This window comes from Argentina anserina, chromosome 1 (assembly GCF_933775445.1).
Source record: "Argentina anserina chromosome 1, drPotAnse1.1, whole genome shotgun sequence".
In the NCBI taxonomy this organism is placed as follows: domain Eukaryota; kingdom Viridiplantae; phylum Streptophyta; class Magnoliopsida; order Rosales; family Rosaceae; genus Argentina; species Argentina anserina.
The window spans coordinates 5,996,017-6,064,880 of NC_065872.1; the positions used below are offsets into that span (position 1 = coordinate 5,996,017).

The window sequence follows — 68,864 nt, forward strand, 5'->3', positions numbered from 1 at the left end:
GATATCCCTTCATTCGAGTGACTGCACCCAGTCACATCACGCCACGTCTTCCGAAAGTGAATGGCATCTTCGTCACTTTAGGAAATAGCTATTATTTTCTCCCAAGTAAAATATATTCTAAGGTCAAATCGGGCATTGACCTCTCATGGTTTTTGGGTAGAAACCGGTCGAGTTACCATCTCCATCCAACTAGATTCTTTGTATCACAAGTTGAAGAGCTGCTGATAAATATCTGGACATGATCCTCCTCTTCTTCTTCTTCGAATTCTTCATTCATCCTAGTCTGTACGTTCTGCTTCGGAAATTGGAATTGTAATGCTCATTGAAGAGTGTTTGATACTGTTAAAAGGGTTTCTGATATTTGAGAGAAGCTTTTGAATTGAAGGAGGGTCTGAGTTGATTAAATTTTCTAGTGTGGGATTGTTCGTGCTAAGTTTCTCGGAGCTGGACCAATTAATTTATGAAAAAAGTTTACCATCGGTATCCAAATTATTGTGGAAAAGTCAATGTAGTATCTCAACTATGAGTTGTACCAATATAGTACCAAAGCTTGTAATTCGCTATCAACGAATGGTCTGAGCTCAATTTCCGTTACGGCTCCGTTATCTCGGTCACGTGTCCTGCACGTGACCACAAAAAAAATTCAACAGCGGTACTCAAACTCTTGTGGAAAGGTAAATATAGTACCCAAACTCTGTGTTGTACCAATGTAGTACCCAAACTCGTTTTTCGCTATCAATGAGGGGTCTGAGACTAATTTACATCACAATTTAATCTTAAGCATCAAAATAAAAAGGGTATTTACCTAAATAACTCTATGTGGGTTCTAAGGCCATAAATAAAAAACTCTTACAGTAAATATCTAGAATTAAGAAACAACTTACAAATTGGGCAAAACACCAACCCATTCTCATTATGCTCAGGACTACTCACCACCACAGTGTGGCATCGAGGAGCTCCACCTCCTCTCATCCCCACCGCCTCCTCCTTCACCACCAACACCATCTTCGAGCTCTTCCACATCTCCTTAGAACCCCCGATCCATCGACACGTCATGATCGCAAACCTTCACTCTGAGATTCTCGACCGCATCGCTTTACATGCCTCGAATATCGTAGGTGGAGGATGTGAGGGAGACGATGTTGTGGCTCAAGACGGAGCTGCCGAGCTGGGAGAAGTCGTCATCGTGATTGAAGAGTTTGGAATAAACACAACCCATAGTGTTGCTTTGCCTTGAAATTTGAGCTCAGAAATACAGTGTGGAAGGAGTGGGAATGAAGGAGAATGAGAAGAAGAAAAAATACAAGAAGTTATGATATATGACCCAGAAGATGGAGTTGTGATAGAAATTGGCTTCATACCCTTCGTTGATAGAGAAAAACGAGTTTGGGTACTACATTGGTACGACTCAAAGTTTGGGTACTATATTGATCTTACCACAAGAGTTTAGGCACCGATGTTGAAATTTTTTTATGGTCACGTGCGAGACACGTGACCGAGATAACGAACCCGTAACATAAATTGGGCTATGACCCTTCATTGATATCGAATTACAAGTTTGGGTACTATATTGGTACAACTCAGAGTTTGGGTACTACATTGATCTTGCCACAATAGTTTGGATACCGATGGCGAAATTAACTCTTAATTTATTACTTTGAACCCTGAGTTCAATCTTGTCACATTTGGGAGACCCATCTCTCTACTATTCTGTCATAGTGCCATACATGAGTGAAGATGATCGAGAATTGAAAATGAGGGATTTGAAAGTGAATTTTAACTTCTTTTTTTTTGCTTTAGCTATTATTAACTACCGACCGGCCTTTTTTTTGTAATTGGTTCGTGATTTCGTGTTAGATAATTTTTTGGGCAAACGTTTGTTTAGTTTTTGTATTTTTGGGCGGTTATTCATTTAGTCCCTGAAGTTTCAATATCATCTATATAGACCTCGAACTTGCAACTTTTTAATCTAGATAGTCCACTCCGTCAATTCATCTGTTAAAATGATGAGCTGACCGTTAAATATCCTCTCAAAAATATGTATTTACCAAAATGTCCTTATGTCAATGTTTTATTTTTATTTTCGTTAGTATTTCTTTTTTATTGTTTTCAATATATTTTTAAGAGATATGAATGTCTTTACTTGACAAAACCATTTCCATTGTTTCTTTGTGTCTTCATATAAATTTAACTTAAGGTGAAAATCATAAATTTATTAGATAATTGAAGAAAATATTAGAAAAATAATCCTAGGGCAAACGTTTTCTAATATCGTCTTCAATTATCTAATAAATTTATGATTTTCATCTTAAGTTAAATTTATAAGATGACACGAAGAAACATAAGGTGAACATCATAAATTTATTAGATAATTGAAGAAAATTTTAAAAAACGTTTGCCCTAGGAGTATTTTTCTAATATTTTATTCAATTATCTAATAAATTTATGATTTTCACCTTAAGTTAAATTTATATGAAGACACAAAGAAACAATGGAAATGACTTTGTCAAGTAAAGACATTCATATCTCTTAAAAATATATTGAAAACAATAAAAAAATATAATATTGACATAAGGACATTTTGGTAAATACATATTTTTGGGAGGATATTTAACGGTCACCTCATCATTTTAACAGATGAATTGACGAAGTGAACTATCTAGATTAAAAGTTGCAAGTTCGAGGACTATATAGATGATATTAAAACTTCATGGATTAAATGAATGACCGACCAAAAGTAAAGGGACTAAACAAACATTTACCCTAATTTCTATGTTGTACAGACATTGACACAATGTCCATATTAGACACAATACGATACATGAACATGAGAAATTAAAATTTTTTTGAACACAGATACGTGGTGGACATGTTAATTAAATATTAATTTAATATATATACCTTTTAAGAAAATTAATTTATAGAGTTTGAAAATATTTACATTGTTATATATATATATATATATATATATATATTAAAATGTGCCTAAATGTTAACAAATGTTATTATGCATGAGTGATTAAGGGGCTGCAAGATTTAGGAGACATCCATGGTTCGAATCTCATTGTTCAGAATTTTATATTTTCTCTATTAAATTAAGTATCTGTGTGTCTATTGTGTGTCATGTAGGATATACGTATCCGGACGTATTTTCTCCGGTCCGAGCGTGTCCGTGTTCATGTCGGACACGCGATACGTGGGCAAAGTCACATGTCCATGCTACCTAGGATAATTTGTGGGAAATACGTCTTAAATAACACGTGATTATTATGCATGCAAATTTGACATGTAACAATTATTTATCTTCTACTATAAAACAATAAGAAAATTGTGATGGTAAAATATTTGAACTACTCAAATTTTCCAAAATTTAGTAAATTCTAAAAGAGTTTGGTTAAATGTATTCAGCAAACTTCCTACTCTACCCACTGAGTTTTCATTCATCAACATAAACATGGAAATGTTTGTCCTGAAATCATACATAGGCTATTGATTAGAGGGACTACAGTCTATGATTCATTGGAAGAATTGAAGCTTACTAAAAGTATAATAATTATTGGGAATTAGTGCTGATAAAGAATGAGGGCAGAATTGAAATAAAATATCAATTTTTGTATGTTGGTATGCTAAGAGCATCTCAAATATTTTTTGTAAATTTTTTCTAAAATTGAAAAGCAAATGCTAAAATCTATAAAAAAATTATATTTAAACTCTAGCAGTTTATGCATTTTATATTTTTCTGTATTTATTACAAGTGAAAAATATATTATATAATCATATTTTTATAACCATGAATTATTTTATATATTTAATATGCTAGTTTGAGATAAATAATTTTAATTTTGTATTGTTTTGATTAGTTGTTATAACTCAAGAGTTATTGGATAAAGTATAGAGCATTAAATACTTGTTTCTCCAAAATTTTGCAAGTTGCTACAAATTTGAAGGATTTTACATTCTCTCTTATCCATTTCTCTATTTTAGAGAATATGAAAGAGGATCTGTTAGAATGGAAAAAAAACCCAAAATATGTAAATTTCTTTTTTTTTTCTCTAAAATGACATAGTTGTTGGAGATGCTATAAGAAATTTACTAAGTACATTTAGCAACACTCATGCCAAAATCTATTTGATTATGTTTTGAAAAATAGGATTGTAATCTATACTATTATAACTTAAACATAGTGTGTCAACCAAAATCTCTATAAAAATACGTATAGTCCCTACATCATATGCAAATTTAAAATCAATTGAAATAATTCAAAGATCAAAAAGTAAATAAAATTAAAACAGAAAAATAAAAATTATTCATTTTTTCGCTGATAACTTCCACGTGCTGTAACCACATTATGTCTCCATTATTTTGCAATAAATATCTAATTATTTTGAAAAAAAAATCTTATCATAGGTGTGTGCTGTTTTTGTGTATATTTCAAAAAGTAAAAAAAAATTCTAAAATAATATAATGATAAAAAAGAGAAAGTCACGATCCTATAATTCAATTAAAATGAATAATAACTACTAATGTGTTGAAAAAATAACTATTTACTATTAGTTTTATTTTATTTTTTCACAATTTTTGCTAGAATAAAAACACGCAAAATAACACACATGCACATGTGGCTAATAAACGGTTAAACACTAACTAAATATGAAATTAAACCAGTATTCTCTGGGAGCATATACGCTCCAACTTTCATGCCTACTCCGATCCTCAATTGGTGGAATTATCTATTTAGAGGCATAGAATGGTGGAATTATCTACTCCGAAAATAAGATGTTAGCAAATTTCACTTCTATTAGGGTTTAGAACCAAATGTTAGAGTTTTATTAAGGTCATATTGTTTTAACACAGTCTAGAGATTTTAGATATATGTTTCCGCAGGGTTTGATAATGTTGTATATGAACAGTAATATGGTAAAAACATTTCATTTCGCTGAAGTTCTGGTAATGCTGTTTTTTTCCCCGGTATAATCCCTTTACAAAGAGAAAGAAAAAATCTAGAAGGAAATCTAGCACAGGCACTGATAAATCTAGTTGAAGATCTCTCTGTGTACTCTTTCTGCGCCACGCGCGTACATATTGGAATGGAAGAGTCTGCAGAGTATATAACCCAAAATACATCAAAGAAGAATAATTGAAAATAAAAGAAAGAGAGAAGGGGCATATAGTTCTTGTTGTTTGTTCCAATGGATTTTGTTTTCTTGGGTTTGTGTGGTGGCCATTCAAGCAACTGTGCTAGTCCCAATAATTGTTGCTCTCTCTCTCTCTCTCTCTCTCTCTCTCTCTCTCTCTGTCATTCTCGAGCCCTGTGTTTGTTCCCATGGTTGACTACCACCTTAGCAACTGGATCAACTTTATGGCTCTCTTATGGCTCTCTCTCTCTCTCTCTCTCTCTCTCTCTCTCTCTCTCTCTCTCTGCATTATATGAATGAATAATACTAGTCGAACAGAGCAGAGCAGAAACAGTGAGAGAGAAACTTTCTTCTTTCTTCTGTAGCTCGGCCCTGTAGCTCTCTGTGCTTCTGTTTCTTCTTCAGTAACTCTTTATTTTTTTTGGTTAAACAGTAACTCTTTATAAAAACGCGTCTGTAGCTGTTAATAATTCTTCATCATCCAGTTTAGTTTATTGGTGAAAATGACAACGTCGCTGGCTTTGGTGGTTCCCCGTTCCGATCTGTTCTCGTTTTTTAGTAATGGAGCTAATAAGCTAAGATAGGCAATGGAATGTAAACGAAAACCCCAGGAAAGCAAATATAACCAAAACCCCAATCCCAAAGTTAACTAACAATAGACTAGTCTAGTCTCTTCTTCTTAAGTTTGTTATCCAACTTCCATTTTTGGGTAAGCAGCTGGCTTCAGTTTTCGTTTTACCTGCACTGCACAGATTAGAAGAAACCCTAATTGCTTCTTCCTTGCTAGTTACTACTTCTTCTTCAATTCTTCCCCATTTGAAAAGAGAAACACAGACAAGGATATAAAGTCAGGCTCATAGCAATAAGTATGTGAAATCTATCCCATGTGATCCGGGGGGATGTCAAAAAAAATGCGCAAAAGATTTTGTTGCCTCCTGACGATGAAATGTGGAGGTCCAGAGAAGATCTGAGTCCCAAGCCTCTTGCCAACCCAAACACATTCCATCTCGATTCGTTTCAGTCATCTTTTCAGATCAGCTGGGGGCTCAGAGCTGCTTGTCCCCAAAGTTCATTACTAGTGGGTGATGTTGAACTCAGGTCGGGTCCCCATTTCCTTCTCTCATATCTTTTCTGCTTTCAAGGGGACTGATACTGTTGAAGTGTGACTAGAATAGTGGACTAGACACTTGGTCCCATAACTAAGTTGACTAAGTTACAAAGAGATGTTACATGGTTAATCCAGTGATACACTTGGTCCCATAACTAAGTTGACTAAGTTACAAAGAGATGTTACATGGTTAATCCAGTGATAAAATGAGAGGCTCCTAATGAGTAATGATATGTCTAAAACCTACCATCTCCTAATCTAACTATTAAAATCACGTAACAAAATCTTTAGGGAATGAGACATTTGAAATTAGTTGAAGGTGATCACTGATCAGGATTGCAACCATATATAACATACGGTTTTCGGTTATAGAATACCTAGCTCACTTGTCTCTCAGATCTTTCAATTTACCAATCTAGCTACTTATACGGTCATACATATAAGGCTGCTTATGATTATGGTATTACTAATTCCACGATCACAATGTAGCTCCTACCTAATCAAAAGTTAGGCTAGGGTTTCAAGGGATTAATCATCAAATTGTTAACGATCAGCAGGCAATTACCCGCTAGCACAGTGCTGATTTTCAACACTAATTAATCATGAAAGTATTTCGTGAAATGCATTCGGGTTGTGAAGCCGGCCTCTAGGAGATCCGTAGTTTGCAATGTCAAACATTAGATCAATTCAAAGCCTCATTAATTTTTATGCCGTTGCCTAACTAAAAGAAAGTTTCATACCAATAATACCAGAGGACCACCATGACTGGGTTTTCAAATTCCGCCTAATTTGCTTAAATGCTTAATTATAGAATTTATAGTATCTAAGGCATCTATGCCTTGTAGTGGTAAGCCTACACAGAGACTATTTGCGCGTACGAAGCAATGAAGCAGAGAAGCTCCTTGTTTCTTTCGAACTATCAAATATGTATTGAAGCTAATAAAAGTTAAGAGATGCTTTATGTGTCATCAGATGTCCGTGACATTTGAAAATCGATTTCATCGAACAGTGTTTAAATTTCCCATTTCTAGTTAAAAGTACGTTTATTTAATTATCCTACCTGCATGCGTTGTTGTAGAGGTTAAGGCCTCTGCCAACTTCACGACTTATCGGCGTTCGAAAGCTGGTATGATGCATGGTCGTGGTACGTGGTGACTGGTTGTGGATCTTGCTTGATCCCCAAAGCCAAACAAAAAAGAAAGAAGAAGAGTCGCTTGTTAGGTTGTACCGTTGACTTAAGTATATATTTCATGTATGTTGATTTTAATGTATGTTGATTTCAACATTATCTATTTTATATACAAAATTCAGGTTTAGTTTTAAAATCTAAAAAGAATATGTTCGTTCGTCTTGCTTGTAAGAAATTATAGAAAGCAAGCATGCATACAATACTTCTTTCTTATGTCTATGAAGAACAAGAGTTTAGAAAGAAAAGAAAATGGTAGGTGATTAGATCAAGGAATTGGCAAAATACTTTTTGTGATTATGTTTTCACTTAGCTTCTAAACTCACGTGTGGTGTTTGTCTATGTATGTCAAAAATGTCTACTTATAAGGTATGTCTTTTGTGCTTTAATTTTCTTCTTCTCTTGTTGGGTCTATTCTCATATGATTCATATCAATTGCATGATAATAAAATAAGCTCTAAAATTCACACTTTACCTACAAAATAGCTAATATGTAAGTGAGAATCGAATTTAATCTAAATGCATGTAAGATGTTATTCCCTCAACTATAGGTATAATATAGTAAGTAATCTAACAAAGAGAACAAATAAATCTTTAACAAAAAATATATTATCCATGTATCATACAAAGAAAAAGAGTTTAAAGACCATGTACCTATTGAATAGTCATGGTTAACTCACAATGGTAGAATATGTGTATATTTATATATATATATATACCTAAGAAATAGGTTGACAAGAGAATATAATCATAATATATAGGTAAATATTTTAAATCAGTTTTTAGTTAGGCAAAATATTTAAATACCTCTAAATTAAAAAGTTTAGATTACTGAAAATAAAATATATTAAAACATTTCAATTAGGAAAACTCCATCATTTTGGCAATTATGAAAAATTTAATGAAATTACAATTAAAAAGATCTACAATTAAGGTATTTAATGTTGACGTTATTTTTGGAAGTTGACTTATATATGTTTAGCATATTTAAATTGTATCAATTTGTGTAATTTTTTTTAAATAAAAGCTAATAATTTAGCTTAAAATGAGAGTGAGTTTAGTTTAAAATTGGGTCAAAAAATTGGGTGTATAATGAAATACCCCTTAAATTAAATACATACATTATTCATTGGAAATAATACACCATATGTAAAAGGGTACAATAGACCAAGAAATTACTCTATATATCAAAGTCCAGAATCCAACCAACTTCATAAAAACAATATAGTTGTATCCCTCCGATCCATATCTCGATCGGTCATTATTTTCACTTATTTGACCTTGAAGTTCAAATCGCTTAATTTCATGATGTTCTACGTAACAGCTAGCAACTTCAGTAGAACTTGGCCACGAGAGACGAGTGACAACTCACAATCTCACAAGATTCTATCAAGGCTTGGTCGGCTTTAGATGAAACAACTCCATAAGTCCATGACTAGCTAGCTAGGAGGATCGAAGGGGTTGTGTCACAGATATTGGTCATGTGGTTGTTACATTTTTATATCAATATTCACCAAGAAAAATGTAACCTAGCTAATGCCTAAAGAACTTATTAGCTTAGCTAGCTGAGACCTAAGACACATTAATGGATCGATTTGCCCATCTTGGCACCTATGTGCTGCACCAGATTATGAATGTTTACATCAGAGCGGACTAAGTAATTGTGGTTGACAATATCATGTGAGACAATTATATATATGCAGACTACAGAGATTAAAGGGATCACTTCAAGCCTTTTTCTTGAGGCTGATAACTTTAAAGGGATACTCGAGGATCGATCAATGATCAATTACTAACTTAAAGATATTAAGCTTAGGGTCCCTTAAGCTTGACGTACCAAATCTTTCTTAAGCCGATCACTTTACTGCTGCCGGCTCCTTGATATATATCGGTCATATGCGTGATGCAAGTCGTGTTTGGTTCCAGGACGTTCCACATCTCGCAATTGTTGCTACTATCGGTCAGATTAAATTTGTTTCCTCTATTTAGTTCATTTTACTAATTATTCGTATAAAAAGGAAAGAACGAAGACTTGATCGAAGGAGTTAGATCAGCAACACAGGAAATTAATGCTAACTAGGTATATGAGATAAAAAAAAATGTGAGCTAAAAACTTAAAGCATCAAACCAAAAATTCATTGAAAAACAAGTGTAGAAGGTGCAAAATTGCAATACATGTAAATCGATGTGGGTCATGCACGTAATATTGTTTTTATGTACAACTAATTTATATGACCGCGCGCACCCTATAACGATTGCATAATTGAAAATTAAGTCTCTAAGATCGATTAGGTAGCCGATCGACTGCGATTTAAAGACAAAAATAACTAAACAGCACACCTGAAAGTCACTCCAACACTTCAAAATCATCACATACAGAAATTTATTGGTTAAGAATTTTCTAAAAAACACAAGAATAAAGGACCTCAAACTCAACTTTTAGTTTTATGGTGGTTTGGTAATAAGGTTGGGTTTAAGTTTCAACTCTCACCAATTTGAAATGTTTGAGGGGATTTTGTGTTCGCACGCGTGCAACGTGAATGAAGGCCAGACTAAAAATCAGAATAGGGGGTTATTATTTAGCCGGTTAACTGCACTAAACTTTAATATGTTAAGGTTTCCTCTACATTAGTCCTTTAGTCCCCAAACTCACTCCCCATGCCAAGATTTAGCAAAAATCTATATCAGATTTAGAAGTCTAGACTCTCCGACCAAACTATGGATTTGAACTGCATATATCGCATATATGTTGCTTTCCTATAAGGTTGTGCTTGACACCCGAAGCTTTAGGCTTTAGATAGGAAAGACATGTAAGAAGAGACTGATCGAAAGGATGTAAAGTGAATGGGCTCCCTCTAAACCTAAGCTTATGCAAGCAAATATGGAGACACACTTACCCCTGCAGAAAGAGAGAATCTCTTTCAAGTTTCATTAACATAGTTTTAAAGTTGCTTGTGATTAGTAAATTAAACACGTTTAATCTTAAAACTTTATGTACGGACGCTGCAATTATTGTGTACAAAAGGGCCATGCTTGCACACTTGTGCTTGCCTCACCCAATTTAAGACCTCTAATCATAAAAGTTGTTCTCGTGATCTTTATTCTTGTACAAAGTAGGACACTAAGTTTTGTTCAAAATTTAAGAACCCGACTGAACTAATAGTGCATGCATTCTTTCATATAAGAAAACTATAACGAATATATGTCTACGGTTCTAGTCCTAACAAAGCCTTCATAAGAAAGAAACATGTGTAAGAAAGTTCGATTAATTCTTTATTTAGAAGTATGCGTAAACTTGTTATAGTTGATCGATGTATTTGTATTTTTTAACTTTCACCTCTCCTTATCTATGAAGTTGTTGAAATAATACACGCGAATATTTTTCAGTCATGTTTTACTTAAGGACTAAAATTTTGGTGAGTGTGAAAATATTGAGGGTAAAAAAAATAGAAATTTCAATAAAAAATTGATGGAAAACATGGAAAGTTTGAAATACTACATTTTAGAATAAAATCTTGTATAAGTATTAGTCTATAATGAGTTATAATAATTTAAGATGAAACATTTATTACGATATAAGAAATATATGAAATGACCAAAAAACTAAAGAAAAAATAAATGAAATGAGTAGTATTTTTGTGCAATAATGCATTCAAAATGCATGAACATTATACTTTGAAAATTAGTTAAAAACTTAATTATAGATGAATGATTAAAATTTAAAATATAATAAAGAAACTTAGTAAAATTACTAAACTTATAGTTTCATAAAAACCCTATATATATATATATATATTATAAAGATCCAATATGAAACAATATATATACTTGGCTGGATTTGGCATTAGGCCATCAAGGATCAGAGCAGGCTTTATTCCCAGCACCTGCAGCTATTATTTTGGTGGAAATTTCAGAAAATGTGGCATACGCGCACCACGTGGCGTCTCCTCGGTAGGTCAACGGTCAAATGTTCTCTTATCTATCGGGAAATTTTAATTATTTTGTTCGAAATTAAATTAATAAGTTAGAGATATATGTTTATGTGAGAAAAACGAAAATATATCAAGATATTTTAAAGATATTTTCTATATTTTAGTCCTTATTTTTAATTATAACTTTCTAGTGTCGTAGTCAGTTCGTAAGATAAAAAAAAAAGATAAAAAAGAGAGGATAATCATGCTGGTAACATGGTGCAAGTACCCCCATGGAATTTTCATCATTCTGAAGTTGCCTTGATTGGACAAGCATATGGCATAAATACCATCCAATATATCCTTCTTAGTGCCATGGTGAAAGTGATGCACCGCCCAAAATAGTAATATGGCAACATCAAACTTTTGCCATGCGCCCTTTTGATTATATAATTTTCGGTACAACACCCCCTTTAGATTATTTTACTGTAGGTTTCACTATCATACCACCATATATCAAGCTCCTTCCTTCTTGCAAATAGTTCTCTATGCAAAGAAGTATGGATGATATAAAACTATGAATTCTACAGCTAGCTGCCCGGCCCTTTTTAATTTTCCCTTTGATTGATCTCTTGTGTTTTTTTGTCTTCGAGTTCAAATAAATATAAAGTTAAATCAAGCATCGTTGAAATCTTAGCTTATTCTTAATCAGCAGATGTGCTACCATTTTGATTTTTCTATAAGTCCTCGATCGGTCATGCATGCTGTAAAATCTCAGCAGTTTAGGTAGGCTAGGGCTTGACCTGAAAAGAGAGAAACAAAGACGATGTTGATCAAATTCAAAGCTTCACAGAACATGCAGTGTTGCTCGAGGTGCTTAATTTGATTCATGTCAAAGAGTTGTGTACTAACTTATTCTCCCTTTACTAGTTGAAAAGATTAATTTAGCCCGCGCATACACGCACACATAGTACGAAGAGGGAACCAAGTCTTCATGTGTTATGAAGTGATCAATATATAGATGAGCCTATATAATAGTTGCATAGCATTAAATCATAAGAAAGTTCACATAGACTGATAGGCAACATTTCAAATAATTGAACAAGTTTCATGAATAAACATGACATACTTGAAAGATTGTCCAATAAGCGAAGAAAATAATTGAAGAAAGATACAACAAGTTTAGCAGTAACAGATCGATATAGAGATCAGGTTAAGTTGGCAACAGTTAACTATACTAAAAGAAGTCACCTTAGAAATGAAGTAACCTTAATTAGAAGTTAGAACCTAGCTATTTCCTTGATCAGCTTGATGGAAAAGATCAGGGGAATCCTAGATGCTACTGACTCCAAACAACCTTTTTTTAATGGGTAAATTCCTCATATAGTACCTGATGTTTGGCTACTTGGACAATTTGGTACCTGATGTATGAAGACTGACAATTTGGTACCTGAAATTTTCATTTGTAAGCCATTTTGGTACCTCTATCAATTTTGATCATATTTTTAGGGTTATTTTCGTCATTCTAGCCCTAAACTCATTAAATTCACATTTTTCTTAATTTCTTCCTATAATTGCATCTCTTTGGAGATAATTAAATTGACATATCTATTCCACTTAGCATCTACTTTGCATATATCGAAAATAAATTTTTGTCTTAATATACTTATTGTATCCTAATTATTTTCTACAAATGAAATAAATTGACTTTATGCAATTGTAATTTTTTATTAAAATATATTTTGTAAATTATTTATAATTATAATTAATTTAGACTGATAGCTATATTTTGAAAAATTATATACGTAAATCATCACAGATACTAAGTAAATGAGTTATCAAATTTTAGTGATAATTTAGAGGCAATTTGGAGGTATTATGAAAAAAATGAAGTAAAATATAGATAGAATGACGGAAATAACCATGAAAATATGGTCAAAATTGACATAAGTAACAAAATGACCTAAATTTGAGAACTTTAGTTATTAAATTATCTATTTTCATACATCAATTAACAAATTATTCAAGTAACCAAACATTAGACACCATAGGAGTAATTTACCCTTTTTTTAATTTCGATACTACCCCAATCAACCTACATTACTGTGAATACTGACAGTTGAAAACTTTTCGTCCAATCGACCGAAGTCGAAATCTCAAACAAACCAGAATTACTTGGGTGAAGCTTGTGAAGGTGGTCGAGTTCCGGCGAAACTAATAACTAGCTAGCTCTAAAAGATTAAATGGGCCGAGAATGAACTAGACTCCAGAACTTAAAGGCGGTGCTGTCACCTGGGAATCCTGGGATGCATGCATGTGTAAGTAATCATATGCAAACGCAAGTCTACGGCTTAGCTTTTCGCTTATGGACTGGATTTTAGGCGCCCATGTAGCTCTAGCTAGGGTTTCAGAAAGCTTCGTGGCCTTTTGAATATTGGGGTTGGTCGTAGTTGCCCCGTCGAGACTGCCTCTTTAACTCTCTTATTCTAAGCTATGGCAATAGGCTAAGGAGAGATCACGAGGCTAGCTATGTGTGTTAAGGACGAGCCTGATCGAAGGGAGTACTTGATTTCATTAAAGCAGGCATGGTGCGTTTTTAAGAGCATCTGCCACTATTTGATAAAATTGGTAAGTTATAAGAGATATATGACTTACTAGTTTAGCATATATTAGTTAGCATATTTTATACATTTGGTTTATGAGTTCACAGCGTAATGTATAAATGGTAAGATATATATAGGGTTTTAGGTTTACAACAACTATTATTTATGCAAGAGGTGACAATGATTTTCTAGAGTACTGAATTCGGTAATTAGTGATTTCTCTTAATATTAATGTATTATTGGTTATTTTGCTTTTATGCATCAATGTGCATGGTACTTTTCCCGAGCTCGAAGTTTATCTCTGAGAAGGTTTTGAATATGTCGTTAATTATTGTTATTAAATCATAAGTAATTATTATGCATTAAAATAATTTGGTCTTGATCATACTCAATATTAGGCTCATATGAAAGAGCTCATTGCGAGGTTCGTGATGGTATAATTGTTATTTGTAAAAATAAAAAAATTAAGCACGTTGTTTATGGAGAAAATTAAAATATAACTAACATTAAAAAATATATAATAGGAATATAAAAAAAGTAGGAGGATGAATTAGAACAAAATGACAAAATAATAAGATAAAGATCTCATTTATCTTACCAAATGGAATGTTATCTATAGCCTTCAACTGTTCACATACGGGAAACAAAAATTTCGGGAAGCAAGAGATGCCTTATGGTATGAGGTGATGGTAAACTATATTAAGGGTTTTACCTTATGGTGGGAGATGGTCTAAGAGCACCTGCAGCGGTAAGCAAAAGAGGAGGTGGTGCCCGAGCACCGACTGGGACCGGCAGGTTTGCTCGAGCAAATCCAGTTTCGATCTCGCAACGGACGAGATTTGCTCGCCCAGTCAACCGGAAGGATTTGCCCATCCCTCCGCTCGAGCAAACTTTGCTCCGGCGATTGCTCATCCGCCTGGTAGAGCCCACAATACGTGGGTGACGTCAAGCACGTTTAATTTTTTTCTTCTGTTAGGCACGTGCATTGCACGCGCCAGTAAAAAATAAAAAAAAACAAGCCAATGAATGGCTGACATGTGGCTTACCGAATGAGCTAGTAGTTTAATAAATTTGAACATTCCATTTTGAATCAGAAGTTTTGATCAAATTATCAGAATTAATAGGCAACAGACATAAACTAAAAAAATAGTAAAAAAATTTCAAAACTCTCACAAAAATTTGCCTATAAATACTATTTCAATTTTTGACCAACTCACACCAATTTTTGCACAAAAAATTTCACATCTTCCTCCATCTCCTCTCTCATTTTGGTTAACATTTTTTTTCGAAATAATGTGCACCTATTGACTTCCTTTAGAAGATTTAACTAATGTGCATCTCTTTTGTCCGTCATAGCATTGATGACTATGACGGTAACAAACAAAAGATGGACAAATTGTGTGAGACAATTTATGCCGATTATATGCAAAATTAGGAGCCAATACAAGGTGAGAAACCTCCGAAGGAGCCGAGGACCCGAATCACGCTCGCTTCTCACTACAACAAGTTCAAGCTATTCTTGCAAAAATAAGGCGAATATTTGGCGGCATCACGGCAATGTATAGATAGCGACACTTCGCTAATGGAATAAGTAAGTTTACATTGTTTTATCATATAGTATAATTTTTATTTAATTATATGATTTAAATTATGTAATTTATAGATCTAATTTGTTTAAATATGTAGCATTATTTACATCATTTGTTTTAATATATCTAATTTGTTTACATTATTTATTTTATCCAATTTGTTTAAATTATGTAATTAAATATGTAGCTAATATAAGTTTTTCATTGGGTCAAATAACCTCAATCATGTTACCATAATGCCAAGAAGAAAGTGTTTACACACTTTGAATGTTGGGAAGTGGTTAATGATCTTCTATCTTTCGTTGCGGTGCTATCTATTACTCCATCTCCATATGCTAGTAGTTACCATGGTACTCATTCCGCAACCTAATCATCTCCATCCATCAATTTGGACGACGAACAAATGAATGAGACACCTCAAAACAACACGGTAGCTCCATCGAGTCCGCCTAGACCAATGGGAACCAAGGCAACAAAGGAAGTTAGGCACCAAAAGAAACAAGGTAAAACTCTTATTGAGCAACGAGTTAAGGTTTTGCATACCATTGCTAGTGACCAAACATCACGGCATACCAAGAGGCTAGCCCATAATGAAAGTGAGCTTAATTATTACGCGAAATACATAGACATTCAAAAACGGAAGGAAGCAAGGGCGGAAGAAGAGTTACGATTGAAGAAACAAGAGAATGATACAAGGATCATGACAATGGATTTAGAGGCTATGACCCCAATCTCGAAAATGTATTTTACCAAGAGGAAACTAGCAATCCTTAATGAAGGAGAAGCTAGGCAAGATCAACCTACCGATGAAACATATTCGGATTGTTATCACCCAAATCGTGTGCTATTTCCATAGTAGTTATAGTATTGTACTAAGAATAAATCTGGGCTTCGTTTGTCATTTTATGTAATTTAAATTTTTGAGAAATTAAAATGTAATTTATTTATTAAGTTGAAACTGAAATACACATTAAATTAAAATACTTAAATTAAACACAAGCTTAATAATTAAACACAAGCTGAATGAAAACACACCAATAAAACATATTTAGAGTATTTCACCGGTTTCCACCCTCCAAATGTGTTTCACCAAGTCTCTATGGAGCTCTCTATGGATGTAAACGGATTCGAGATCGGCAATACGGTCATGAAACCGTTGTATATTGGCTCCATCTCTACTGATTGGCTTAAAAAGAATGTGATTCCCTTGTGCATTCACCGGCACATCTTATATCCGGAAAGCCCTCGATGGGTTTTGCAAGTCTTCTTCTTCTTCTTCCTCATTCTCTACGTACTTTTCCTCAACAATCATGTTATGCAATATAATGCAAGCTAACATGATGGTAGTCATTACCGATTTGTGGTGTAATGTACAACTATGACGTATAATTGCCCATCGAGATTGCAAGATGCCAATGACCCTCTCCACATCTTTCTAGTATGCCTCATGTTTATTTGCGAATAGCTTATTTTGCGAAGTTTGGGGATTGGAAATTTTTTTGACAAATGTAAAGTACCTTGGATATATTCCGTATACTTCTGTATGTGGACTTCGTAGATGACAGTTGGGCCTCTTTCGGCATGGATATGTGAGAATACATTCGATAGGTGGAGCACCTTAATGTCATTTTTAGCTCTAGGACATAAAAAAAAACATGCCATATCCACGTATCATACGAGATCACCGCCTCTAGGATAACCGTTGGGCAACTCTTTCGCCCCGAGTATGCCCCTTGATAGGCAGTTGGGCAGTTCTTCCACTCCTAGTGCATACAGTCGATGCTTCCAATCATACCTGTAAAACGTCGGCGTTCGCCTTTGTTGGGGAAGTAGCCCTAGCAAACCAGTGGCGTCTTCTCTTTGATGCCAAGACAGTTCGTGGTTGCAGAGGTCCGTCATTATAATATTGAATCGGTCTCTACTCATCCTGTACCTCCGGCGAAAGTGTTGAGCGTAAAAAATTGGACGTTCGATGAAGTAATCTTCCATGAGATTGCATCCCCTATATAGCCTATGACGTGATTATTCGGTTTTTTACCGCGACGTGAACCGCTTGGTCGTGTTGGTTCATCATCGTGTTGTGTTTCTGCCATGACCACCTGATTGACGAATGATTGCTCTATATCGTCATCCTCTTCTTGTTGATGTTGTCTTCGCCTGAAAAAATTGTAGAAGCTGAAAGGATTCATCAGAGTGATGAACAAGGAAATGTTGCTAAGTGTTTAGATATAAGGATGAGTTATATGCTCGGATTCTTCATAATGATGTGAGTATAGAATGAGTGATATTAGACGTTTTATAGCTAATTGGTCGAAAATCTTACCAAAAATCTGGTCCAATTATTTTGCCGACACTGACACGTGGTAGTGACACGTGTCAATTCTCTATTAGTTGAAAATCTTATCAGAAATATGCTCAAATTATTTTACCGACAATGACATGTGGCAGTGACACGTGTCAATTCTCTATTAGTTGAAAATCTTATCGGAAATTTTAGATAATATCGAGTCGATAACGACACGTGACACATTATTATTGGTTGTAAATATATCCGGTAAAAAAAAATTAATCATTTAACAATAAGATAAAATTGAATTGCTCAAACAAATTGTGAATGCGTGCGATTTGCTTGAAAAAATATAAAATGGATTTGCTTGAAGTAAAATTTGTTTTTTGGCCTACTTTTTGCTTGAGCAAACCCATTTTATGGATGCGGATGCTCTAAGGGAAAAAAACTCTCTGATGTAAATGAGACCTGAAAGATGTACATACCGAACTTGATTACTCGGCTAGCAAAATTGAATGGCATCTTCACTCTATTCGATCATTCTCTCTCTAGTTGGTCTTTCATTTAGGCGTTCTATTTATATAGAGTATCTCCAAAATCTCCAAAAACATTATAATCAAACTCCAACAGTTTATGCATTTTGCATATTTCTGCATTTATTACAAGTGAAAAATATATTATATAATCCTATTTTTATAATCATTAATTATTTTATATATTTAATATGCTAGTTTGAGATAAATGATTTTAATTTCTAATTGTTTTGATTGGTTGTTATAACTCAAGAGTTATTGGATAAAGTGTAGAGCATTAAATACTTATTTTTCCAAAATTTTGCAGGTTGTTATAAATTTGAAGGATTTCACACTCTCATCCATTTATTTATTTTAGATAATGTGATGGAGGATTAGTTGAAGTGGAAAAAAACCTAAAATCTATAAATTTTTATTTTTTTTCTAAAATGACATAGCTGTCGGAGATGTTCTTTAAGTGGAGAAAGATAATCTCGTGTTTTCATGACACGAGCATTTTTAGTTTTTTACTGAAGCGATATCATAGATCCTTCAGGTATTCTTTTATTGAGTTACCAATGCAGCAAGTTTTGATAGAGAAATAAGATCGCTGATGGCTACATAGATCCAATTACATGGCAGTGACTCGTCGACTGCAAGGACCAAGACCCAAATCAGGGTTCACTGCAAACTTTTTTATGAGACAAAAGATAAAGCCCACCACCCCATATTGCATGGGAAATGATTTGGGTTTTGACAATCAAGGCATCTATAACTCTATTCATGCAAATACATGGCAATGATTTATTTATAACAAATTCCTTCTTCCTACTCCTTAGGATCTTGAGACATTCAACCTTGGAATCCGTCTAGCTCTACCAATTTCACTACTTCCATCTTCCACCACAAACTAATTACCCAAATTTTCTCTTCTAATGATCACATAGGATAACAATTAGATGATTTCCACAAAACATAACTGATCTAAACCTAATCTCGCTTGGTCGATCTCTCCCTTCCTCTCTCTCATAGAAACACTTCAGAGAGAGCACAATGGCGTTGGGGAATAGGTCACGCAGTAGCAGTAACAAGCGCTCGTCGTCGAGCTCTTACACATCGACCGTTATGGTAATGGGGTTCGTAGCCTTGTGTGTGGTTGGTGTGTGGATGATGAATTACTCTAGCGGTGGAGTTTCGACTCAAACTGCCACCACCGCGCGAACCGCCACCTCCACTTCCTCGTCGGCTACTTCCTCGGATGAAAACAATGCACTCGTTGAAAATAATAATAATGCAAATGAGAAGCCAAAGGCCTTTGAAGACAATCCGGGTGAACTTCCGGACGATGCTATGAAAAATGGTGATGGGACTAACAAAGCGGATGCTGCTGCTAACAACGAGGCAAAGACGTCCCAAGAAACTAAACAAGAGCAAGCTGCTGCTGAAGAACAGAAAGAGGATCAGAAGCAGCAATTGTTCAATCAAGCACAATTATCTGAGGAAAGCACTATACCTGAAAACCAACAAGCTGTACAAACGACCACTGACCAAGATAAGGTCATCACTGCTGATGATCAACCTGGCGTGAAAAATCAGCAACAGACAAACAAGAACAGCAGTGGAAATGATCAAACAAATGTAGAGAGCAAACCTCAAGAACAACCTGCAGAAACAAATGTTGATCAAAACAAGCAAAACAATAATGCGGAAGCTTTTCAGGACCAAAAACCGGGGAATGCAGATCAAGCACGAGTGCAACCACAACAGCAGCAGCAGGAACAACCACAACAGCAGTCGCAAGGTGTTGAAAGAAATGAAAATCCACAGGAGTCCCAGAATAATATTCAAGACTCCTCAAATCAACAGCAGCAACAACAACCGCAGCAGCCTGAGAATCAGCATCAACAACATAATCAGGAACAAGAGCAACATGACCAACAAAAACAGCAACAATACCCTGACGAGACGAACCATGCTCACACCCTAACAAATGAGCCTGACCAACAAAAGCAAAACCAAGGACAACCACAACAGCAGCAGCATCCGCAGCAGCCACTACAACAACAAGAATCTCATCCTCAGCGAAAGAAAGGTAATGGTGATCAAAACAGTAAGGCCAGCGAGTCCAACTCGGGTGACACGCTACTCAACGGCGGGGACAGCTCGGGCATTCCGAAAGAGTCAAAGGATTCGAAGAAGTCGTGGGGGACTCAAGCGGATCAGTCGGAGAACGAGAAGGAGAGGCGCAAGGATGAAAAAGAAGGTCAAGATAGCATCTATGGGTACTCGTGGCAGCTTTGCAATACGACTACGGGTCCGGATTATATACCTTGTTTGGACAACACAAAGGCAATAAAGAAGCTGCGTTCGACCAAACACTTCCAGCACCGAGAAAGGCATTGTCCGCAGGAGGGTCCCACTTGCCTGGTTCCACTGCCGGAGGGTTACAAGACGCCGATCGAGTGGCCGAAAAGCAGAGACAAGGTGCGTATATATTCTCTTGGATTTTGATGGATCATGGACGTATAACTTGACTTTAAAGTTAGGGTTTGATGTGCTTGTGTGTACTTTTCTTGCTTTGGTCTGGCAGATATGGTATCACAATGTACCGCACACATTGCTGGCGGAGGTGAAGGGACACCAGAACTGGGTTAAGGTGTCCGGTGAGTTGCTAACTTTTCCGGGTGGTGGGACCCAGTTCATACATGGTGCTCTCCTCTACATTGATTTCCTTCAAGACGTAAGTATCTCATGTACGTTTAACAAAGTTCTCGCTCATTCATCAAGGGTTTGAGAAATTTGTTTAAGCTAGCTAATTGTAGCTTTTACTGGTTAAGTAGTGTGTGGATGTGAAAATGGGAAGTGTAAATCAAGCCGCTGGAAAATGAGTTGTATACTTCCAATGATAAGATTATGTTTCGAACATCTCGTAATCACTTTTAGGAGAAACTTGGTGAATGTGATAGATTGAGGAAGTTCTGGAGCAAAAATGACGTTATGTTCAATACTTCAATTGTTAACAAAAGTACAAAACAGATTATCAATGTTGTTTATTGATGCAGGCAGTACCGAATCTCGCATGGGGAAAGCGCACTCGAGTTATACTGGACGTTGGTTGTGGTGTTGCGAGTCTTGGGGGTTATCTTTTTGACAGAGATGTTCTTACAATGTCATTTGCACCCAAAGATGAGCATGAAGCTCAAGTTCAATTTGCCCTGGAAAGGGGTATTCCTGCCATTTCAGCTGTCATGGGTACTCAGAGGCTGCCCTTCCCCAGCAGGGTCTTTGATGCCGTCCACTGTGCACGATGCAGAGTGCCTTGGCACAGCGAAGGTTCTATTCACCAAAAATAAGTTGCTTAGCTAGTAGTTACAACCAGCTGCATTAACATATTACTTTGGTTTGTGTTTCTTACATTGCAAGTAATATGTAGGTGGAATGCTTCTTTTGGAATTGAATCGTGTTTTGAGGCCCGGGGGTTACTTCATTTGGTCAGCCACTCCTGTTTATGGAAAGGGCGACGAAGATAAAGAAATATGGAAAGGTATGCATATAAAATAGCTAGCAAATTCAAATGAACAGATTTGATGATGCATTTGTTGCATTCTGCTTACAAATGTGCATCCATGTTTTTAATTGTGTATGTAGAAATGACTGCCTTAACAAAGTCTATGTGTTGGGATCTTGTCGTGATCAAGAACCACAAAGTAAATTCAGTTGCGGCTGCTATCTACCGGAAGCCAACCTCGAACGAATGCTATGAACAAAGAAAGCAAAATCAGCCTCCTATGTGCAAGACCGATGATGACCCCAACGCTGCCTGGTTGTTAACCGTTTCTGGCAATTACTCACTAAACTTGTTTATTTCATCAAAAAATTGCTAATGATACACATTTTCAGGTATGTACCTCTGCAGGCCTGTATGCACAGGGTTCCCGTTGACACATCTGAGAGAGGGACTCAATGGCCTGATAACTGGCCTAATCGACTGCAAACTCCTCCTTACTGGTTAAACAGCTCCCAAATGGGTATTTATGGAAAACCAGCACCCCAAGATTTTGCAAGAGATTATGAACACTGGAAACGTGTGATCAACAACAGTTACATGAAGAGTTTGGGTATCAATTGGTCCGGAGTCAGAAATGTCATGGATATGAGATCTGTGTATGGAGGGTAAGCAATTGAGCTTGATCATGCTTGGACTAATTAACTGAGTGGCGACTTATACTGCCGAAAAATGTACACAATGTGCAGGTTTGCCGCGGCTCTCAGGGATCTTAAAGTGTGGGTGATGAATGTGGTGAATGTAGATTCTGCAGATACTCTCCCCATCATATATGAACGGGGTCTTTTTGGAATATATCATGATTGGTGTGAATCTTTCAGCACCTATCCAAGAACCTATGACCTCGTCCATGCAGATCATCTATTTTCTTCGCTCAAAAAGAGGTATGCCTAATCGTTACACTAGCTATAACTTCATGCCGAACACGGATACAAGTTATATCTTGCCAGTCTTTGATCAAATATATGACATGCTATTGTTGCCAGATTGAAATTTTGTACCATTGATAGGCAATCCTCTTATGTCGTTCTATGTTGTCTAAGAAGAATACAATACCCTCGTGTGATTAAACTCTTGCACGATTACCTTACCATGAATATTAACCAAGTTGTAGCTGCACGGTTGAATTATAACAGGTGCAGACTTGCTCCAGTAATGGCAGAAATTGATCGGATTGTCAGGCCGGGAGGTAAATTGATTGTCCGTGATGAATCCAGCGCAATTGGGGAGGTGGAGAACTTGTTGAAGTCTCTGCACTGGGAGGTTCACCTGACCTTCTCCAAAAACCAAGAAGGAATGCTTAGTGCACAGAAAGGCAATTGGCGGCCAACCATATTGGCAGATAGTTCTTAACCCCGATTCAGAAAAGAAACAGATCTCGGTCTTATATATATGTTCTTACTCCTTAAAAATTTTGTAGGCGGGAGCTGGGAAGTTCCTTTAATTTTCTACTGATAATTTTGTTCGTAATCTTGTTATGCTAAACAACTGAATTGGCATGTAGGTGACAATGTGTTTATGTTATTGGCTTGTAACTCTGTGATATATGTAATCAATGAAAACATATACTTCCAAATTCAAGAAGCATATTTAGTCAATTGTTATCAGTTTTCTACGGCAAAACTTTTGATCAAGTTTGATGTGATGAATATACTTGAATAAAAGAATAGAAAAGCCACATACCGGAGATTACAGCCAATTGATCTTTCTGCACAGGCATGTCCTAAGATGCAAGCCTCATACATGTATTTCAGAGTTATGTGATATCAACTGTTGCGTCACTATTATGATGCCCTCATTAACTTTAAGAGGATTGTACGAACATTCTGATGATAGAGATCCTTGCATAACTCTGCTGATATGCTGGTTAATGCAATCAGCCTTTAAGCAATCAAGTAGTTCTAATTTCTAAATCATAGAAAGGAAGACGGATTAATGAGATCTCTGTAGCAATCAAAAATTTGGAATGCATCAGAAGGTTGTCAATCATCTCACAATCTTAAGCTCCCAGAAGTGTTCAGATGCTAGTCTACTCGTGTCTATTGCTTTCCAATGCACTTTCAAGACTCAACTTATACCAAGAATCTTCTGAAGTTGACCACTCGCAACAGTGGCTTTGAGATCTGTATGAAAAAAAAAGCCAGTTACATACAGAATGGAGAATTTGTGGCAGATAATGAGCTCATTTACCACTAAAGCAAAGCAAGAAGGAAAACAAGTAAATGTAATAAAAAGCAGACGAGAGCTAACCATCACAACCGCCAATGTGCTTGCCATTCACAAACACTTGTGGGACAGTGGATCGGCCAACCACATCTAGAAGAACACTCTGAATCTGCCCTCCATCATCTACAACATATAGCTCACTCAAAATCCTCGACAACAATATGGACTTAAAGCCGAGCAAAACAACGCAATTCCATTGATTACCTCGAAGATCAAGCTCGACAACATAAGGTTGCTCGTTTAATTCACTGAATATACCCTTAGCACGCAAACAATACCTGGAAGAAGCAATAAACCAGAGACAACTCAATCCACAGAACTAAAATTAAGCTATAAGACGGCATGATTATGTACATTTGTACAAAAATACATACATAAACAAAGGCAACTAAATCAGAATTTGATACAATGATTTATTATTCAAAGCTCCACATATTTCTGATTTCTCTACCACCGCATTAGACTAGGCAACGATCGAAAGCAATCAACTCGCAATTCTCAAATTCCATAACTCATTTCAACTGAAAACCCTAAACAGATCAATTTGATCACAACCTAAATTTGAAGAAGCGAGAGAGATTAACGTACGGGCAATACGATTTGGAGAAGATCGCAATCTTATTGGAGTAGATGACGTTCTGCACAAACGCCGACGACGATTTCGAACCCTCAACGACGCCGTTCCCGAGCAACAACAACACCACCGCCGCGGCGAACATAAACTCCGACCTCCCCATCCTCACCGATCGAGCTGTTACGAGAGTTCGGACATTCCACCACTCATTTTATATCATCTTTTCAGGGCCAGGCCCATTAAAACCGGCCCATTAAAAATCGACAAAGTAGATTCACACCAATCACACGAATCTTATTCATTTCAAAATTTTCCAACATACAATCATCAAATCCAATCGGAAAACAAAAGCAAATCGGAATTAGGCGGAGGCGGAATCACATTTGTATAGCTTGTTGTACTCGTCGAGCTCGTCGTAGTAAACGTCCCAGACGCAGCGGACGCAGCCGCTGCCGCAGCAATCCCCGGGCTCCGGCTTCTCCGGCGGCGGCGGAACTTCCGATTTCTCCGGCTCCGGCTTTTGTTGTTCTTCCTTATTCTTCGCCGCATCAACCGTCTCAGTCGTCGAAGCTTCGTCGGCCATGGGGTTGCTGAAGCGGCGCAAGGTGGGGCCTCGGCTGCGGATGATTCGGGTTGTTATGTTGGGAGGGAATATAAGCTTGAGGGAAAGAGGGGGAGGGGCTCTCATGGTGTGGGCCCGGCGGGCATTGTTGGAAGGTGGGATGTGATTGGGTGCGGTGAAGCGCAGGCAGTGACGATGAGCCATACACAACAGAAAGGGGGAAGCCAGAACTGGTGTTATAAACGGAAAGGGGATAGATGCCCATCGCCATCGGCCGTGGTTTCTTCGTTGACTATTGCATGCTAGGGGAATGCATTGACTGGACAGGTGGCGCCACTTGATTGGTTAATTAACAATTTGTGTTCATAAAAAAAATATTTTGTTCCATATGTCTCTGTAATTTTGTCCATTTATTTTAAATTTTAGTCTCAGTCTAGTAGAAACACAATTGTTCATATACTATTTACTACTAATTTAATTCTTTTACGAGTCATTAGTGGCAACAGTCTAGTATCGGTATTTAAATGTGTTGACAATATAATGACTGTTAGCTTAAAATTACAATCTACTTGATGAATGCTGCCAAGGCTGCTGAGGCAGAGAACAAGGAGTGAGATCGATAACGAAAAGGTTGAATTAGCATTTTGCACTTGAGATTGAGTTAGCCAAGTAGGCAATTTTGGATTATGACGAAAACTAGTTGAGTTCTAATAAAACTTGAGCATTCTATTGTTGCTATATTTATGTGTATATTTTACCTAAGCAGTAGTCTTTTTAGATTATTGCTAGCTAAATCAACCAATCTTTTCAACTTTATTCTTTAAGATAGAAAAGAGACATGGCATCAACCATGTAGCTGCAAACTCGATCTTCCCCTGAAAAAAAAAACAGAAGAAAATAGAGCGGAATTATTCAGATGTCAATGGTGAGAAAGTACGTCCATCTGATGAGAAAAGTTATTAGAAAGTGAATCTCACATTTCTGGGTAAGTTTTTCTGTTGAGTTTAATGTACTAATCTCTCTGTGGTCTTAAACTCTTAAAAGTGCATACAAATTTTGGTGTTGCAGTTGGTTAATTGTCATAATAGATTGAAATTGGCCACTATTTCTGTTTCTTGATGTCATTCTCTTTTCTGCAGAAAGACTTTTACAGTTTCTTCTGGACATGATTTGTTGTCAAATAGATAAATCTATTGCCATGGAGAATGGAATACTGATCTTCTAAGTTGTTGCTCAGAATCAGTCTTTCTCGCTCTTATTCTAGAAGCTTGGGTAATTTGATTTCATTTCTGTATGACTTTTCCTTTTGTTTGATGTGCTTTGTATTACTATATGGGCTCATGAACAACAATAACATTATATCAGAACATTTGAGTTTGTTTCTCTGCATAATCAATTAATCATACATTGTCTTTGCTCTTAACGGGGAGTCTTGAGTTTATTTTTATGCTGTTATTCTAACACATGGAAAACACGACTAATATGCTCTAAAATTGCTACTGTGGCAGCTAACAGGCAGGCATGAACTATGGGAACTACTGTGTAAGCTGGTTCAGGACTGTTGAACTATGGGAATGATTAAACATTTGTGTAACAAGCTAATCGTAATGTGGTTATACGCAAAATTGATTTGCGAGTTTGTAAAATCAGACCACATCCGAAATTCCGTATGCATTTTTGGCACCTCAAGTTTCTTGATTATTTCAGAGTACTTTGATAGAATGGAGCAGAGACTTTTGGTTTGATGCAGTATCTGATGGCTTTGGATGAAACTTATGACTGACTTGAAAATCTGAAATCCCCACCAACAAATGCAGTAAACACAAGCATCCATTATCAAAATATTATATTACAAAAACTGAGGAAAAAGTCTGAGACCTTTGTGAAGTGAAGAGTACCAATTTACTTCAGTTAGGTACATACACCATAAAGACAAGCACCATGCTTCGCAAACATGATCACGACCAAACTATTGAGCCAAATAATTCAACATTGATGCTCGATTTATAGCATACCTCAAGAACTACCAGAATTAGCTACTCCCATTACCCGTTAACTCTTGCCGACTCCTCTTTCAGTCTCCAGATTGCTTCCACTTCATCAGTCCGGAACCGTTGCGTGAAAGTTGATTCCTCCAATGGCGTTGCTGTTCCATGAGCAAAAGCAAGAAGACCAGTGTAAGCAATCATTGCCCCGTTATCAATACAATACCTATCATCAGTTGCAAACAATCTTCCACCCCGTTCAGCACACATGGTTTTCATCATCTCTTGCAGGCGCTCATTGCAACCCACACCACCAACAATAAGTACGTCTCTTGTATCACAATGTGCCATTGCACGTTCTGTTATCTCAACAAGCATTGCAAACACATTTTCCTGGACCATCATAGCAGAAAGTACATCATTACTATACGCACTATTCTTGGTCCAACTGCTTCACTAAGTTGTATAACGAAACAACTGGAAGTTCTCAACTAATCACGTCACTTACTGTTAAGTTGTATAATTAAACCATATATTCTCAATGGAAACAGCATTGCTCACACATACCTGAAGTGAGTAGCACAGGTCTGCAGGGGTGCATTCGTTGTTTTTTAGTTTCTCCACAGCAGTGGCTTCGATATAGCTTAAGATTCCACTAAAAGACACGTCCATCCCTTTGACAGCATAAGGGAGGTCAATAAACTGTTCCCCTTTCTTTGCAAGCTGGCAGGGGAAGACAATCAAATAATTCATGATGGAAACACTTCTTCCCACAAAAATTGACCTCAAGCAGCATGAATGAGCAGTAAACGAGGCAGGAAGAATGTTGACAATCATGATGATTTATAATTTCAATTAAACAAGGACATGAGGACTTGCATTTTTATTTGAATGCAAATCACAGCAATTGAAGGTTATGCGAGTCATGCAAGGCCATAATCTCATAAACTTCTCAAGAAACTTACAGTCTTAGACGAATATTATTAAGAGATACGGTTGCTGAAAGTTGAAGGCATCAAGTTTTACCGTAAAATATGGCATACTGTATGACTAGAGTTTGATACAAGTAAAGATTTAAATTTGAATGACCATTAAGGAATTATACATGTAATTATCTTCTGCTACCTAACTATGAATATGATGGATTCTAACAACCGAAATATGAACCATATCTGAGAGGCAACCACAACAAATATAATTAAGAACCTCAGTGCAGACCCGAATCAAGATGTAAAACTAATAAGATACCAGTAAACACAATTTTGCAGAGTAATAAACAGAAAAGTTTTTCAACCTCAATTCCTACGAAATTAATCATTCAACACTGATGTACCTGCTCAATGTTATATCCAGGGGCTGGATCATTGGATAGCTCTAAGACCCTGGCAAACCGGTCCAAGCAATTTCCAACAGCAATGTCAATGGTCTCTCCAAAGATTCGATACCTCCCTTCACTATATGCAATTACCTGTGTGTTCCCACCACTTACATACAACACGACAGGATCATCTGCACCAGTCACAATCCTTCCCATCTCGATATGTGCAACACAATGATTAACTGCAACAATGGGCTTCTTCCAGAGCTGTGAAAGAACCCTGACAACAATTGCAGCAACTTGTAGTGGTGCTCCCATTCCAGGACCCTTGGTGTAACAAAGGCAATCGATCTCTTGAGGGGTTACTTGTGCAGTCTCCAAAGCAGATTTGACTAACGGCAGAACGTATTGGAGATGGTGCTGTGCAGTTTCTCGGGGAAGGAAACCTTGCCCGGGAGGGGTAATGTATGTGTGGCGTGGGTTTGACAAAATAGTGCCATCTAAGGTCACAACACCAACACCGATCTTGTTTGCTGAACCCTCAAACCCTAAAGCAATCAGTCTCTTCATAATGTTTGTGGGAGAATTCAGGCACGCCCTAGTTCTCATTCATAATCAAGATTATATTAGAACAAAGCCCCATGGACTCAAGCAACTATTTATGAAACTTATTTCTAAAAAGCAACCGTAAACTTCTCAAATTGTTGTGATTATACATACACTCACACAAATGACCTGCATCAGGAAACTGAAGAGCACCCTTTTAATTGTTTTTTTTTTACAAAGCACCAATTTTTCAAGCTACTTTTCCTACCAACACTCATTTTACAGCAACCAAAACAATAAAGGGCTCCGAAACAGAAGCTAAGTATATGACCCAATCTAACAAACTGTAATAGTCAAACTGAATACTGCTTACATATACTTGAATCAACTAGGACATGAACTAAGTCAAATAACATAACTCATAACTTGAGAACCAGATGAAGTAACAAAACTTGAGAACGAGATTATAGAGTTTACCGGTGGTCGGAGGAATCTGAAATCAAATGGAAAGAAGCAAGGAGCGATTGGCGACCATGAAATGCTTGTCTGAGGTTCGGCGGAGAGAGAGGGTTTAGGGATAAGAGGTTTTCTTTTTGTTTCGATAATCTAAAACCCAGCAGTTTCATTTAACCCAACAGTATACGGCCCGGCCCGGCCCAAACACCAAATATTACTGAGAATACACAGTAGCTGTGGAGCTAGTCCCTCCAGAAGTAGGGTGTTGATTAAAGACACATATCGCCAAGTTTGAATCCCTATTATTTACTGCAGTTAATTAAGGCTGAGATTATACACTACATTTGTAAGTGATCATTTATGAGATTTGGCTTCGGGAGCAAGTAAGAAATCCACATCATTAAAAGGAAACTAGAATGGATCAGGAATCACCAATTTCTATGTCGTATTAGGAAGTTCAGCCTAACAAGGAATGAGGCAGTCTCAGAATCCTATACATAACCCCTGTCGTAGACTTTCTATACCATTAATCCTGATTCCAATCTAAGATTGATCACAGTTTGTCTCTCAAATATATATCTCAATTTTTCAGCCATCTTTCACCACCATGGCTCGTCTCGCCAACGCTTTTAATCTGTTGGGGGAGGACTCATTCGATGTGAGGAAAGTGGTTGCCATCGTCGATGCGAAATAAGACGCTGTTGATTTTCTAGCAGCAGAGAAGAAGAAGAAAGAGGAGGCCAAGGAAGCCGAGAGAAAGAGGGCGGAGCAGAGGCAGCTATTGAAGAAGAAGAAGTTGCGAGAGACCGTTGTCAACTCGGTTCTTGCCTTCCCTACATATCGCCCTTCTTCTTCTTCTTTCAGAAGACGTCCAAGTTTTCCTCAAGAATATAATAACGAGCAAAACCAAAGCCAGGGCCAAGGCCAAGGAGTCGTTCATGCACCAGTTATTAAGAAAAAGTGGGTGCCAAAGTCCGGGTCCTTGTCTGAGAATGGTGCAGCCAAAGCCACTGCTAGTCCCAGCTCCTTGGAGATGGAGAAGGAGAAGGGAAATGAGACCGAAGGCTGCGAGGCTACTGTCGAAAAGAAACAAACAAATGAGGGAGTAGTAGATGGAGAGGAGAAAACAAAGGAGGAGGAGGGTATTAATAACGGCGGAGATGGCAGTAGTAGCATCAAGAGTGTCGATGGGAAGAGTAGACAAAATAAGAATGGAAGCGTGCGAAGAAAACTAAGGAAGCAGAAGAAGGCTGTTGATGGAGGAGAGAAAAAGGAGGCTGAGGATACTAAAGAAGGTGATACTAGCAGTGTGCAAAACCAGATCACTCCTCATTTATATACTTTGAAAGAATATGAGGAGATGAAGAAGAGGGAGAGTTTGAAAGAGAAGAAAGATAATGACAATAACTCTTCCCACCAGCAGCCTCAGTCGCCCAAGAAAGTGAGCATTGATGTCAATAAGGAATTCCAAACACCGCTGGTGGATGAGAGACAACGCCGTTTCGATAATGGAGGTCGAAGATTTAACAGTGAAGTGCGGAGAAGGCACAACAATGCAAGGCCGATGCATAACAATGGAGAACCGAGATTCAATAATGAAGGGCCGAGATACAACAATGGAGAGCGGAGGTTTAACAATGAAGGCCGAAGATTTGAAAACGGAGGACAAAGATTTAACAATGAAGGCCAAAAACTTGAATTTAGTTTAAACAATGCAGAATTTCCTATCCTTGGAAGAAAATAAATTATTGTATGATTGAATTCAAAAATATAAACGTACCTAATGAAATTGAATTCCACTGATTTGTTAGTTTTCTTGTCCAAGTTTTTTGGAAGCCAGACAACCAAACTCAAATAGCCTATTTACTTGATTGTATAGTTGTATGTCATAAGAAGATCGACCAATATTATGGTACTCAATATCACATTTACAGTTTTAGCGCGCGGAAACTATTCATCAGGCCGGTTCTTTCCACCAAGATAATTTTCACACACATTAAACATGGTTTGATAAAAAATTACAGGTCTTTAGTATTTGGCTTTCATACCACGTTTGTGGGAAAATGAGGCGTGCATTTAGGCTTAAATTAGGCCTTTAGTTATGCACACACAACTAGCATGGAATTAAATTAATTCTTCAATGCTATATATACCGAACGATCACCGTTATATTAGTTAAATAAGTCTCAGATATAGAATATATATGAAGTTCTAATCAACAATGAATGTTTCTTTTTAATTTACAATCCAATAACTTAATTTACGATTTATCCGGAAAAATCTAACCTACGCCGATGTATACGGTACGCCGGCACATTCAACTGCACAATCCCACCACCACCACATCGTGCAAAAACTGACAGCCTCTGCCAGCCGTTCAGCCCCTGTTTTATGGTATACAATGATGTACCCCAGACGAACCCTCAACAACAATACGTATTTGCTTGAAATTGGGGAATATATAATCAATTTCAGAATTATATTTCCCATGTATGGATAGAAATTTACATTTGTTGTTTGCTTGGAGAGAACGAAACGATAACTGAAAAGGCAATTAAATAAGGAATTTATATTGGGTCTGTCTTGGAGAGCAAGTATGTTAATCACCGATTTACCATAGATTAAGGACAACCAAAACCAATCGAGATTTATCACTCTCACACGGAGCCTATACATACACCCAAAACGAAACTCTTTCTCCATCCCTTGTGATCCACAGGGCATCACCAACCCTGCACAAAAACCCTAAAAAAACCTCTTATCAATATGGCTCGGCCAACCAAGAAGGAGGAGGTGGAGTCTAAGAAGGAGACGGTTGAGGTGGAGGTGAAAACCCTAGAGAAGCCCTCACCAAAACCCTCTCATGCTCCTAAGAAACCCATATCGTCGGCTCCTCTAGCCAATCCATTTGATTTATTAGATGAAGACTCTTCAGATCTCATCAGCATTGTCGATGCGAAAGAAGATGATGCTTTTGTAACAGCTGAGAGGAAGAGGATAGAAGAGGAGAAGAAGGCAGAGAGGGAAGCTAAGATCAAGGCCAGGGAGGAGGAGAAGAAGGTTGCGAGAGAGGCTAAGAAGAAAGCTATCCAGGAGAAGAAGGCTCGTGATGCCTCGATTCTCAAGTTCCACAGTGCTCGTCCTAACCCTAGCGATTCTAGAGGCCCAAAATCTGCTTCGGCAACTGATGATGTGCAGTCTCAGTTAGCCCAGAACCCTAGTGAGATGGACTTGCAGGTGAAGGTGATTCAAGGTGGTGTTGTGGAAGATCAAGCTGCTAGTGTTGATGGAAGCAGTAGCATAAGTTCTGATGGGAGAAGAAGGGCCAATGTGAATGGGAGCCTGCGACGAAAACAAAAGAAAAAGAAGGCGGAAGGAGAGGGAGATAATCAACCTGAAAAGCAAAGCGGCGGCAATGCTGTTACTGCTCCTGTTGTGAACAACAACTATCCTCGTTCTTACACTCTGAAAGAATATGAGGAGAGAAAGAAGAGAGAAGAAGTTGAGAAGAACAAAAAAGTAGATGGGATGGATCATAAACAAAAGAGGTATGACAATGGTGGGCATAAGAGGTTTGCCAATGGTGGACCGAGGAGGGTTGTCAATGATAAACAACAAGTCCCCATTGAAAAAACTGTTGCAGAAAGAGCTGATGTAAAAGCACAGGCTTCCTTTACCTTAGAGGATTCGGATTTTCCAGTCCTTGGTGTTGGAAAAGTTGGAAAAGCTGCGGTAGAAAAGGCCCCAACGGGAAAAATGGTTGCAGGAAAAGTTGTGGCAAAAAAATCTGGTGCAAAGAAACCATAATATCAATCTGCACACCTGCCATAGTTTTACCAACTCTGCAATTTGTTTGCAATCAATTCCTACTTTGCTTTGAGTTTTTCAATTCAAATTTTAATATTCGTAGCCGCAGAGGCGATTTTGGATGGTGACGAGAACTTTGTTAGGGTTAATGAAGATGAGTATTTTTTGTTTTAATAAATTATCTCTGCAATGTGTTTTCTTTAGCCAATTCAGCCACACTTTTCTTCTTCTTCTTCTTCTTTCTGTTATTGGAATGAGCCGCACTTTGCTTACTTACTTTCACATGCTATGCTAAATTATTGAATTCGGAGAGAAGAAAGACAATGTCAAGTAACCGAAATTCATAGTTTCTGATAAGGAGTAAACTGGTTTGGCATTGAGCTTCATCAATGACAGTTCGATCGTAGCACCGTACCATATATAATCTTTTGATTTTACTCAGTGTTGTATTGTCATACTTTGTGTTCAAACAAGTGGCTATGCTGCTGGTGATGCAGGAGGTTGCGGATGGATATATTAAACACAGCTGATGCAGAGGGGTTTGTACATGATTTTAAACCCGAAATGGATCATTTCATCTCATAAAATAGTCTCTTAGGTATTTCAGTTCCATGTTCTATTTTTAATCTCAATGTAGCCTGTACGTTACTGCAGCTAATTGAACTCTCTAATCTTCACTATTCTGATCGTTTGATACGGCAGATAGTCAAATGTTCTACTACAAAACAATGCTAGGCCAACAGCAGATGTTGTTTCTGGGAAATGGAAGCACACAGTGTACATACTTGGACCCTTCTGTTATACTATTCCATTGTTTATTTGGACAAGGTTATACTATTCCTTCTCAAAATAAAGAAAAAAGACAAGGTATATACTATTCCATTGTTGGCTCCATAGGTCCCAACTCCCAAGTCAATTTTCTCAGCTCTGACCATTCTCTCTACCAAACCCACCATATAAAGTCAATTATGCACATATAGCTCATGTTCATTTCTGCCGGCCATTGAACAAAACTTCCTCACTTCTCTCTATCTGGGATTCTAAGAACAACAGAGATGAATTTGATGATGATGAATTATGAGGTTGACCACCAAAGGATCAAAACCAATGGAATATGGATGCATGTAGCAGAGAAAGGTACAGGTCCTCTTGTTTTGTTGATTCATGGCTTCCCAGAATTCTGGTACGCTTGGCGCCACCAGATCAACTTCTTGGCTGACAAGGGCTACCACGTTGTGGCTCCTGATTTGAGAGGCTATGGTGACTCTGACGCTCCCCTCAGCCCCAGCTCCTACAGCATGGTGCACATAGTTGGAGACCTCATCGGCCTAATTGATCATTTTGGTCAACAAAAGGTGAAATATATAACTTCACCATTTTATAACTGATTAGCTTTAAATCACTGGCTAATATGCATATGTGAGAAGGTTATATGCATATTAGCTTTAATTCTGGTACTTAAATGCATATGTTTGTGATTTTGAGAAGGTTTATGTAGTAGGACACGACTGGGGAGCAGTTGCTGGGTGGTATCTGAGTTTGTTCAGACCAGATAAAGTTATGGGGCTTGTCACTCTAACTGTTCCATATTATCCAAGGTCTCCGACCACTAAGACTATCCCATCAATCAAACAAGTTTATGGAGATGGATGTCATGCCATTCAATTCCAGGTACTACATCTCCCTAAAGCCAACTTATTTAATCATTAGAATTTATGGTGTGAGTGTGACAACATGAAATCTGTAACGATAAATACTTAAATTGCTTGTTTTCTTGCCTGAGAAGGAACCGGGAAGAGCAGAGAGAGCGTTTGCGAGGTATGACTACACGACAGTGATGAAGAAGTTCTTGCTTATAACTGACAAAATGATAGCCCCTCCGGACATGGAGATCATTGATTTTCTGGAGACAAAGTGGTCATTGCCACCATGGCTAACAGAAGAGGATATCCAGGTGTATGCTGAAAAATTTGAGGAATCTGGCTTCACTGGTGCTTTCAACTACTACCGTGCCATGGACCTGTAAGTATGCAAATAATAATCATTTTTCTGCTTATTTCTTTTAGGAGGAAGATGTTAAAACAAATCAACAAACTTCGTATGCGTTAGGTACAGGCATCATATGGACAAGGAATATGGTCCCATTAATACGTATATATCTAAGATGTGGATAAGTACCGTGCCATGGACCTGTAAGTATGCAAATAATAATCATTTTTCTGCTTATTTCTTTTAGGAGGAAGATGTTAAAACAAATCAACAAACTTCGTATGCGTTAGGTACAGGCATCATATGGACAAGGAATATGGTCCCATTAATACGTATATATCTAAGATGTGGATAAGTACTGTGATGAAATTTAAGGGCCGACATATGAAATTCAACCCCCAGTTCCTTTTCATAATTAAATGACAACAGAAAGTATGTTTGTTTTTGAATATCTCATTTTCTTACATTATTAATCGACCACATACTGTGACAGTTGATGCATAATCAGCAGTTTGTTATGAATTAGATACCAATATAGTGCCAGAGAAAATGTGCATGAATCTGGTGGCTGTTGTGATATTACCTGATTGGATGATGAACAGGACTTGGGAGCTTCTTGCACCCTGGCAAGGATCAAAAATCACTGTGCCCGTGAAGTTCATAGTCGGTAACAAAGAATTTGGATTCCAGTCTGGTGGTGTAAAGGACTTTGTGGAAGGTGATGAGTTCAAGAGCCTTGTCCCGGACCTGGAAGTGGTTGTTATAGACGGACACCATTTTATTCAAGAAGAGAACCATCAAGAAGTCTCCAACCATATACTTTCCTTCCTGGAAAAACATCCAATGGATCAGTGAATCTGCATGATTTTGTATCCCCCTTTGAGTGGTTTAGTTTATGAGCTTTGTATTTTCATTATCTCTTCTTCTAAGGACATGTAGGAAATTTTCTGTTAATATAATTGAATGATGTGAATATCTGATATGAGATACCAGTTGTTTTTTTGGCATCTGAAAATTCTTGAAGGAATAGAGCCACCTACTTTCTTAACTGGGGGGTACCTTCAAAGTTGGTTTGGGAGATCCTTCTGTTGGTGAAGAGTTGATACAGGAGAATAATTAGCATTGAGCAATGTGCATAAAATTGGCAAAACCTAATATATAGCCATATCAGGTACTCAATGCAAAACTAATTGAGACAAGCTTCTTTTCATTTCTTAAGAAAAATGTGTCAGATATTAAAACTGATAAAATAGATAAGTAGTTGGAATAAATTGCTTACCCAATGATCATAAGCAGAGTGTGAAGCTAAACAGCAGGTGAAGTTTCTCTCTGGAGACATGGGAAAAGTTAAAAATGTTAGTAAGAAATTGAGAGTGAAGTTGAGCTACAACAGATTGGAGTAATCACAAAGAAGTTAGCATATGCACATCTGATAAAAGAAAAGAAATTAGAATATGATGTATTTGTATTTAGCAAGTTAGCCTGCAATTCCTTATCACTAGTTTTCTTGGGCCCACTCTCACAATCATTAGAATTTTCAGGTCAAGAATCTCTCTTCATCAAAACGATTTTTGCAGTATTTGATACAATGTTGAGAGCGCTCTCAGGAAGTCTCCCAAGAAATTCTCTCCTTCATAAGCATATTCTCTGCAGAATAGTTGCGAGTTTCTTTTAGTCTGAATCAGATTTTTTCCAGTATTGATACAATTTATGAGATTCTTAATCAGTTTTAGATTGATGAACAAGCACACAACTTACATGTTTTGCCCATAACACCTTCCAATACTTTTTCATTCCCACATTTTCAACTTCAAATAATGTTTCTGTAAAAAGAATACAAAGGATTCAGAACCAGGAGAAAAATCCTACTCGTTCCTTTTTGCTAACTTCAGAAATTTCAGTACATTTTCATATACAATAAATGTTATTGAAGCAGCAGGAACATTTTTGAGAAGGTTTGGTGTGATTCCCTTGTAGAAGCCTCGGATGCCCTCAAACCTGCATGACCAGCAGCGAAAAGAAATAAGTTAGCTTGCTGAATGCTGAGACGTGGAAAAGGAATGAGCAGGAATGGAATAAGAGCAACTCAAAGTACCAAAGAACTATATAACTCAACATGAGTGATCCCTGATATCTGATATCAAGTTATCCAACTTGGGACTTCAACTAATTAATGACTACTAGCAACTATAACAGCTACAGGTCTATAGCTCCTTAATCTCTATTTGCCTCCACAATTCGATCAGATTTTAGAAAAAGAAATTACATTTCCTGTACAGGAGGCATTTGCTGAAAAGCTGGTTTACATCACATATCAAGGTTGAATGTCATTCTTACCGTGCCGTTTCCCTCACTACATGCCAGCTATCGATATATCTTGGAATTCCTTCAGAACTAGGTCGTTGCTGGAAAAAAAAAATTAGTACAAATCATCAATAAAGTATTAATTAACAGCAAAGCCCAAGAAACAAACAGAATGACAAGGGCTACTGCATTATGCTGAAGGGTTTTAGTAATCTTGACGAATTCATCGTGATTAAAAACCTAAGATAAGGACATACCTGCAATCTAGATCGTATAACCTGGAGGCAAAAAGAGTCAACGTAATGGCATTAGTTATAAGTAGTAAATGAACGATCATCTATGGTAAGTAATAACTATATATGAATCCAAAATACTATGTGCCGACCTGGAATGGATATGAGAGAAGTATGGCAGAGACTTTGGATGATGCCCCTAAGGCTGCATAGTCAAGTGAATTCTGCATAAAAGCCATAGAGTATAAGAAACTAGTTAATTTGTTAGTCTCCATCCAATGGTGATCTGCAGACCCCTAATCTCAATAAAAATTAAAATGGAACCAAAAGCAACCCTTAATCTAAACTCTTAACAAATGATGGATTCACATAACGTAGCTGAGAATCTATTACCTTTTAAAGCAAAGTAATAAATGATTAACTTCCAATTCTTCAAGTTATATAAGAGAATAGAAGTTCAAAAGGTGGTAAGATAGACAACAGAGTTCTGTTTTTAAAGCTTTACACACTTTTCTTGAATAAACCGTACATCACATGACACAGTTAGCAGGCTGAGAACAGTAAACAGGTATCGTGAGCAGAAGAAATGCACAGTAATCTTATTCCTAGTCTTCCCCAACTGACCACATTTACAAGTCCATAAATAAATTTGGGTACTAAATTTGTATAAATAACCGCATGTTGCACACCAAAAGCAGGAATTTTAAATTGGTGCAGTGAATTCCAACCAGTGACTGGACAAATTTAAACAAATGCTAATGAAAACCCTACAGTAAAGTCTATGAAATCGCAAGGAAATATATAAATCAGAACATTCGGATCAAGGGAATTTAGAAGAGAAATAGAGAAGTACCAACACGGAATCTGAACTTCCAGAATTACTTGTGCTTTTTTTAGACTTGAAGTCAACAATAATTTTACGGAGTTCTTCGTATGCAGTGAATTGAATAGCTCCGTGGGAGACCTGCTGAAACAATACCACAATGTCTATGTTGCAAACTATATTGATGAAACACAAAACAGCTTTTTGCAAGATTGATATGTTTACGCACTATCAGCAACAAATATCTCATTCAGTTAAGTACACAAGAATCTCCAGAGGCATTTCTTTCAATCTGCTTGGCAGTGCGGATTAAAGATGACTTCTGGATGCCCCCAATATTATCCATCTATTACCGATCCATACAATTATAAATTCTTCACATATTTCATCAATTTCTTCTGCAATTGACTCAGCTGGAATTCTACATAATCTTTACAAGACAAGACAACCCAATGTCCCAATATACTATTACTTAAGTTACAGAGGGCTATACACAAAGGCAGTAATGTGTCCATGAGAAAAAATTTAGAATCGTAAAATCTTAAGTAAAAGCCTTTCATATGTATTATTGTGGAACCCCCCATATTTAATCAATCAGGTTATATATATTGAAATGATTTAATATTTCTTCGAAGAAATAGGGTGTAGAAAAAAGAAAAGACTACGAAGAGGACCTCTTTGCTCTTTGTTACATGTCCAACATGCTTGGATAAATACATTCACAATTTACTAAACTTAACTACTACACATTTCTGGAAGGACAACAAAGATGAACTGCTATTGAGGAATACAATAAGCTGGTAGATAAGAACTTACCAGAAAAAGGCTAGGAACAAGACCTTTATACAATGCAGCACATCCTTCCTCCCTGATTATAGTTCTCAAGGCATCTGGAAGACATACAAGAAATAGAGAACTATGAACAAGACAAGAGAAAAAGGAGTAAAATGTTTATAACAGACAGTTTATTTAGAAGATGTTATAGTAACAAACCGCCCATGGCGGGGGCCACCATTAGCCAGTCGTGGTTGGCCCACATAGAAATTCAAACTGCTCAATGTCTTGAGATCTATTCAATCTTACACAGTAGCTATCTACAACTTCTTAAGGTCATGCATTACTATTACGGTTTATATTCATCACAAAATCACAACTTAACTGAAAATGAAAACACGATATATCAATCAATGCAAACAGGGAACCAAACATTAGAGACATCAAGTCAAGGTGAGATGTGAATCACACCATAAAAACCAGAATATGGTCGTGTTTGATGGAGAGGAGTCTGAAGCTGCATTCTTGTTTTTACAAGCCAAATAGGATTTGTGCACAAAGAGACCTGACAAAACCACAAGTTCGCTATCATCTATATGTACGCTGTAGTAAACCTGCGTCTACTTTCTATAACTTTAAAAGGGAAACGGAAAATGGGTGTGCTATTCTTCCAAACCCTATCCAAATTTTGCAAATTGTAAAACTGCCACCTTTGCAAAAATTTCCAATAGCACCAACATTCAGGAAGGTGATGAGCCCTTAACTAAAAATTTGATGCATTCAAATTCTTTTTTCATTGATTCATATACATACTAAAACTTAAATATTTAGACATCTCAAACTGAATTCACACCCATGAGACCATGTGACAGACGTAAATTAAAGTCGGAACAAGGATTTGATTATACTTTTCTTAAAAGAAAAAAAACCAAAATTTTCATCAGATAAAGTTGATTGGAGTTCGCAGACTCACCAGAGCACCAGCTTCTGCTGCAGAAGCAAGATGAAGAGCAGGACTCAGCTTCTCATCCCCGTTCTTAGAATACCTCTGTTTGGCTCTTCCATAGCTACAAGGCGCAGAGCGCTCAGTTCATTATCAACCCATATGCAACAGAACAACACAAATATATAGTCTATAACAAGCTTTTATAGCGTAACAAAACATGTAAATTTGTACTTGATTTAAAGACATGCATACTAAAACCCTCACAAATACCTTATACAACTGCCAAACACAGACATTTTTCGCGCAAAAAAAAAAAGAAGTCGAAAATGAGCTAACTAAACTAAGGTGGATCTTTGCTACACTATGATTCTATAACAGAAAATATCAGAAGAGCAACACTAGAGTACATTGATACTTACAAGAAGAAGTATAAACCCCACGAAACAGTGGAGCCAATCACAGCAGGAGAGAAGCCAGCGTAGAGTCCTCTCAGTTCCTGCAACACAAAGCAGTAAAATCATCAAAAACCTCATGAAATTTTACGGTGAGGTGAAAAAGCTAGGGGGTTTAACCTTTTACCTCCAATCGAGCAATGGTGAAGATAGCGTTCGCCGTGTTCTTGTAAGTCGGAAGATTGGAGACTCGGCCGTCGTTGACTTGAAACCTCGTGCGGACGACGTCGAGGGGATGCATCGCCGCCACGGTTGCGAGTCCGGCGACGGCGCCTGCGGTGGCGGTTTCCCACTGCCACTGCGGCGGCGACGCCGATGACGTCATTTGGATTTCACGGAGTCAAATTAGGTTAGGGAAATCAGTAGGTATCTTCTTGCATTTCAAATTAGAAAGGCGAGCTCTTTTGAGCTCTCAGTGCCTACATATAGGTAGGTGGTCATGATCCAGCAAACGACGTCGTATTGGGACTATTTTTACCATGTTTTTTTACTTCTCTTTTAAACCATGTTGTGAAAATATTGTCAACTAGACTGATGAGTTACATTTGACATGAGCCTCGCCTCCATGGACAGACCATAAAGCTCAGACGCGCCGGCGACGGCCGGGTGCCGAGGATTGGTAATGAATCCCCAACATTTATCAATTAATCATGGCGCTTGTTCTCTATGATTCACATTTTCACGAGTTATAAAAACTTCATTTCAAGTTTATGCATGCTACTGATCACAAGCATGAGTACATATCACATGGTTTTAACAAAATTATAGGTCTCTACAAAAAAACAGTTGCTGATGGTCATGGAGTGAGAAGGAAATACTCAAATGTATGAAACAGGCGCCGAAACTTTGCTCACTGTGTTATTCTGGTACAATGAAAGATAAGCAGAACGGTTCAATGAATGCTTTGCAACATGAAGAAACAAAATTTGATCTCCAGAAACATCTAGTAGACTATGACAACAGTGTGATGAACCACCACTTGCTACTCTACGTTTTAACAATCCTTGCGACTAGTGTGCTGTGCTTCTTTCTTTATCTGTCTCTCCGCCTCGCGACTCTACACCAAAACATATAAAGCAAATGTCAGTGTTTATGATTGCATTACTGTCTTGCGACAAGATAAACAAATGCCCTCGGTGACAATAGAACAATAATGAGTACTGTGGAAGAACATTGCCAAAAAAAATATTGACCAACACTAAGAGTAGGAACGCTCAGGAATGGTTGTGTGAACCAGTAAGCGCATAAAATGATGTATACCCAGCTGCACAACATCACATCCAAGTATTTTACATCACTGGGAATGTTATAGATGTGTACCGCTAATTACCATTAGTATCACTCACAACCCATCAAGCCATTAAAACAAAACCAGTTGTCCTGCGTATTCCTCTTATTTCTTGAATTGACCTTATACCTAACAACATCAATCGACAAAGCCTAGATTTGAACCAGTGCTCAAATTAGTATCAGTGGCATAAGAACCCAGTATAGTTCGAAATCCATATTGCCTAGCAATGGTGTTGTACCAATGACATTTACATAAAACCTACTGCACTAGAGAAGATTTCTATCAAAATGTCGAAATGCACAACAGAAATGATCAAGCTTTCCTTACCAGATTAGGATTACCGGCTCTTTGAGTCATCGAAAAAAAGTATACTAATCAGTAATTACTTCATCAGGTAAACTACACACACTACAATTACAACCATGTTTAACTAACTTCAATCAAAAGTGTATTTAATTCACATTACATTACCACTATTGCCAAACTCATGAACTGAATTACACAAATCCAGAATCAAATTCAAATTCACAGTAAAAAGAGCGAAATTTACCTCACTCCATTGAAACCACAGCCCCAATTTCCTTCATCTTGGCCATAATCGACTCGGCCTCCTCCTTCGTAACCCCCTTCTTCAACAGCGTCGGCGCCTTCTCCACCAAGTCCTTAGCCTCCTTCAACCCCAACGCCGTAAACGTCCTCACCTCCTTAATCACCTTAATCTTCGCCGCCGCGTCAAAAGAATCAAGCTTCAAATCAAACGCCGTCTTCTCCTTCTTCTCCTCCACCTTCCCCGCCGCCGCGCCGCCCTTCCCGGCGCCCCTCATCCCGCCGATTCCCATCCCCGGCATCATCATCATCATCGCCGGCATCTCCTTCACCCCGAGCTTCTCCCTCAGCACCTCCGTCAGGTCCGCCACCTCGAGCAGCGTCAGCCCCGAGATCTCGTCCGCGATCGCCGATACATTCTCCGGCGCGGCGGTGGTGTAAGCGGCAAGTCGATTAGGATTTCTGTGAATTCGAGAAAGAAGTGGGGATATGAATCGTAAATATCTCATTTTGTTGGGGTTAAGATTGGGATTAAGAAAGAGGGTTATCTGGGCATTGTGGTGGTGGGAGGATCATAAGGTTGGTGTGTTCAAGAGAGTGACTAGTGTGCTGGGAAGTGAGAACTGGGAGCTCTGGAGATGCATAAACCCTCAAACCCTATGGTGGTTGTTTTAAGCTGGGCTTGATGGTGGGCTGAAAATCCCACCACCCAATTCTTTACCAGCCCAATTATTTGAAAATGAGAGGAAAGCAACGAGAAAATAACAATTACTGAATTAGTACCAAAGACTAGTTTAACATTATGATGTTTACTTGATGAACTTATGTTACTTTGTATTCAACTCTAATATGTAGAGCTATCTAACTATTTAAGCTTGCGCATTGCCCTGTTCTATTGATGATGGACATATGTTTGTAATGTTACTTTGTAGCCAACAATGTTCTAAAACTTCTAATATGACGTACGATATTAAAGAAATAACACATGCTGATACGTATCAAGCAGCTAGAGACCAACAGATACGTATCCAGGGAATCACTATGCTGATAATTAAGAAGAACACGCATCATCTTCCCAATGGACTAAGAATATTGATCAATCTACACCATATTTCTGCACCATTTGCATGGCCGCACTTTGAGTCACACAAACTCATGGTCAGAGCTTTGAGAAGAATTAGCTAGAAAGGAGAGAAATAAGTAACTTTATTAATACTCTTCACTTTCGCATTCAAGACAACTAACAAGACTTGAGATTATGAGTATTTGGCATCCACGGCTTTATATGTGTATTCGTAGAAGAAGAAGGCTCTGTAAAGAACTTTGACCGGGCGCTGAAAGGAGTTGGTAGGCAGCTCTCAATATTTCGGCTGACTCGTTCATGATTATGAGTTGACATTAGATAGTTTGGTACGAGCTAAGCTCTAATAGAGGACATACATTTTTGGTTCATTATCGAAGTAAGCTTGACATGGTAATAATTCGCCTTGTTTGAGTTGTATACTATAGAAGTCTAGAACCTGGACGTGTTCTCATGATATTGGTAGAAGGCGAGGCACCCGACCAAAAATTTTGTATGGTATTAGAACGGCAAAAGGAGTGCGGCGAGGAGTCTACTGTTAAGTTAAAATATGAAAGAGTTGTTTTCCACTTTTTCTTGGCAACGTCTGTTATAAGCATGCTCTCCGAGCGCCGGCTGTTAATTCACAGACGTTGTCTCTTTCCAACCCAAACAAACAACAGACCAAAACACAACAGAAGCTCTCGTAGAGAATCAAACATTATGAAGAAGAAGTGCCCGACTGCTCCACCCTATTTCATTCTCTCATTACTCTTCATATCCACTTCTCTCTTCTCCCTCACCCACGCCGCCGGTGGTAAATGGCAGCTGCTTCTCAAGAACGTCGGCATTTCCGCCATGCACATGCAGCTCCTCAAAAACGACCGTGTGGTCATGTTCGACCGGACCGACTTCGGAAAATCTAACCTCTCGCTCCCCAACGGCGTCTGCCGCAACAACCCCAAGGACACATCGCTTAAAGTCGACTGCACGGCTCACTCCGCCGAGTACGACGTGGCGTCCAACAAGATTCGTCCCCTGTTTGTGTACTCTGACGTGTGGTGCTCCTCGGGATCAGTAAACCCCAGCGGAACTCTAGTCCAGACGGGTGGTTTCAACGACGGCGAAAAAAGGGCGAGGGTTTTTAACGTCGAAGCAGTTAACTCCGTCTCCACCCTTTTTAAAATTGACCAATCATATAACGACACGTCATCATTTTTAGTTTGGGCTCTCGGAGAGTAGGCCTTCAGCAGAACTTACCCTTTTTCTTTTCGAAAAGCAAAAGGAGGGAAAAAAACAGTACGTATATTGATGAGAATACTAGAGGGTAATTAAAGACGATCTCTGATTGATATAAAATCTGATGACTGGAACTCCGGAAACAAGAACATTCAAAAACATAAACAAGGCTATATATAGAACACCCCATAATGATCATCAAGTACTACATATCACTTCAAACGACCCAGCTCAATCACATAGTCTAATCAAGAATTGACCTTCCTGCAATTCTTTCTGATCTCTCCCCTTGAACCTGTAATTGGTGAAAGATTCCCCATCTTAATCATGGACTTGGCAAACTGCTCTAGGAAAAGCTGGTTGTTCTCTGCATATTGCTGAACCAATTGCTTTGCTACTACACTCTTTGTAACAAGAACTTGGTCAGAGTTAAGCAGGCCCTTGTTAGCCAACAAGTTCTTGAAGTAGCTGTTGTCAAACTTTGTTGGGCTCACAAAGTCCAGGAAGAACAGGTTTTGGTCTCCACCGGATCTAGGGCAATTGTTCCTCAAACTTGCAGCTAATGACTGGTCAAGAGTGAAGTCAGCAAGCCCTCTTCCTGTTTGGTTGTAAAGTCTCTGCCTGAAAGTGGTGCACCTGGCATTTCCAATCGTGTGACTTCCTGTATATCAGATATCACAAGATAAAAGCTACGTCAAACTCTTTAGCACCCTCCAACTCTTCATTTTTGACAAGTAATGATATCAGAGAATATAGTAAGTTTTCGAATAGTGCCATCTATGGATCCCATAATATCAGTTTTCGGGCATCATTCGAACAACGTACTTTGAGCTTCGGAGAATATGTGATGGTACCAAAACCTGTCACGTATTTGATGATTCTGAGCACTTGGGACATAAACAAATGGTATGTAAGCAATCTTACCAGATAGTGCAACAAGATCAACGATATTAAGCTTTTGCCTCTTGAACTTGGTGAGAATGGTCTGGAATGTGTTGTTTGGAGCAGGGATGTCATTGTTCGAGCCGCTTAAACTTGCGCCTCTAGAGTCTCTCCTTCCTAGTGGGACTTCCCAGTGTGGTCCTCCAGCCTGCAAAATGTAACATTTTCATGGTCAGGTTGTGGTTTAGGTCAAATACTAATGCCAATGTTGCTAGTTAATTAGCATGCACTTACTAAAACAGTGGAGTCTCTAGCAGCTAGAGCCACAATGTCGGCACAAGACACAGTGCTAGGGCACTCCTTCTCTATCGCAGATTTGATCTCATCAATTACTTCTAACCCCCGGATTGAATTCCGATTTGGGTTAGATATCTTCTCCGTTATTATGTTCTTGCTACTGTCCAAAAGGATTGATCCATCACAACCCTGCAAAATTGGCAAGTGGTTTTTAAGTCCCACACTAATTAATAATGCTGTGCAAAAATAGAGTTACGGGATGTTAATTAGACAGAGACCTTTACAAAGCAATCATGGAAGTGCAGCCTAAGCAACGAAGCCGCCATTCTCGCTTCTCTTGCAACAGCCTTGGCAACAATAGACTGCACAATTTGTTGAGCTTTAGGACAAGAGTGTTCATAGAACTGGGGGTATAGACAGCCACCATGATTGTTATTGTTGTAACAGAAACAAAGTGGAGCAAATGCAAGGAGAGAAAGAGACAGGAGGAAGAGGAAAGACTTGGCCATAATGTTCTGCTAATTCTAGTTCTCTCACTCAAGGCTTGTTATTGAAATTGTGGAGGAAGAATAGTCGGAAGACTTTGCTTTGATGATTGATATATAGCTAGGTCGTCTTTTATAGAGGAGCCTTTGTACACAACGAAGGATCGGAGAGTGAGGAACTAAAAAGTTGCAGTTGGTATAGCCTAGTATGGAGTTGGTATCCAGCTTTGAAGCTTTTGAGCTGACTAGTATCAGTTCAACACGGATATGAGGTTTTTATATTTAACACATTATAAAGCAGATGGATGAGTTGTTGGGAATCAATTCCAAGCTGGTTATAGAAGCAAACCATTAGAGTTGTAGTCAATTGCTAGTTTTCTTGTCATGGAAACAGTTTAACTATTAGTGTACTGTGTACCTTATCCCACGGACCCATGCAGAATTTTCAAAAATCTAATTAGAAGTTTAGAACTAACATATGCTAGCAAGCAATGCAGATTAAGGTGCAACTTACTGAAACCTCTTTGTTGAGTTTGTTCCATTCCATTTGACTTTTTATCTGTAAGTACGTGTTCATGACAACCCTTTGCTTAAACTAGTAAATTGTTGGGATTGAAAAACTTTTATCACAACACGCGTGATACTCAACTCTTGGGTGAAAAAGTTTCACCATTCCATATGAGACAATTAAGTACTGGTCAACTTGGAAATTGATCCTTTTCAGATGATAATATAAGGAGGGTAGCTGGTAGGAGTAGCTTTACCTGCTCTGTTGATAAAAGCTTTAGGAACAAAAAAGTAGATGATTCAAAGTTCCTGATCGACATTTGCCAAAAAAAAAAAAGTTCCTGATCGACATATATAGCATGAAACTTCATCAATCGTTCCTTCCTCCTCTGACCAATGTTTTACTCCTCTGATCAGTAGTTAACTATGCATGCTTACTCTGAATCTCCATATACATGTTTTTTTCTGTACCCTAGCTAGCTATTATTATTCATAGCTAGATTGGCATTTTATTTTGTTCTTCTATAAAGATTTTATATTGAGACCTCATCAACAATTATAGAGAGGAATATCGATCATTGATTCTCTAAACCATAAAGCTAAATTACAATCACATTAATCCTTGCATTATTGATCAAGCTAGCTTTATCAGTGCGTCTTTTTGACTAACGCCGGATCTATGATATTATTGTCTGTAACAACTGTAGCTAGGCATATGGGAAAAGTGAGATCAACGTAATCTGCAGCATTTCCCTGGGGAATAATATTAGGTTAATATGTGGTTCCCTGGAGATGTTCGGGGCTCTAATTGGGGAACACTGTTATAGGCCAAAATAAAATATAGAGTTTCTTATAAAAAAGTCAATTTTCGAAATTAGAAAAAAATCATGTAAGTTTTCAAAATTACATAAAAGTCATGATCTTAAATTCTTAAAGCGTTGCCACTACAGTTCTTATTATTTATAAGAATGCCACCACAACATCACCCACCGACCACACCATCATCACTTCGTTTCTCTCTTTGAATTCAATCCATGGAAGACCACCGCCACCCTACACCTCTCGGCCTCCGGTTCCAACTAGACATCACCATCCAGTGGCAAAACCATCGTCTTCCTCTCTGTTTCCCAACTCTCCTCTCCCTTCGGTTCCAACTCGAATGATATTTGAATCGGTGGATGATATTTGAGTTGCGTGGTTAGACCAAGGAAATGCTGATTATTTTTGTATGGAAGAGTGATGCCTGATGATTATTGTTGTAGGAAAACTTACTGGTTGATGGTGTATTCGGTGGAGAAGACAACCAACAGTTAACAAGGCTTGAAATTTTGGAGGAACTTAAGTCCCTCTTGAATTTATTAACATTGTGTTGGCATTTTTCGAAGAAGCGGTTTTCTTTGTTTTTAGAAGAGATTGGTTATTCCAAAGAGAATGTTCTTCTTCAGGAACCCAAAGCAGGAGTAAATCTTGTTTCAATACCAAAGCAGTAGGTGTGACAGTGTTCGTGACAACGTCTATGACAAGAACTATGACATGCCGAGAGGAAATGTGGAAATATGTGAAATTTTGTTAAAATTCAAATGAGATTGGTATGGCAGTGGGTGTGACCGTTAGTGTAAATAGATAATGTGACAGCTTATGTGACAGTGGATGTGATATGAGGTGTGACAGGAGGTGTGACAGTTAGTGTGATAATGATTGTGACAGGTAGTGTGACAGAGGTTGTGACAATGGGTGTAAATAGATAGTGTGATAGCGGTTGTGACAGTAGGTGTGATAATGTCTGTGATAACGTCTGTGACAGGAGCTGTGACATGCCGAGAGGAAATGTGGAAATATGTGAACTTTTGTTAAAATTCAAATGAGATTGGTATAAGTATGCTCAGAATGAAGAGAACAGCAGAAATTAGGGAACCTTAAGCTTCAGTTTCGTTGGAATTGCTTGAAGCACCGCCATTGATGGCGGCAACTCTTTGTAATGGTTGTTGCGCCTTGTACAGTTGGTCGATTTGGAGTGGGTAGTATATCAAATGAAATAGGGGAGCGAGATCTTTCTAACGGTACCAATTTCGTCAAAATCTATTGCCGGACGAGAAAGTTATGACCGAAATTGGAAAAAGAATGAAAAAAAGAAGAAAAAGAGTAAGAAATGGCAAAATAATCCATAAAATATTTTTAAAGTGATTTTTTTTCTAATTTTGTTAACCTTTTTATAATTGTCACTTAAATGTGATGACTTTTTTTTATAATTAATTCATAAGTAGTGACTTTTTTCTAATATAAATTAAGAGACGGTACATTTTTATAATTTGCCCTAAAATATAAAAGATTGAGCATATATGCATGTAGCTCGTTCTTCCTACAGGTCTTTCCTTTTTCTTTCTTATTCGTCCCAATCTGCCATGCATGCTATAAATATTACCTATTTGTGAGCAACTTTCGGCCTCTCGCTTCCGGGCATGGTAAGGTTCTCTAGATTTCAAAGACATGAGTTGAGCAAGGAAAATAGAAATTTGTTAAGCTAGAAAGGAAATTTAATAAAAATAGGAGTAAAATAGCGGTACGAGCGATATGTTTTAATTAGAAAAACACTTAATTATTTTAATTGATTCTGGATTTGGGAAATCACAGGGTTTACGTAATCAACGTACCAAAAAGATGGTTTTTTACCAATAAATCTAATTAATTATGAAGAATTAGCCTTTAAATTTTCTGATCGTTCTACGGATCATATCCGTGAATTGTCAACGTCAATTATCCAAGCCAAGAACATATAAGCATTGTTTTGTCGTAAGAATTTACCTTATATTGTTTTGTATCAGATCATTCAGATTGTATATAATTACAGAAGCTACCCTAACAACAATGTACATATAGTGAACGGAATTCCTTTGGATCACTAAAAATGGGTTTAAGCTTTTTCGTCCAATCAACTTGCTTATTTTCCTTGCTTGTATCCCTTACCCTAGTAGTTGGTGACGAGAAAAGGGTTTTCGATGTGACAAATTATGGTGCTCGTGGAGACGGAAGAACAGATAACAGCAAGGTAATAGTACTATCAGTACAAATAATTAATCTAGGAGAGATTAGATAATGAAGGTGTGAATAGCTGAAGATTTTGGTTCATAATACATTTTGTTTATTCGGTTTGTTTAATTTCCAGGCCTTTATTGATGCATGGAATGGAGCTTGCCAAAACATAGGAGGTGGTACGGTGCTGTTCCCAAAAGCAGGCACATTCATGGTGGCTCCGGTGGTTCTTCGAGGTCAGTGTAATTAAGGGTCCGATGGAACTGCAAATCCAGGGTACATTACAGGCTTCTAAGAAGCTCAGTGATTTCCTTGGTTTTGACCACTGGATCACAATACAATACGTTGATGACTTGATGATCAGTGGCGGTGGAACCCTAGATGGCCTGAAAGCCGATGCTTGGCACTATAATGATTGCCTACAAAATCCAGGCCGTTGCAAGCAACTCCCTGCTGTAAGTAGTGGCTCTTACTCAGTTACTCTGCTGGCTCCGATTTTTTCATTTTTCATTTTTGCATATAGGGCTGTTCGATTGTTCCTACATTAGTTGGACTTGTCTGAAAGAAAGGTGATAATATTGACCCTTTCGAGCTATTAGGGTTTAGGGTTTCAGTTTCTGTTGAGTTCAACTAGTTGCTTATGAGATCCATTTGCAAATTAGTAACGGAAGACATGACTACTGTTATCCATTGGTTTGTCGACACTTCAAATTAAGGGTGTCAAGAATGCCGATATATATGGCGGTGATCGATAGATGTTTGTTTAGTGTTTTACTTATGTGATTTGACATTTAGGTCTAACTTAGATAATTGTTTGTTCTTCTTGTTTAGACATTGCGGTTGGATTTTGTCACGAAAGGAAACATAGACAGCATAACATCGCTCAACAGCAAAAACACCCACATCAATCTTTTCGCACGCAAGGCGTGTTTATTCCCAACGTCAAGATATTAGCTCCGGGAAACAGTCCCAACAACGATGGAATCCACATTGGCAGCTCACAGAACATCTATATTGTAGATTCACATATATCCACCGGAGACGATTGCGTCTCTGTTCTCCCCCGATCGAAATACATTAACGTCACCGGTGTTCAATGCGGTCCAGGCCAAGGAATAAGCATTGGAAGCCTGGGCAAAGGTGATGGTGACACTGTTACTGACTTGTATGCAACAAACAGCGGATTTACGGGTACTCAGAACGGTGTGAGAATCAAAACATGGTCTGTGAATTCTAAACCTGGAAGTGTCTCTCGTGTTGCGTTTGAGCACATTGAAATGGCGGGACAATCCCATCATTATTGATCAAGAATATTGCCCTGGAGGCCCGGCGGTTTCAGCCTAACCTACAAAGTGTACCTTGTCAAAATATCGAGCTGAAGGACATCAGCCTAACCTACAAAGGCCCTGGAGGCCCGGCGGTTTCATTGTGCTATAATGTAAGAGCCAGAACTTACGGCCTACAAGAGCCCCCGTTGAATTTTAAACCGCTGGTAGCTTCTTCCAAATTTGAGGACTATAAACCGCGTGTAGCTTCTCAACTGAATTTGAGGACTACAACTAAGTTCAGAATTCCTCCTTGAGAGTAGAGTTGGAAGACTGCGCGTAATTGCAAGGGACATAGAGGGTGCATCTGGGGGAGATTTCAAGCACAGCTCAGTTTGGTGTTTAGTAACCACCTTAATTGTAGCTTAGTTATCTTCACGCACTCAAGCATATTCTTCCTTTCTTTCTTTCTTTCTAGCAACATTGCAGATATGAACCATTATCATGTTCTGTGATCGTATGCAACGAAATAATATTGAACCATTGTTTCTCGGTGTGAATTACATCAAATAATTTAATGTACAAATGAATGTGACATATGGCATCTGATGTTCTGATTCTTCATATATAAGTCTGATTCACAAACTCGCGTGATTTACAAGTTAGAGCATTTGCTAACGGCTCACAGTTGCCCAATCATGTTTTACACTACCAAGGAAAGACTGAAGATGAGTATGCATCGATTTCCATTGGAAATCACTATTACATGGAAATGTTAAAACATCGTGCTATGAGATTTGGTTTCAAAAACACTAAAACAGGTTCGAAAACTTCAAGACCCTCACGTGTCACACTAGTAACTAAGCTGCAATTCACTGTCACAGGTACAGAACATTCAAAATGCACCGTATTTTCTTTCGGTTGCTGGCGTCTGTGTTCCTTGATAAGAAGCAGGAGGATGTTCCCAAGAAGCTTCACTGGCAAAGGCACTATCTTCTGCTCGGCTGTAGCTTTGCCCTGCTCCAGTTACCTATATTTGTTTTACAAAACACAATTAGAATATCTAGAGATGATGTACCAAATCCTATTGCAGATTGCTTCAGAATTGGGTGCCGACTGCACCTTGGCAGGGTTTATTTGCACTCCTTTTTCATTTTGTATTGGGTAGATTTCTCCTTTTTGGGGTTACATTGACAGACTTTCCCCTAAATGTTTTGCTGAATCTGAAGTACAGCTACAGGTATGGATGCCCAAGATGTCTCACATTATAGCATAGGTTTTGTAAATCACCGGAATATGCCAACAAATCACGCATGCATAAGAAATTAGGTAATAAGCCATAAGGCTATCGACCACTACTCACTAGTACTTGCTTTGTAACCTTTATGTTGGTAATGGATATTCACAATTTCTAATCAATCATGAGTGCGCTATATAAGGTATGTTGGTTATGAATACTCACAGTTTCTAAGCAAGCAGATACAATTGTTATGCCTGGCAATGCATCAATACCACGCTGCACATGATCAAATAGAAGCCATGGAAAAAATGAGATGATAAAATGCTGGAAACCTTTGACGGTAAGACAACTGCCTACCTTTCCACTAACGTGGCTCTTGTAAATAAACCCTCCACAACAAAAGAGAGTTGACGACACCATGAATCTGATACAAGACATTTGATTCAAACATCAAGCTCCATATAAAGGTACATATATACTCAGATGATATAACATTCGTTATAATCAGGTAGTTTATTAATACTTTTGATCAAAGTTAAATCAAATGCTTCTAGTATAAAATACAACACATCCAGAAAATGAAATATATTCAGTATAGGAACTGCCTTACATGCAGGACAACACTCCAAATATAGCCCATTCTCTTGTACTGTCTCCATCTTGAACCTGCCTATATTCTGCAAAAATGTATGAAACAAGCTACAGTTTTAATTAAAAATGGAGCAAAATTGAAGTAGAGCAGTCTTCAGGTGATATCAGACGCGGATCCAGTATATAGCCTGGGGGGACTCAAGTCCCTCCCAAATTCTTAGAACAGAAAAAAAAAAGTAGTACTAATATATACCTATAATCTTAAGACTCAACTCAAGCCCACCCAAAAATAAAGTTCAGCCCACAATTTGGTCAAATTGTCAAAATACTTATTAGCCTTTCCTTTCATAAACATTAAAAAACAGAGAGAAAAAAAAAGAGGTATGTTCGACACTCCCTGAGTCCATGCGTGCTTCTCCAATCTCTACTCATTCTCTTTTTAATTTTTAGCTCCCAGAATTGGAAATCAAGTCCCTATGAGCTCTCCATCCTCTTTGTCATCCTACTCAAACCTAATGTAAGTATTGCAATTCAATCAATTGAATCAATATAGATTTTACTCATTTAGAGTTAAAATTTGGGAGAAATCTGGTAATCTGCAATTGGGGAAATCTAATCAAGATAGAATGATATGTAGATATCATTGAATGATTCAATGATGGATGCGGATCCAGTAGTTAGTCCATTACAAGTTTACAACCTTGTAGTTTGTTGAGTGTTGCTGAGGACTTACTATTGTTCTGCTGATGTTTTGTTTTATTTTGACTATTCCACTGGAAAAACATTTTCAATGATGAATATCATTAAGAATAGACTCAGAAATAAGATGAAATATGATTTTCTTGACTATTGCATGGTCCTTCACATTGAGAAGAAGTATGTTGATTCTATTGACAATGCGGTGGTGATTGAGAATTTTAAAAATTTATCAAATCGTAGAGTTAAATTTAGTTAGTTTATACTTTTGTATTGTATTTGAGGAGTAATACTCATTATTGTTTGAGATTTTTCATTATAATATTCTTATTTATTTAATTAACAAACTCAAGTCCCCCATACTTCAATTTCTGGATCTGCCACTGGGTGATATATTTCAGATATATACCTTGTTTCCACATTCCCTAATTGGCGAGTTAAGTTTACCCCAATGATTCTTGAAATAATAGATGACTTATGTAGGGACTCATTCCTAGTCTGTCAATATTACATTTCACCAGCAAGATGCAGTAATAACTGCTTTAATATGACATACTACATTACATCTCGAAACTTACCATACCAAAATTGGTTGGAAAAAACGGGAAAAAAACACATTTTGTTTGTCCCAGCCAATTACTCTCCAACCACACAATGGAGATTAAAGCCCCCACGCACAAAATCAAGAACTCGAAAGATAATAGTATATGCTATGACCTTAATTTCTTTATAATGCAACATGGTAATATCCTAATTAGGGTTCAGGGTGCCTCTTCAAGATTTGAAACAGGAGGAAGATCCTCAGAGAAAGCAATATGAGCTTACCACACATTTTGGCAAGAACAAACTGGACAGGCTCATGACCCTCTATTGGGATAGTCACATTAACTTCATATGGAGTATCACGAGTTTTTTTACCTGAAAATTGAAAAATTGGTATTTAAAACATTTATCAAAAACATTATCAGTACACACTGGCGATACTGCAGGAAGGGATAACTTACATCTCCAATCGATATTCAACATTGTGGGTGATAAAGTTGTAGGAGGACTCCCTGTTAGTACTGACCCTGATAACCTAACGTCCAGTCCATTTTCTGGAAAGACCTACAATTGTTACATCAAACAAAAGCAATGATGTCAGACCAATTTATTCAATACTGAAAGGCCTGTCATGCATCAAAATGTAAGTACCTTAACAATCGGTTTTTGCACCAAAGTGGACTGGGAAGCAATTGCAGTCATATAAAGGGTTACATGTATCTGTTGAGTCCCAAAGCTGCAAAATGCAAATGTTTTTGGTTATCTGATGGATAATATGTTTTCGGTTGGGGCATATTAAATGAAGCAAATCAACTCATGGTAACTTCCATGCCTAAATTCGCGGTGAGGCTTCTCAAATCCCAATTGAGTCATGCCATCATAAACCTGCATGTTCAAAAACCCAATTCTTCAGTAAACAATTTATGATTACATGCAAAAACCTAATATGCATCATTAAGGACAACAAAGATTCTTACAAGTTCCCACGACCTGGGGTGGAAACCAACAGTGAACCCCTTAAATACTCGAGGACCTGGTTTCTCACAGGGAATTGCAAGTTCAAGGAAGACTCTAGAACATGCAGAAACAGCATTAGGATTATGAAAACATTATTTTTTTATAATGAATTAATGAATATTTGAAATATAAATCTTATCCTATCATTCTTTCCATGTGTAAGACACATCAGAAACCCAGCAATACTGATATAAACGCAAGCAATTCAAGTGGTACTAAACCAAAGCCTTGAGGGACAGACTAGATCTGTAATTAATGTCAAATGATCGAACTAGATGAATTGGACAACAATGTATATCACACTGTACACAACAATGTATATCACACTGTACACAACATACAAGTAGTCTTCCCTTAAAATTGACAATTATTGAAAAATACAGAAATATCTTGGTTGTTAAGACACACATATGTTTTTCATCTGAAAAATTCATATACTGATAGCATGCAACATCAGACCAAAAAAAAAGATAGCATGCAACATGATTTCAAAAACTTGGTGCTAATTTTGTAGTGAATCGGTCAACAAGGTAGTCAAAGAAACAGAACAAGCACAACAAACCAAGAGAAACAACCACAAAGAAAATAACACAAGAACATAGATTTAAGGTGGTTCAGCAAATAACTTTGCCTACATCCACCGGACAGAAACACATTTCCACTATATTAATAATTGGTACACAAGAAAGACTAAGAAAACAAGGACTCTTCTCTTCCTATCTTTCTCCTCTCTGTCATCTCTCACTCTCTAACCGAGAATGGAACACTTTGCTCTTTGTCTCTGCGATGCCTAAACCTAGAGCATAACCCCTCCTTATATAGTTATAAGGACAAACATGTTTCCTCACCAAATATGAATCATATTCCTAATAGTGGTAGGTTGTAAAGCCTCATTCTACAGGTAAACCATCATCAATAAGGAATCATTATCCTTATTGGAATATCATACTCTAAGAAACCATATTAGCAAAAACACATGGGCTGGAAACCCAACAATCTCCCCCTCCAGACCATGAGGGAGGTACACCGGCGCGACTCCATCACCGAGGGGATGCAGAACTATGTGGTTGGAGCATGTAGCTTCCCCTGATCAAACAACTCATCACCATGTCCATGTTGGTGGAACAACTCTTGACCATCTTCACCCTGGTCAGAAAACCCATTGGAAAAGGACATTTGAGACCATTTTTCAAGAACACATTTCTTCTTTATATGGCCATCACCATGACGCCGTATGTCCGAAGAAGTATCACCCATTGCACTCAAGTCATATTTATACACCAAGCTATGTGTCTTGTACAAGGAACGACAAAACTCTCCACTAGCAACGTCCAACGATTGATTCGTAAGCTTCCACTTCCCATCACCAATAAGCTGGTGGAAACCTTGCCTGTCAAGAGCACTTGCAGACAGTATGTTGACACGTAGATCAGGAACGTGTCTCACATCCTTCAATGTCATATGGTAACTCAGATTAGTGTCGATGCAAATATCTCTTCTTCCTGAAATCTTGGAGTAGCTTGTATTGCCCATCTTTAACATCCCAAAGCCGTTTGCCTTATATGTAGAAAAGAGCTCCAAGTTGGAACAAACATGACAACTTGCACCCGTATCTACGAACCAATCATGACCCTTGTCACCCACATATAGAAATTCTTGTAAAGTAAGCTCATCTGAAACATTTGAAATACAAGCAGTATAGCCATTATCTTCACCATCTTTGCATTTCTTGTTTTGTTTCCACTTTCGACACATTCGCTTCATGTGACCCTTCTCGCCACAATAGTGACAATCGCCACTAAACCTTTGACCTGAATTCTTACTTTTACCCTTCACATAAAGGGCTCTTGCGTGCTCATTGTCTGTGCCAACACTTTTTCTTCTTTGTTCTTCGTTAAGCATGTTATCCTTAACGGTATCCATAAACAATACACCATTAGACGCATAATTACTCAAGGTCACCACAAAAATTTCCCAACTATCCGGCAAAGTTCCTAGCAACAGCAATGCAAGTAGCTCATCATTAACCTTCATACCCATTGTCAACAACTGGTTGGTCACATTCTGGAAATTGTTCAACTGCACAGCCACACTAGTATCGTCATCAAACTTCATATTGACCAATTCTTCGATAAGGAATGCTTTCTTCTTCTCAAAGAGGGACTCTAATATTTTCCAAAGTTCTTCCGCATCAGTTTCTTTCGACACATGGTGAATGATGATATCATCAACCCATTGCCGTATCGTACCAACTGCTTTCTGGTGCAACTTTCGCCGTTTCTCATCAGTCATATTGGTTGGCTTTGCCCACACCCTCTATGGCCTCATGCATATCCCTACAATACAGGATATCCTCCATTCTTGCTTCCACGTCACCCAATTCTTGTGGGTGAGTTTGATCATTGTGCCTTTCACATCATCATCCATTCTGATAACACTGATTCAGCCGAACCCAACCTTCAACCAGACTCTGGTATCACTTGTAGTGAATCGGTCAACAAAGTAGTCAGAGAAACATAACAAACACAGCAAACCAAGAGAAACAACCACAAAAAAAAAACACAAGAACACATATTTAAGGTAGTTCAGCAAATAACTTTGCCTACATCCACCGGACAGAAACACACTTCCACTATAATAATAATGGGTATACAAGAAAGACTAAGAAAACAAGGACTCTTCTCTTCCTAGCTTTCTCATCTCTGCCCTCTCTTACCCTCTAACCGAGAAACACACTTTGCTCTTTGTCTCTGCGATGCCTAAACCTAGAGCATAACCACTCCTTATATAGCCATAAGGACAAACATGTTTCCTCACCAAATAGGAATCATATTCCTAATAGTGGTAGGTTGTAAAGTCTCCTCCTTCTATAGGTAAACCATCATCAATAAGGATTCTATATTCTTACTGGAATATCATACTCTAAGAAACCATCTTAGGAAAAACACATGGGCTGGAAACCCAACAAATTTCACCTTGCATGAAAACGCTTAAAGATCTCATGATTCCATATAAGACGGATTTCAGATCTCATGCTATTTGGCTTCAGATATTAACTCCAAAAATCAAACTATAGATGGAATGGCATAGACTTGTTCTTTTGGCTGATTTTAGAAACTGTAACTGAAGGCATAGCAGAATCAAGGGTTATATTTAAAAGACTTGCAAGGCGACTCATATGTGATATTGCAGATACACCCAAGTCCACCTGAAAAAGTAATAACCAGGTTCACTTTAATATCACACGGCGACTCATATGTGATAAGCATCCATTTGATAACAAGGAACCCAATTGAATGATGACATCCATGGACTTCTCTAGAATTATCTATTGAGCATTTAACCAGAGAAAGTTCGATAATTGACGAGACATGACTCCATGTATTTGAAAGGGACTATATCAATTCCTAGTATAAATAAAGGAAACATATCATTTCCTAGTACAAATGACAACCACACGTGAACTTTGAATTTAAAGTTTCACAAACCTGTGCATTGTCCATTTAAGCAATTTCCGCATATAATATTTACCTGAATTTGTAGAAGGAAGATAGATCAAACAACATATTGAGACAAGTACAACATCCAGGATTGATAATCAAATCATTCCCTTTCAACTGTGCACCTCTTAAAAAACAAAATCAGGGTGTTGAAGGGGGGAATAGTTTTTCCAGCATACACCAACCTGAGCTGTTCGTCCCAGTTTATCATAGCTCAATTCACAATTCGCCAGATCACCATTGTAAAACCCCTACACATCAAGTAACTGAGATAACTATAACTATACAATTTCCTACTCATGCTGCCTAGAAATGTAGGGACAAAATTGAAACCAGACAACTCACTTGTACAAAGTCCACGTGCCCTGAACCAGAAACAAAGTGGTTGAACTTGTCAAACCGACCGAAATCAACATACCCCTGCATCACAAAGAAGCATTCAGCGCACAGAAACGAGAACATCCAACAGTCCATTAACGGACTCAGTTTTCTCAAACATGATTAAGACTATGAATAACAGGACAACTAGACGAAGGATTTCGCAACGTTTCATATTCATGTGTAATACGATATACAACCACTAAAACAATGAAATAAAAACTAGTTGAGAACATGTAATGTAGTACCGTTTGTGATCTACTCTCGACATCTTTGCAAAATCGGACCACTAAATCAGCATCCTGCATCGAAAATGAACAACAAATCACACCTTTTCTGGTTCAAAATTACATTAACAACTACACTCAAAACTTCGAAAGCGAAATTATCACACTACATAACAACTCAGCATTGAAACTACCTTCCCTTCATACTCAAAATCATGTCCAATCCAGCTCGTCTGATCATCACAGGCTTAAGAGAAACACCAAAAAATCGAAAAGCAAAAATACAAACTACTAAGCATGATTATCGAGCAATTCAAAAGCTAAACCGATCATTTCTGGAAGGATACGAAATCGACAAGGCGGCTGGAGTTGTCGAAGACGTAGCAATTCGATCTCGGCGCCAAAATCGCGGCCGCCGGAAGAGCGGCGAGCACGAGAACTGAAAAAAGAGAAGAGTCGGAAGCGGCGGTGGATTAATCGGAGACTTGAGGAGGGAGGGAGTGACAGACGAACCTGAAGCTAGCGCGAGGAGAATGACAGAACGACGTCGCAGGGTCAGCATTTTCTTTTTTTTGTGAAGAGGGGTCAGCATTTTTTGTGAACTGCGAGTGAAATAGACCCACACCGTTTTTCTGTGCGTAGAAAACGGTGCGTTTTAACGAAAGCACCAAAATACCCGAAGGCAGAAGAGAAGAAGCTTTAAACCCCAAATCGACATTTTCCAGCGAGCTGCAAGGCTCTAACTTCAAATGGAGATGGCCATCATGCTCGGAATCATCATCATTGTAGCACTGGGTAAGTCTTGTATAATTGTCTCAACTTTTTATTAATAGTTCCTTGTGTAAAATTCTGAAATGAAATTAGCTTCTCTCTTCAGTACTTGAATTTATTTTTTTCTGAACCAAGAACAAAACATATCCAAGCAAGGCCACATCTTTACCCTCTGCAAGAACTTTTCCTTTTCCAATCTTCTCAGAAGGGCCAATGAATTAAAACAGAGGCATCAGATCAAGTTTATCCTTCTTAACATTTCCTTGATATAAACAATGTTCTAAAAATCCCCGTCTATGCGCCCGGAGACCCTTGGCCGTCTTAATTTTGGGCTGATTAATCACCAATTAATCCTCTGGGCGCTGGTTTTTAGCTGTCCGCCCGATTAACGCCTAGCGTTTTTTAGAACCTTGGATATAAAAAAATGACAATGTACAATCCCAAGTTGTTAGATGTTCCTGTTGGTAAAGAGTGGGGGTATAGTACAGTTTGTACAAGCAAGTTTACAGTTTCTACTTTTAAACCAGAAGAAACATTATCCGAGGCACCATACCTATACATTATCTAAGATGTTTCCAATTGTTGATAGGGCACCATACTAGACAGAAATTAAGGAAACTCATAGCCATGAAACGAGGAATGGTAGAGATCAATAGAGAGAAATTAGAGGTCAAATTTAACTGTTTTGGTTTTGGCAGCACGTAACCCATGAGAGGTCTTGATGTGTCGCTGTGTGCAATGTATGAATAAGATTGAGGCAGGGGAAGGTTTAAGATTAGGACTAAACGTTTCTCCCTCTCTAATTTGGAACAACACTCTTTGACACATACCAGTGAACGGAACCATATCACTGAATCCTTGAAGAATGACTCCAATCCTAAATTCTCCCATTATCTTGTCTGCTCTGCTGACGTCCTTGACTTCCCACACACACCAAACAATTAAAAACTTCCGTCTTTCCATGGTTGAACATGAATCCCTTTTACCTGTTTTAGAGGCACAAATCTTCAGAGGTTGCTCTGAACGAGCTACTTTACCAATTTTAAGGCATACTTATAAAGGTGGTAACTTTTACCTTCCCTCATCTCCGAAGGCTGGTGTTATAACAACGAAAAAATTCCACTGCAACCTCCTTTAAGTGACCCTGATTCATCAACCCTACAGAAACACTAAAGATAAGAATGTGCATACAATGGATATGAATAACTGTGGTCTGTGAATGCATGACTACTTTGGTATTTAGTAATTACTGGGGATAGATATTACAAATAGATATTACAAATAGATATTACAAATAATTTATCCGATGACGGATTAGAATAGACATCAAATTGTAACAGAAATTATATTGTGAACATTCATGCTTTTTTCTTTAACAGAAATTATATTAGAATAGACATCAGTTTCTCTCGATATTTCACTAGTTAACTTTTTTTCTTTAACAGCCGGCTTGAGCATTTTCTGGTTGATTCACAACTCAAGTGAGAAGAAAAAGCAGCAAAATGTCACGAGCTTACTTCTTTCGCTATGCTACTCGTGCGGCCTTAGCAACTCCCTTATGCTAAGTCAGCCTTACTCGCAAACGCCCTGCTAGAACAATTGAAAGGCAAGAGAATATTTCGAAAGAGAACTTATATTGAATAAGAGAATTTACAAGTTTACTTGATAGCTTGCTTGCTAGATTGCTTGATGATACAAATGAGAGGGGTGCCTTGCTATTTATAGGCCTCCTCATCCTACTTTACAAGTTCTAGATATTTCTAGGACTAAGTACATAGTAGAGAATTCTAGAGAACTCTCCATAAGTCTACATGACTCTACATGACTCTAGATGATCCTTGAGTATTCTAGAGAATTCTTGAGTAGTCTAGTTCTACTAGCCTCTCCAAGGTTCTAGAGATTTCCGGAAATGTCTCAAGGCTTCTTGAGACTTCCATCGTCTTCTAGGATCTTCTATGACCTTCCAAGGTGTTCCGTCATATTCCGGATCCGTCTAGAATGCTCAAGGTAAAATTTGGCTAAGTTTGGCGGGATGTGACATTCTCCCCCACCAAATCCCGCGATGCCCTCATCGCGCTTCATTGTATCGCTGGATCATGTCCTTGAACTGCCAAAGCGTATCCTCGGACTCCCAGCTTGCTTCCGTATCGGGCAGGCCTCTCCACTTGATGAGGTACTCTTTGTAACTTGGTATGCCTCGACGTCGAATGACCCGATCTGCGAGTACTTCATCGACTTCCTTGTCAAAGTTGGTGATTACCGCCGTAGGTGCCCGATGCGATATGCCCCTTGACGGGTCTTCCTCGTCCTCATTGTATGGCTTCAACATACTCACGTGGAAGACCGGATGTATCTTTAACTTGGGCGGGAGGTTGAGCTTGTATGAAACTTTGCCGATGCGCTTGATAACTTCAAATGGCCCTTCGTACCTGCGGATCAAGCCTTTGTGCACCTTCCTAAAGGCCTTGAACTGCTGCGGCAAGAGTTTCACAAGTACAAGGTCGCCTTCCTTGAACTCGACATGCCTCCTCTTTTTGTCCGCCCACTTCTTCATCCTCTTGGCAGCCTTGTGCAATGCCGCTCGAGCTAACTCCGCTTGCTCGTGCCATGACTTGGCAAACTTGAACGCGGCTGGACTCTTCCCTTCATAGGAAGTGGCAAGGGATAGAGGGGTTGTAGGCTGCTGTCCCAAAACGATTTCAAAAGGACTCTTGTTGGTGGCCTCACTTTGCTGCAGGTTGTAGGAAAACTGCGCCACATCTAGAAGCTTGGCCCAATCTTTTTGATTGGCACTCACGTAGTGCCGTAAGTATAGCTCCAAGAGAGCATTGACGCGCTCCGTTTGACCGTCGCTTTGTGGATGGAAGCTTGTTGAAAAGTTCAAGTCTGACCCCAACATCTTGAACAGCTCCGTCCAAAATCTCCCCGTGAAGCGCGGGTCTCTGTCGCTGACGATGTTCTTTGGAACTCCCCAAAGCTTGACTACATTGTGTAGGAATAGCCTTGCTGTCTCCTCCGCAGTGCAGTCGGCTGATGCGGCCATGAAGGTTGCATACTTGCTGAATCTGTCCACTACCACTATGATGCTCCCAAACTGTTCGGACTTCGGCAGGCAAGTGATGAAGTCCATAGAGACACTCTCCCATGGTCTCTCGGGAATGGGCAAGGGGTCTAGCAAGCCCCCCGGCTGTTGCTGGACTACCTTGTCTTGTTGGCAAACTAGACACGTCCGCACGTACTCTTCGACCCCGTCTCGCATCCTAGGCCAATAATACATGGACTTTAACAAAGCAAGTGTGCGTTTCATACCTGGGTGGCCGGCCCATTTGGAATCGTGGCATTCCTTGGTTATCTCCCTTCGTAAGCTCCCCCACTTCGGTACATAAATGCGCCGGCCTCTTGTATAGAGAAGGTCGTCGTCTAGCCAAAACCTCCGGGTTTTTCCTTCCTTCACTAAGGTGATGAGGCTTTGTGCTTGAGGGTCTACCCTTAGTCCCTCCTTGATCTTGCTTAGTAATGGGCTAGTGACTTGAGAGATGCTTGCAAATTCCGCCTTGCGGCTTAGTGCATCCGCAACCACGTTTGCCTTCCCGGGCTTGTACTCCATGGTGTAATCAAACTCCGCCAAGAAGTCTTGCCACCTTGCTTGCTTTGGACTTAGCTTCTTTTGAGTTTGAAAGTAGCTTGTTGCTATGTTGTCGGTCATGATCACAAACTTTGTCCCAAGTAAGTAATGTCGCCACACTCGAAGGCAATGAATGACGGCAGTCATCTCCTTCTCTTGCACGGTGTAGCGCCGCTCCGTGTCATTAAGCTTCCGACTCTCATAAGCAATTGGATGCCCTTCTTGCATGAGTACTCCGCCTATGGCAAAGTCGGAAGCATCGGTGTGCACCTCATATGGCTTGGCATGGTCCGGTAGGCTAAGTACGGGCTCCTCGCATATCGCCTTCTTCAAGTCTTCAAAGGCTTCTTGACACTTTGTTGTCCATTCCCATGCCTTGTTCTTCTTGAGAAGGTCGGTTAATGGTGCAGCCCTCGCCGAGTATCCCTTGATAAAACGGCGATAATAGTTAACTAGCCCAAGAAAAGATCTTAAGTCATATACCTTGGTGGGTGGTTCCCATTCTTGGATGGAATGCACCTTGCAATCTTCCATCATAAGCTTGCCGTCCTTAATCTTGTGCCCCAAGAACGACACCTCCGGCTTAGCGAATGAGCATTTCTCCATCTTGATGTATAGCTGGTTTTCCCTCAAAACCTTAAGAACTTCCCGCAAATGCTCTACATGCTCCTGCATGGTCTTGCTATACACCACTATGTCGTCCAAGTAGACGACCACAAACCGATCCAAGTAGGGGTGGAATAACTTGTTCATCAAGGTGCAAAAGGTTGCCGGTGCATTAGTTAGACCGAAAGGCATGACCAAAAATTCATAAGATCCATACCTTGTGATGCATGCGGTCTTCGGCTCATCTCCCTCCGCAATGCGCACTTGATAGTACCCCGAACGAAGGTCTAACTTTGAGAAGTATCGTGCATGACCCAATTGATCAAAGAGATCGGCAATGAGAGGGATAGGGTACTTGTTCTTTACCGTGATCTTGTTGAGCGCCCTATAGTCGATGCACATGCGTAGAGATCCATCCTTCTTCTTTTGGAATAATACCGGGGCACCGAACGGGGCTTTCGAAGGTCTAATGAATCCCGCGTCCAAAAGCTCCTTCAATTGCCTCCTTAGCTCCGCTAACTCCGGCGGCGCAATGCGGTATGCACCCATGGCGGGTGGCTTGGTCCCTGGTTCCAACTCGATTTCATGGTCGATCTCTCTCCTTGGGGGTAATCTCTTGGGCAGCTCCGTGGGTGATACATCCTTGAACTCTTCAAGAACTGCTGCTACCTCCTTGGGCATGTCATCTTGTGGCCTTGGCTCCTCATCATCAAACTCACTAAGGATGGCCAAGTAGCTTTCCTCTTCCCTCTTGATGCCTTTCTTGAATTGCAATGCCGACAAGACCTTGATGTCTTGCTTTGCTCCTCGGGTTGTTGGCACCACACACGACCTCTCGCCATCCATAATGCATAGGCTATTGGCGAATGGCACCGGGAATGCCTTGACTTGATCATGGAACTCCAACCCCAAGACTACCTTGTAGTCATCCATCGGCACTATCGAGAAGTCTAGGCTCCCACACCAAGCTCCCACGCTTGTCTTGACTCCTCGAGCTACTCCTTGTATGGGGCGGGCAGGTGAGTTAACCGCCTTGATGGAGCCCCCTCCATTGCTTGCCTTTAGTCCTAGCCTGCGTGCCTCTTCAATGGAAATGAAGTTGTGGGTTGCCCCCGTGTCGAGCATTGCCGTTGTTGGCTTCCCACTTATGATGATATTTGTGAAGAGCAAACCCTTGGCTTGGACCTTGGGTGTAGAGCGGATTGCATTAAGCACCTGCAAAGACCCCAAGTGTGCACCTCCATTGCCACCCTCGGCTTCACTCTCACCTTGATGACTTCCTAAGAGTGCGCTTAGTGCTCTCCTTTGTGGGCAATGCCTAGCCCAATGCGGACCATCGCATATGAAGCACTTGTTGTCGTTTGGCTTGTCCGAGCTCCGCATGTCCCTTGACTTGCCTTTATCCTTGAACCTTGCCGAGTAGCTCTCACGGCGGGGCTCCTCCTTGCGTTGGATTTTGTCTCCCCCACCTTTGGCATAGTTGCTCTTCTTCTCTTTGGGCTTGGTGGTCTCTCTTGGACTTGAGAAATCGACTAAGCCTTCGGCCACGGCTATGGCGGTAGCAAGGTCTTGCACTCCACGTCGCCTAAGCTCCGTCTTGGCCCATGATTGGAGACCATCCATGAAATTGAAGAGAGCATCCTTGTCGGATAGGTCGGGAATCTCAAGCACCAAGTTAGTGAATTCTCTAACATAATCACAAATTGGCCCGGTGTGCTTGAGCCTTCGCAAGCGAGCTCTTGCCTCATCCTCGGCATTCTCGGGATAAAATTGCTTCTTGAGCTCTTTAACAAAGTCATCAAAGGTAGAGATGGTGCACATACCTCTTTCGACATCTCCTCGCCTTCTCCTCCACCATAACATGGCGGTGTCGGTGAGATAAAGAGTCGCGGTCTTTATCTTGGCATCCTCCTCCATGATGCCTACGGCCCCAAAGTATTGATCTAGCCCCCATAAGAAGTTGTCTACTTCTCGAGCGTTGCGCATGCCTCCGAAGCTCTTTGGCTTTGGCACCTCGATCCGCTTGGCTTCCACGTTGCTGCTGGTGCTAGCCCCCGCGGCTAGTGCGCGCTTGCATAGGGCAAGATCTGCCTGCATTGCCTCCATGCGTGCAGAATCTGCCTGCATCTCCTCCATGCGTGCAAACATGCTATTGTGCTCCCTTTCTTGAACTTCACGCATCCGGGCGAGTTCCCCCATGAACTCCTCGCGAACCTTGTCAATCTCTCCCCGCAAGGACTCCTCTAGCTTGAGCATCATGCCCTTGATCGCAGTGTGGATTGCGGCGTCCTCCGCCTCCAAATCTTCCACCTGGGCTCCCATGCCACTCACGCTCTCTTCCACCTGAGTTAGTCGTGAGTCGATTGCAGCTAACATGTCCTTCACTCGTTCCTTCTTTGGAACCGTCGGGTTGACAAGTTCTTCATGACCCTTCTCTTGCGTGTCGTCGGAACCACTACCAACAAGATTGCCATTCTTTGCCATGGTGTCGAGCTAGCCTCTTGATCGAACTTCGGCTCTGATACCAACTGTCACGAGCTTACTTCTTTCGCAATGCTACTCGTGCGGCCTTAACAACTCCCTTATGCTAAGTCAGCCTTACTCGCAAACGCCCTGCTAGAACAATTGAAAGGCAAGAGAATATTTCGAAAGAGAACTTATATTGAATAAGAGAACTTACAAGTTTACTTGATAGCTTGCTTGCTAGATTGCTTGATGATACAAATGAGAGGGGTGCCTTGCTATTTATAGGCCTCCTCATCCTACTTTACAAGTTCTAGATATTTCTAGGACTAAGTACATAGTAGAGAATTCTAGAGAACTCTCCATAAGTCTACATGACTCTACATGACTCTAGATGATCCTTGAGTATTCTAGAGAATTCTTGAGTAGTCTAGTTCTACTAGCCTCTCCAAGGTTCTAGAGATTTCCGGAAATGTCTCAAGGCTTCTTGAGACTTCCATCGTCTTCTAGGATCTTCTATGACCTTCCAAGGTGTTCCGTCATATTCCGGATCCGTCTAGAATGCTCAAGGTAAAATTTGGCTAAGTTTGGCGGGATGTGACAAAAAGCTTTCTAAAAAAAGAACAAAAAGAAAAGCCAGCACAAGAAGGAGAAGCCAAAGGAGGAAGGGATGAAAGAAAAGGAGGAGGTGGAGGATAGGAAAAAAGAACATAAGAAAAAGAGCGAGAAGGAGGTATGTGTGAGATATGTTGTGTTTTTGGCTCGTTGATGCAGGCTGGAGAGTTAGGATTCAGTAATCAAATCCAGGTTTAGAAAGAAAAGAAGTTAACTCAGTTTTTCTATATGTTTTAGGAGAGTCTATCTTCCAATATTCTATTAGGATTTGTATTAGGTTTAGTAATCTTAGTCCATACTGTATCGGCAATCCATATTGATATAAATAGGGCTGCATGGTGGGTTTTAGAAAGAGAGACAAAAAACCTAAAGAGAGCAAAGGGTGATAGAGAGATAGGAGCTAGACAGGGAGGGGTTAAAGTCTGCAATAAGTACTTGTACCTAAATTTTTCAATATTAGTAAATCTATCAAGAGAGATCACAGTGGAGGTAGGCTTCGGCTGAACCACTATAACTTTGGTGTGTTTTTGTTTATCTTTCTTTGCTTATATCACGAATAACTATTAAGATCTAAATGTGCTTATAAAGGGCAACCCAAATCTCTTCATCTAAACTATTGATTCAGATGCAAAGAATTGCGAACCAAGGAGATCGTGATCTCAAATATAGGCAATGTCTTATAGAGGAGACCAAACTTACCGAGCATCGCGCAGATGATGCAATGACAATGGCAATGGATCCATCAATGTACACACCTAGAAAAAGAGGTTAATGGAGAGGAAACAAGCAATGATTACCGAGAGAGAGGAACAAGACTATAGGTCCAGGCAAAGTGAAGGTGACTTTTTGGACTCACATGTGCCGGTTCAGAAAATTTAGAGGACGAGAGATAATTGAAATGTTGTATTATTTAAGTTGTTGTACTATATCATTTCTATTTTAATTTATGAAATAAAATTATTATTATTTTAATTCATAAGCTCATATTTAATCATTAAATCACATTAAACTACTACAATAACAACAAATAAACACACAAACAAACAAACCACACCACATTACAATACTTAAAAACACAAGCAAAACACACCATAGCCAC

At 38.7% G+C, this 68,864-nt stretch overlaps 10 protein-coding genes across 16 annotated transcripts; 4 read left to right on the forward strand and 6 right to left on the reverse strand.

Moving 5' to 3' along the window:
* The first annotated feature begins 19,384 nt into the window (after positions 1 to 19,384).
* On the forward strand, positions 19,385 to 23,249 carry LOC126785812 (probable methyltransferase PMT27). The gene is made up of 8 exons (XM_050511496.1): positions 19,385 to 20,815; positions 20,922 to 21,071; positions 21,394 to 21,664; positions 21,765 to 21,875; positions 21,980 to 22,154; positions 22,232 to 22,504; positions 22,586 to 22,780; positions 23,033 to 23,249. Exons 1-8 carry the CDS (start codon positions 19,385 to 19,387, stop codon positions 23,247 to 23,249), a joined length of 2,823 nt encoding a protein of 940 aa, XP_050367453.1.
* LOC126785896 (monothiol glutaredoxin-S6-like) lies at positions 22,881 to 25,447 on the reverse strand. 3 transcript variants are annotated; one of them, XM_050511750.1, is made up of 6 exons: positions 25,078 to 25,447; positions 24,711 to 24,873; positions 24,327 to 24,400; positions 24,147 to 24,245; positions 23,580 to 24,019; positions 22,899 to 23,170 (listed from the first exon to the last, which is right to left on the reverse strand). In XM_050511750.1, exons 1-5 carry the CDS (start codon positions 25,382 to 25,384, stop codon positions 23,964 to 23,966), a joined length of 699 nt encoding a protein of 232 aa, XP_050367707.1. In that variant the 5' UTR covers positions 25,385 to 25,447; the 3' UTR covers positions 22,899 to 23,170; positions 23,580 to 23,963. The 3 variants fall into 3 exon arrangements, with proteins under 3 accessions (XP_050367566.1, XP_050367707.1, XP_050367636.1); XM_050511609.1 differs by having other exon boundaries at positions 22,881 to 23,170; positions 24,147 to 24,400; XM_050511679.1 differs by lacking the exon at positions 22,899 to 23,170 and having other exon boundaries at positions 23,575 to 24,019; positions 24,147 to 24,400.
* Positions 25,448 to 27,089: 1,642 nt separating this feature from the next.
* Positions 27,090 to 29,693, reverse strand: LOC126789561 (uncharacterized). The gene is made up of 4 exons (XM_050515761.1): positions 29,585 to 29,693; positions 28,577 to 29,159; positions 27,811 to 27,966; positions 27,090 to 27,636 (listed from the first exon to the last, which is right to left on the reverse strand). Exons 2-4 carry the CDS (start codon positions 29,129 to 29,131, stop codon positions 27,304 to 27,306), a joined length of 1,044 nt encoding a protein of 347 aa, XP_050371718.1. The 5' UTR covers positions 29,132 to 29,159; positions 29,585 to 29,693; the 3' UTR covers positions 27,090 to 27,303.
* Positions 29,694 to 30,170: 477 nt separating this feature from the next.
* LOC126800571 (uncharacterized) lies at positions 30,171 to 31,307 on the forward strand. The gene is made up of 2 exons (XM_050527956.1): positions 30,171 to 30,177; positions 30,277 to 31,307. The coding sequence occupies exons 1-2, from the start codon at positions 30,171 to 30,173 to the stop codon at positions 31,305 to 31,307; spliced, it is 1,038 nt and encodes a 345-aa protein (XP_050383913.1).
* Positions 31,308 to 34,164: 2,857 nt separating this feature from the next.
* Positions 34,165 to 36,348, forward strand: LOC126786298 (uncharacterized). 2 transcript variants are annotated; one of them, XM_050512087.1, is made up of 4 exons: positions 34,165 to 34,725; positions 34,859 to 35,041; positions 35,157 to 35,392; positions 35,480 to 35,936. In XM_050512087.1, the coding sequence occupies exons 1-4, from the start codon at positions 34,426 to 34,428 to the stop codon at positions 35,604 to 35,606; spliced, it is 846 nt and encodes a 281-aa protein (XP_050368044.1). In that variant the 5' UTR covers positions 34,165 to 34,425; the 3' UTR covers positions 35,607 to 35,936. The 2 variants fall into 2 exon arrangements, with proteins under 2 accessions (XP_050368044.1, XP_050368034.1); XM_050512077.1 differs by lacking the exon at positions 35,480 to 35,936 and adding an exon at positions 35,962 to 36,348 and having other exon boundaries at positions 34,185 to 34,725.
* Positions 36,059 to 41,270, reverse strand: LOC126786311 (folate transporter 1, chloroplastic). 4 transcript variants are annotated; one of them, XM_050512123.1, is made up of 13 exons: positions 41,019 to 41,270; positions 40,859 to 40,935; positions 40,467 to 40,560; positions 39,965 to 40,058; positions 39,536 to 39,609; positions 38,750 to 38,863; positions 38,049 to 38,120; positions 37,921 to 37,941; positions 37,697 to 37,764; positions 37,264 to 37,357; positions 37,118 to 37,182; positions 36,639 to 37,006; positions 36,059 to 36,187 (listed from the first exon to the last, which is right to left on the reverse strand). In XM_050512123.1, the coding sequence occupies exons 1-11, from the start codon at positions 41,214 to 41,216 to the stop codon at positions 37,150 to 37,152; spliced, it is 939 nt and encodes a 312-aa protein (XP_050368080.1). In that variant the 5' UTR covers positions 41,217 to 41,270; the 3' UTR covers positions 36,059 to 36,187; positions 36,639 to 37,006; positions 37,118 to 37,149. The 4 variants fall into 4 exon arrangements, with proteins under 4 accessions (XP_050368080.1, XP_050368070.1, XP_050368056.1 ...); XM_050512113.1 differs by having other exon boundaries at positions 37,118 to 37,357; positions 38,750 to 38,860; XM_050512099.1 differs by having other exon boundaries at positions 37,118 to 37,357.
* Positions 41,271 to 41,575: 305 nt separating this feature from the next.
* On the reverse strand, positions 41,576 to 43,858 carry LOC126787797 (uncharacterized). The gene is made up of 2 exons (XM_050513704.1): positions 42,733 to 43,858; positions 41,576 to 41,948 (listed from the first exon to the last, which is right to left on the reverse strand). The coding sequence occupies exon 1, from the start codon at positions 43,235 to 43,237 to the stop codon at positions 42,734 to 42,736; it is 504 nt and encodes a 167-aa protein (XP_050369661.1). The 5' UTR covers positions 43,238 to 43,858; the 3' UTR covers positions 41,576 to 41,948; position 42,733.
* A 1,253-nt stretch (positions 43,859 to 45,111) lies between these two features.
* Positions 45,112 to 46,914, reverse strand: LOC126784342 (peroxidase 72-like). Its single transcript, XM_050510150.1, has 4 exons — positions 46,485 to 46,914; positions 46,204 to 46,395; positions 45,952 to 46,117; positions 45,112 to 45,688 (listed from the first exon to the last, which is right to left on the reverse strand). Exons 1-4 carry the CDS (start codon positions 46,713 to 46,715, stop codon positions 45,276 to 45,278), a joined length of 1,002 nt encoding a protein of 333 aa, XP_050366107.1. The 5' UTR covers positions 46,716 to 46,914; the 3' UTR covers positions 45,112 to 45,275.
* A 3,189-nt stretch (positions 46,915 to 50,103) lies between these two features.
* Positions 50,104 to 51,532, forward strand: LOC126800581 (probable polygalacturonase At2g43860). The gene is made up of 3 exons (XM_050527968.1): positions 50,104 to 50,244; positions 50,362 to 50,464; positions 51,060 to 51,532. The coding sequence occupies exons 1-3, from the start codon at positions 50,104 to 50,106 to the stop codon at positions 51,530 to 51,532; spliced, it is 717 nt and encodes a 238-aa protein (XP_050383925.1).
* Positions 51,533 to 52,092: 560 nt separating this feature from the next.
* Positions 52,093 to 60,276, reverse strand: LOC126799955 (uncharacterized). Its single transcript, XM_050527220.1, has 17 exons — positions 60,199 to 60,276; positions 60,033 to 60,124; positions 59,880 to 59,918; positions 59,707 to 59,760; positions 59,426 to 59,500; positions 59,266 to 59,331; positions 59,069 to 59,111; positions 58,743 to 58,788; positions 55,541 to 55,634; positions 55,396 to 55,448; positions 55,215 to 55,299; positions 55,025 to 55,127; positions 54,846 to 54,938; positions 53,344 to 53,410; positions 53,091 to 53,157; positions 52,956 to 53,009; positions 52,093 to 52,523 (listed from the first exon to the last, which is right to left on the reverse strand). Exons 1-17 carry the CDS (start codon positions 60,245 to 60,247, stop codon positions 52,389 to 52,391), a joined length of 1,215 nt encoding a protein of 404 aa, XP_050383177.1. The 5' UTR covers positions 60,248 to 60,276; the 3' UTR covers positions 52,093 to 52,388.
* Positions 60,277 to 68,864: the final 8,588 nt, after the last annotated feature.

Coding starts and splice junctions, on each gene's coding strand:
- LOC126789561 (XM_050515761.1), bottom strand. CDS start 29,131: ATGAAGAGACTGATTGCTTTAGGGTTTGAGGGTTCAGCAAACAAGATC. Junction 27,967..28,576: donor CTGGATATAACATTGAGCAG/GTACATCAGTGT, acceptor TTCCCCTGCCAG/CTTGCAAAGAAAGGGGAACA. Junction 27,637..27,810: donor ACCTGTGCTACTCACTTCAG/GTATGTGTGAGC, acceptor ATGATGGTCCAG/GAAAATGTGTTTGCAATGCT.
- LOC126786298 (XM_050512077.1), top strand. CDS start 34,426: ATGAATTTGATGATGATGAATTATGAGGTTGACCACCAAAGGATCAAA. Junction 34,726..34,858: donor ATCATTTTGGTCAACAAAAG/GTGAAATATATA, acceptor GATTTTGAGAAG/GTTTATGTAGTAGGACACGA. Junction 35,393..35,961: donor TACTACCGTGCCATGGACCT/GTAAGTATGCAA, acceptor GATGATGAACAG/GACTTGGGAGCTTCTTGCAC.
- LOC126799955 (XM_050527220.1), bottom strand. CDS start 60,247: ATGCTGACCCTGCGACGTCGTTCTGTCATTCTCCTCGCGCTAGCTTCA. Junction 59,501..59,706: donor TCGAGAGTAGATCACAAACG/GTACTACATTAC, acceptor TTTGTGATGCAG/GGGTATGTTGATTTCGGTCG. Junction 55,128..55,214: donor TGCAAAAACCGATTGTTAAG/GTACTTACATTT, acceptor TAACAATTGTAG/GTCTTTCCAGAAAATGGACT.
- LOC126786311 (XM_050512099.1), bottom strand. CDS start 41,216: ATGACGTCATCGGCGTCGCCGCCGCAGTGGCAGTGGGAAACCGCCACC. Junction 40,059..40,466: donor CAGCAGAAGCTGGTGCTCTG/GTGAGTCTGCGA, acceptor TGGTTTTGTCAG/GTCTCTTTGTGCACAAATCC. Junction 38,121..38,749: donor GAAGTTCAGATTCCGTGTTG/GTACTTCTCTAT, acceptor GCTTTTATGCAG/AATTCACTTGACTATGCAGC.
- LOC126800581 (XM_050527968.1), top strand. CDS start 50,104: ATGGGTTTAAGCTTTTTCGTCCAATCAACTTGCTTATTTTCCTTGCTT. Junction 50,245..50,361: donor GAAGAACAGATAACAGCAAG/GTAATAGTACTA, acceptor TTTAATTTCCAG/GCCTTTATTGATGCATGGAA. Junction 50,465..51,059: donor GGCTCCGGTGGTTCTTCGAG/GTCAGTGTAATT, acceptor CTTCTTGTTTAG/ACATTGCGGTTGGATTTTGT.
- LOC126785812 (XM_050511496.1), top strand. CDS start 19,385: ATGGCGTTGGGGAATAGGTCACGCAGTAGCAGTAACAAGCGCTCGTCG. Junction 21,072..21,393: donor ACATTGATTTCCTTCAAGAC/GTAAGTATCTCA, acceptor TTATTGATGCAG/GCAGTACCGAATCTCGCATG. Junction 22,155..22,231: donor GATGACCCCAACGCTGCCTG/GTTGTTAACCGT, acceptor ACACATTTTCAG/GTATGTACCTCTGCAGGCCT.
- LOC126785896 (XM_050511609.1), bottom strand. CDS start 25,384: ATGAGAGCCCCTCCCCCTCTTTCCCTCAAGCTTATATTCCCTCCCAAC. Junction 24,874..25,077: donor GTACAACAAGCTATACAAAT/GTGATTCCGCCT, acceptor CTCTCGTAACAG/CTCGATCGGTGAGGATGGGG. Junction 24,401..24,710: donor TTCTCCAAATCGTATTGCCC/GTACGTTAATCT, acceptor TGCTTCTTCCAG/GTATTGTTTGCGTGCTAAGG.
- LOC126787797 (XM_050513704.1), bottom strand. CDS start 43,237: ATGAGATATTTACGATTCATATCCCCACTTCTTTCTCGAATTCACAGA.
- LOC126784342 (XM_050510150.1), bottom strand. CDS start 46,715: ATGGCCAAGTCTTTCCTCTTCCTCCTGTCTCTTTCTCTCCTTGCATTT. Junction 46,396..46,484: donor TCCATGATTGCTTTGTAAAG/GTCTCTGTCTAA, acceptor CCAATTTTGCAG/GGTTGTGATGGATCAATCCT. Junction 45,689..45,951: donor TGATCTTGTTGCACTATCTG/GTAAGATTGCTT, acceptor TCTGATATACAG/GAAGTCACACGATTGGAAAT.